The sequence below is a fragment of the Dipodomys spectabilis genome, unplaced genomic scaffold (assembly GCF_019054845.1).
Source record: "Dipodomys spectabilis isolate Male_0828 unplaced genomic scaffold, ASM1905484v1 ptg000019l, whole genome shotgun sequence".
Classification (NCBI taxonomy): Eukaryota; Metazoa; Chordata; class Mammalia; order Rodentia; family Heteromyidae; genus Dipodomys; species Dipodomys spectabilis.
This window is the reverse complement of record NW_024870696.1, coordinates 10,933,364-11,005,452: the sequence shown is the minus strand read 5'-3', so window position 1 is coordinate 11,005,452 and position 72,089 is coordinate 10,933,364. Positions and strand designations below refer to the sequence as shown.

The window sequence follows — 72,089 nt, the reverse complement described above, 5'->3', positions numbered from 1 at the left end:
CAATGTTTATTCAAGTGCTTTGATTATGAATTGGATTATAGTTTTCTTTCAATAGTAGTATTTTATACTTTTATATGAATTTCTTTATAACTAGATATAGATATATCTTGCAAATATTTTCGTCCATTCTATATATTGTCTGTTCATTGTGTTGATACTTTGCTGTGCAGAAATTTTTATTTTCTTGCAATCCCATTTGTTCACTTTTGTGTCTCTTTTTCAAATGAAATCTGGAAAAAAATTGAACAGAACAATGTCTCCCAGGTTTCCTCTTATGATTTATGTTTTTGTCATTTATATTGAAGTTAATTCATCTTGAGTTGGTATGAGATAGGAAGAGTCTCATATTTTTGTATATGGACAGTCAGCCTTTTGAGCACCATTTGATACAGAGGCAATTGGCTTTCTATTTTTGTCTTTTTTTCTGATTAATTATAGATTTAAGACTCATAGTTTTTTTGCCTAGGCCATCTTAAAATTTTGTGATCCTTAGCTCTCTTTCTCCTGAGTAGCTAGTGTTATAGGCTCTGCCGTTGCAATTACAATTTACTTATACTTACCATTCATATATCTGACTTGTATTTCTGTACTGGGGTAAAATTGTTCATCTCTAGTATGGTTATCTTTCATAATTATTCTAGATATGGTGTGCTATTTCTTATTCTTTCAATTTCACACATATAAACATTATTATTATTAATAGAATAAGTTATTCTTGACAGCTTGTATTTTATCTTAAAGAATTCTCTAAGCAGTTCCTTTAAAGCAGGCTTTGTGGTGCTATACTTCTGGGAAAGTTCATGATTTTTCTTTATCTCAAAGAGAGTTTTGCTAGACAATTTTCTCTTGACTTTGACAACTACATAGATGCATGTAGGTCATTTTCAATTTGGAAGCTGTTACTGAATTGTTCTTTTTTTGTTGCTACTTTTTTATTGTGAGAATACAGAGGAGTTACAATTACATGAGCAAGATAACGAGTACATTTCTTATCAAGCATTGTTGCCTTCTCTTTGTTTCCCCTTCCCATCCCTTCCCATACTCCCCCCTCCTCCCACCTGATCCTCCCCCCCCCAAAGTTGTAAAGTTTGTTTTTCAGCATAACTTGTACATCTCATTGTTGCAGTGGGTCCACCTGTATCTCTAGTTAAACAATTTGTTTTTTCCCTTCCCCTCCACAAATCATACCAACATCAAAAACAGTGAAAGCATGGATTATACCGTGTTCTTTTTAATAAAATATATTTTTATTGAAAAGTTGGTCAGCAAGGGTTATAGTTATATAACTAAGGAAATGAGTGCATTTGTTTTTAGTCATTGTACCCAATCCCTCATTATCTCCTACTATCCCTTCCCTATGTCGTACTGTTCTTATCCCACCTAATGTCAAGTGAACATCAATGTTGCATTGGTTCATCCCATTTTCCTGTTGTTTCTGTGTTCCCTTTCCCTTCCACACATAGAACAGTGTTACATATAAAACACATGGTACTGAAAACAAAGAGAAACAAGAAAAAGTAAAAGAAAACAGAAGAAAAAAGCGAATTACAGGACACAGTAACAGCCTCTTATTTCCATATATTGGGGTTCATGTTGATATGATTCATTTTTTATGGTCATATATACAAAACAACTGGGAGCCCCTTTTAAGAATAGCGTAGACATATTCTGGTTCTTACAAATGAGGGATATCATGTATCCTATTTTTCTTTATGTCTGACTTACTTCACTTATTATAATTTTTTCCAAGCACTTGCAATTCCTTACAAAAGGGGCAATGCCATTATTTTCCTTGAAAGCACAAAACTCCTCTCTCTCTCTCTCTCTCTCTCTCTCTCTCTCTCTCTATATATATATATATATATATATATATATACATATATATATATATATATATGAAGGAAAGATGACATGAATTAAATAGGTATGCATCAAAGGTAGCACACATTATACCAGAAGCACAGGTATATATATATATATATATATATATATATATATATCACATCTTCTTTATCCATTCACCTACTGAGGGGCATCGGGATTGGATCCACATCTTAGCTATGGTGTTTTTTTATAGACAGTCACTCCTGGAGATCTAGAATTTTCAATGATTTTTAAAAATTGTGAACATTTTAGTTTGTTTTGTTAAAATGAAACATCTGTCTTTTAATTGAACACAAAGCAATGAATATTCATGAGTTTCCACAAGATAATGAAGAAAATCATGCTTATGTATGTGCATGCATATATACATGTATATGTATATATATACATACATACATACACACACCAATATATACATACATATGTATATATGTGTATTTATGTTTATATACATATAGAGTGTCAGGCCCTGGGGCTTGAAGTCAAGATCTGGGTGCTAAGAACTTTTGTTCTCTAGGGTAGCACTTTATCTTGTGAGTCACAGAGCCATTTTCAGTTTTTTTTTTTCTAGTAGTTAATTGGAGATAAGAGTCTTATGGAACTTTCTTGCCCAGGTTGGATTGAAACCACAGTCCCCAGATCTCAGCCTCCAGAAGACCTATAATAATAGATGTGAGCCACTGATATCCTACAAAATCTGCTTCAAAACTCATGGGTGTTACTCTCCTTGCTTTGGAGAAATGAGATTGGATCTATGGTTCATATTTTGACGATGAATATCTTTTCTATTGAAGGCAGTGGGTGCTACCTTTGGGTTCTTGTCGTGGGGCCTGAACTCTGGGCCTGGGCGCTGTCCCTCAGCATTTTAGCTCAAGGCTAGCACTCTACCATTTGAGCCACAGTGCCACTTTCTTTTTACTTTTTGCTTATGTGGTGCTGAGGAATCGAAGCCAGGGCCTCATGCATGCAAGGCAAGTGCTCTACCACTGAGCCACCTTCCCAGCCCCTACCTTTGTAAAAAAAGTGTTAATACATAACTATTTAATTCATGTCACTTTTGTTTCCTAAATATCATCATTATCTAAGAAAATGGTAAAATTACATGAAAATGTCAAGAGCCAGTCCTTGTGGGAGAGAGCTTAGTGCAATATTATTATAAGCTGTGAGTCAAACATTTTAGAATACCACCTATGATATTCTAAACCACCTAGATGGTTTAATTGCACCTGGCTAAGGGGTATTTTTGTAAATAACTATTTTTTATTCATCATTTTAAAATGAATCTAATGGCCATCATGTTTCAGAGATGACAGGTCAAACCAGAGACAGGGCCAAAATAAGGGGCATCAACATCAAAATAACATGTTTATCTAAAATTCAAAACAGGCCATGTTTCAGTGTCTTCTGTGGTTATCTGCCCAGAGATCTTACCTATGAAGCCAAGTATAGTGGAAGATGCAAGCAGTTTGTAGTGAGGCATATTTTCTCCTGGTATCCGGTATGAATACCCTGATGCTGAGGCATCTATGTACCTCAGGAGCAAACTCTACATCAAGGGGATGCATTTGGACAAGGCAGGAGCTCTTACATCCTACTTGTTGAAGATATTATGAGGTATTATACCCCCATAGAAAAATAAAGCAAACAGGTCATAAACATATGTCTGAATATTTTACAAAGCTATGTGATAGCGAAAGGCAGCTGAACATCATTTACAGTCCTTCATGCAGATGAGGGATTGTGCTTACATCAATCACAACAATCCCATGTTCAAAGAACTCTGTTTTTATTGATCATATGTGGCCCTCTTCTGGGCCACCAGGAGAAGTGCTCCCCCTCGCACCTGAGTGCAATGACTTCAGGTCAAACCAAGGTTTGTGATAGTGAAAGAACTGGGTGCAGAACTGTTTGAAACTATATTTAACTGGTACAGTGGCTGTTGGAGCTGAAGCTGTGCTTTAACTTGTGGCATGGTGTGTGAGGTATAGCTTCCTCACAGCAGTTATGGAATATTCAAAGCAGACAGGTTTGTATGAAAGCAGTCTAGAGGAATGCTTGGTGGACAGTCCTCTACTTGAGACAGCTGGGTAGGGCACTGGAGAACTATCAAACATGTCTAAATTAGGGACTAATCAATTACCACCAAATATTTTCACTTATTTAATAGAAACATTGTAGAAAATCTGAATAGAAAGAGCAATCCTTACCAGGAAGAACGGTTTTGGAAGAATATCAGTATTAAACTTGAAACCCTACCAAGCCATAGTAATAAATAGAGCTTGGCACTGGTGAAAGAATAGGTCTGAGGATCAATGGAATAGAGTAGAAGACACAGAAATGAACTTACAGGCTTATAGCCACTTAATATTTGATAATGGAGCCAAACCACAGGATGGAAGAAAGACAGCCGCTTCAAGAAATGGTGCTGGTAGAATTGGCTAACCATATGCAGAAAACAAGCTAGATCCTTATATATTTCCCTACACCAGAATGAATTCCAAATGGATCAAGGACCTAAATGTAAGACCAGATACAGTGAAAATATTACAAGAAGGAATAGGGGAAACACTAGTGCTCCTTGGAATGGGTTGTAACTTCCTAAGTAAAGATCCAGAATCACAACAAATCAAAGCAGCTCTAGATAAATGGGACTGCATCAAACTGAAGAGTTTCTATATGACAAAGGACATAACTAGCAAGATGAATAAAAAGCCCATAGGTTGGGAGGAAATCTTTAGTAGCTATGTATCAGGCAAGGGTCTCATGTATAAAATGTACTTAGAGCTCAAAAATGAAACCCCAAAACCAAATCCTTAAAGAAAGAATAATAAATAGGCTAACAACTTCAAGAGAGACTTCTCCAAAAACGAAGAATGGCCAACAGATACATGCAGAGATGGTCAACATCTCTGTTCATAAAAGAAATGCAAGTAAAGAGAATATTGAGTTTGTTCTCCTTAACTCTTACTTTTATGGCAATGTAGAGCTAATTCAGTTTTCTTATAAGAACAGAAGGAAACCAAACACAGGGAAAAAGAAAAGCAGGCTACAATTCATCTGTCTCTTAAAAATTATCCTTATGCTGAGTGCCAGTGGCCTGTGGCTCTTGCCTGTAATCCTGTTTACTCAGGAGGCCGAGGCCTGAGGATCATGGTTTGAAGTCAATCCCAAGCAGAAAAGTCTGTGAGATTCTTATTTCTAATAAAGTACTCAGCAAAACCCAAAAGTGGCTCTGTGGCTCAAGTGGTAGAGGACTATTCTGGAATCCAAAGAGGTTTAGGGACAGTGTCTATGTCCTGAGTTCAAATCCCATGACTGAAAAAAAGAAAGAAAGAAAAAGAAAAAAGAAAAAGGAAAAAAAGAAATAGTATTCTTTCTATCCAATGCTTTCACAGATCTATTTATTTCCAAGAGTAGCCAGGGACCATTCTTGTCTGAAATATAGTCACCTAGGAAAATATTCCATGGACTGTTCCAGGCCCCCACATGTCTTAAAATGGAATTTAACCCGCCAAGGATCACTTTTTAAATAGTATATTTTATGAATTTAGTGAATATTCCAATCATTATATCAAACTGTCTAATTATCATTGGCATGTTTACAAGCTCTTTGGAAGAGTTTGTGTGAGTAATCTTAAAATAGCCACAATTTAATTTCTTCTTTAAGAATTTACATTATTATATATAAGATACATTATATACATATATATTATTATTCTATTTAGGACCTCATACTCTTAGTTAATGAAACTGTTATCCTAGTTTATGAAACAGTTGTTGATCTAAAAAGAGAGTTTTCTCTTTTCCTCCCAGAGAATTAAATTATATTTTCTGATTTGTAGCCCTTTATATTTTTTGGCATGGTAGGAAGTCACTTTTATACATTGATACACATTTAAAAAGTACAGTCCTAATGAGTCCAGCCCTAGGCCACTGAACTGCCATCTTTGTTGTACAATTTGTAGTATATGTTGCACAATATGTTGTACAATATATTGTACAATATGTTGTATGAAATAACATGCGCATAGATTTTCAAGAATGTAATTTGTTCAGTTGGTTGATTTGTCTACATATCAGCAATTCCATACTGTCAAAGTTACTTCAGATCAGCAAACATGTGGTGGCTCATGCCTATAATCCTAGCTGTGAGGAGGCTAAGATTGGAGGACTGCAGCCTGAATATTTAAGCCAAACATGAGACTCTCTGAAAGTTTAAGAAAGCAAGTATGGCTAAAGAAATAGGTGCTTATGCAACTTCAGTTCTTTGTGTATCCCTTTTATTTTTTTATTTTACTTTTTTATTATAAAAATACTGTACGGGGGGGGGTGAAAATTACATGGGCAAGATAATGAGTACATTTCTTATCAAGCATTGTAGCCTCCTCCTTTGTTTCCCCTTCCCATCCCTTCCCAGCCTCCCCCCACCCCTCTACCTCCTCCTCCCACCTCCCCTCCACCAAAGTTGTAAAGATCATTTTCAACATAACGACTTGTACATCTCATTGTTGCAATGGGTCCCCCTGTATCCCTATTTAAACTATTTGTTTTTTCCTTCCCTTCCACAAATTATACCGACAGTGAAAGCAGGGGATATAACGTGGGGGAGGGTCATACAAAGCAACAAAGAAATAATCTAATAAATGTGTTACATTTGAATACATATCTTAGGGTTCATTTCCCTAACATCAATTTATCTGACATTTTTTGCTTGACTCAGACATATACTAGTTATTGCAAATACGGGAAACCATGGGACCTATGTTTCTTTGGGCCTGGCTTACTTCACTTAATATAATTTTTTCCAAGTCTTTCCATTTCCTAACAAATGGGGCAATGTCACTCTTTCTGATGGAGGCATAGAATTCCATTGTGTATATATACCACATTTTCTTGATCCATTCATCTACTGAGGGGCATCTGGGTTGGTTCCATATCTTAGCTATGGTAAGTAATGCTGCATTAAACATAGTCGTGCTGGTAGCTTTAGTGTGGTCTTGTTTGTGAACATTTGGGTAAATGCCCAAAAGTGGGATTGCTGGGTCATAAGGGAGCTCTATGTGGAGTCTTTTGAGAAACCTCCATACTGTTTTCCAAAGTGGTTGAACAAGTTTATACTCTCACCAATAATGCAGTAAGGTTCCTTTCTGTCCACATCCCCGCCAGCATCTGTTGTTATTAGAGTTCTTGATTATAGCCATTCTAACTAGGGTGAGGTGGTATCTCAATGTTGTTTTGATTTGCATTTCTTTTATGGCTAGGGAGGTTGAGCATTTCTTCATGTGTCTATTGGCCATCCTTCTTTACTCTTCAGAGAAGTTTCTCTTTAAGTCTTTAGCCCACTTATTTATTGGACAGTTGTTTGAACATTTGTTGTTGGGGGAGTTTTCTGAGTTCCAGGTATATTTTAGATATGAGACCCTTGTCCATTGTATGGCTAGTGAAAATCTTCTCCCAATCCGTAGGCTTTCTATTGATCTTGCTAGCTATGTCCTTTGCCATGAGAAGCTCTGCAATTTCATGCAATCCCATTTGTCCAACTTTTCTTTGATTGTTGTGTTTCTGGGTCTCTATTAAGAAATTTGGGCCTGTGCCAAGGAGACCTAGGGTTTCTCCTATTCTATCCTGTAATGTTTTCAGAGTGTCTGCTTTGTCTCCAAGGTCTTTGATCCATTTGGAGTTGATTCTGGTGCAGGGTGATACATAGGATCTAGCTTTAGTTTGCTACAAGTGATTAACCAATTTTGCCAGCACCGTTTACTGAAGAGGTTGTCTTTCTTCCATTCTATTTTTTTTTAGCTCTCTTATGGAAGATTAGATGGCTTTAGGTCTGTAGGTTCATTTCTGTGTTTTCAATTCTATTCCATTGATCCTGAGGTCTGTTCTTGTGCCAGTACCAAGCTGCTTTGATTACTATGGCTTTATAGTAGAGTTTGAAATTTGGTATTGATATTCCTCCAATACTGTTCTTTCTGGTGAGGATTATTTTTGCTATTCGGGATCTTTTATTGTTCCATATGAATTTTTGGGTGTATTCCTTTTATAATAACAATAAAATTAAATTAAAAACCTAGATGTTCAATACCCAGCAAAACATAGACATACACTGTATATGTACATGTATATCCACGCACACATGTATATACTTACACACAACAAATATACATGTATACATATATATATACAAATATACATATGCCATAATAAAAGTATATCACTGTATATAAAGCATTTGTGGGATCTATCCAAATATAAAATAATTTTACATGTGACTATATAAAACATTAGATATATAATCCTATAATAACTATATTGATTAATTTTACTTTTGAATCTATCCCATATGTATAAAACATATATATTGAAAATATTAAATATATAATTTTGTATGAGATATAACAAAAGGCATTTTAAATTAATAATTGCATATTACAAACTCCTATGTATAATTAATAGTATATAATATTAAGTGTGTTATTAAAAGCACATAATATTCTTCAAACAAATATATGAACACTAGAGATGAACCCTGAGAAAGCCCTAGGGGAGAGTACAAGGTACTCTGTGTTGTAACTGTGAAAACGGCACACACATAGTCATGTCTTCATGTGGTCTGATTGGGCATGGGATAGCTAGTCTATATTTAGGTGTTTTAGGTTGGATCTACCTGCCAGATGGTTTGAGGAAGTAAGAAGTTGGGGATTGGGGAAGAAGAGTGGCAAATATGGGTGTTTGAATTAGATTACAAAAACAGAATTGGTTTTGTGAAGTTGCTGGCATGAACAACTGTTAGCACCTTTTCCTTGAAGTTTGTTTCTTAATGGAGGACTCTGTAGTGGTCTGTTCTGTTTCACAAATGGTCTGTATGAAAAGCAGACAGGAGAGAAGCAAATGACTAAGGGAGAGGAAGTAAAAAGCATCAGAATTATCCTAGAATTACCCAGGAATTGAATACAAAATGTGACGTTTGTGCTCTGATGAGAAGACTGCCCTCCAGAGACATTCTTGCATTGGATAATCACTCATTTATTCTCCCATTGAGACTTTTTTATTAAAATCAGAGCATGCTTTATAAAAGGACAGGGATTATGAAAGGATTTAAACCTTCTTGCACAGACACAAAAGAAATGGGAAACTTAGTTGCAGATTTTTTTTTCTTCTTCTTTTTTTCTTTTTTCTTTTTCTTTTTTTCTTAAGGGAGATTCAGGAGATGGGATCCCAGCCAACTCAACCTCAGCTCTGAGCCTACAGGGGGACTTGTTAAGATGTTACAATTTAACAATTAGAAAGTTCCTATTAAAAAAATTACAGACACTTTCTCTGCAATTTAGATCTCAAAGGGACCAGAAGTTAAGTAAACATCCCTAGGGTTTCTATTTTAGCTCCTCCTGGCTTTCTGGTCAGTAATAAACCCTTAGTAAACTTAAAGGGAACTTAAAAACAGCCAAATCTGAAGGCAACTTGACAAAAGTTTTGTTTCTCTTGGGATCAGAAACAATTCTCAGTCCCAAGGCAGGTCCCATTAATTTTTAAAGGTGTCTTGTTTATGTCCATGAATTCATTAAAGTAGCTCCCTAATCTCTTCTTGGTGTATTTGGCTCATTTAACTCCTGGGCTATGTTCCATGAATATATCTCTACTTGATTATTGACCCTTAGAGTAAAATTGACCTTTTCAAGGATGAACTCTTTCCTTGGAATGATTGCTGATTTCAATGTGTGTTAGACACAACTCCAGATTTAAAACTTTCCTTTCCGTTAATATTTTAACTAAGTCAGAACTTTATAGTAAAGTTGTTACAAACTGGAAATATAATTATTTTATTTTGTTTCAAAACACATACCAGTCAATTTCTTTAACAAGGAGATATTTAATTAAAGTTTATACATCCATATTATTTATCCCTAAGATGCATAAATTTGGCCAGATCTATCCCCACATTCAAAAAAATATCAGTTTGGGAAAATATTTAGGAGACTCTGTGAAAACTTGAAATCTTTTGGATAGATTGAATTGATCTGAGATATGTCAGCCATAGTATTTCAATTTTAGCTACCATGTAAGGAAAAGTACTTCTTAAACTGGAGACCTTTGGAGTGAAGACATACCTCACTAGTTGTCCTTCATGTGATATTCAGTGATTATTTCCCTGCCCAAATTATTGTTATTCTGTTCTCAGCAACATATAATCTCAATAGTTAAATATGTAGTTTAAAGTTATTTTGAAAGTTGACATTTGTAAATATTATAAAATAATATACTGTATTATATTAATATAATAGATATATAAAATATACTCAATATTTAATAATATAATATTATAACATTAATATTATAAAAAGAAACTTCTTTAAAGATCAAATAAGACCAGTTGAGAACAGTATAGTATTGGAATAGGAACATGCGGTCCATTCAAGGAGGTTGAAACAAAGGGATTTTTTTAATATATATTTTTATTGTAAAGATACTGTAGAGAGGGGTTACAGTTACATGAGTAAGGCAATGAGCACATTTCCTATGGAACATTGTTATCCCTCCTTTGTTTTTCTCATACTATCTCTTCCCTCCAATCTCCCCAACTCCCCCTTCTCCCTACCTTCAAAGGTGTAAATTTCCTTTTCAACATAGTGTCTTGTACAGCTCCTTGTTACAATGGGTCAACCTGTATCTTTATTTCAGCTTTTTGTTATTTCCCTTCCACTCTTCAAATTAGAAAAAATGGTATATACAAGATTTAGGGCACCAGAATCAAATACAAGTGCTACATTTCTGATTTCAGCCTCACTCTTTTCATTGTTGTCATACAGAAAAGCCATTGATTTTTGTGGGCTAATTTATACCCTCCTGCTTTGCCAAAATTTTAGTTTAGCTCAAGTAACTTAGGAGAGGAATATATGGGTTTATTTTAAATACAGGAGCATGTCATCTACAAAGATGAAGAGTTTTTTTTTAATAAGTTTTTTTTATTGTGAAAATACTGCACAGTTACATGAGCAAGGAAATAAGTACATTTCTTATCAAGCATTGTTGCCTCCTCCTTTGTTTCTCCCCTACCATCCTTTCCCTCCCATCTCCTCAACTAGACTTCCCCACCCCTCCTGCCTAAATTGTAAAGTCTGGTTTCGACATAATGTCTTGTACATCTTATTGTTGCAATGAGTCCACCTGTATCCCTATTTAAACAATTTGTTTTTTCCCTTCCCCTCCCCAAATTATACCAACATCAAATACAGTGAAATAGGGTTTATATGGTGGGGGAGGGATATACAAAGCAACAACAACAACAAAATCACATGGTACCTTATAAATACTTTAAAAACAATAGTAAGAAAGAAATAAACCACTTGTGCCCCTATCTTGGGAAAGTTTTACTTCTTCTTTCCCTATTGGAATATCCTTTATGTTTGTCTCTTGCCTTATTGCTCTGGGTAGGAAGTCCAGTAGTATGTTAAAGAGGAGTGTAGAGAGTGAACATCCTTGTTTCATTCTTGATTTTAGAGGAAGTGTTCTTAACTTTTCACCAGTAATTATGATGCTAGCTGTAGGTTTGTCATATACAGCCCTTTGTTACATGGATACATAGTTTCTCCAGAGCTTTCATCATAAAGAGGTGTTGGATCTAATCAAATACTTTTTCTGTGTCTATTGAGATGATCATGTGGTTCTTATCCTTGCTCCTATTGATGTGCTGAATTACATTAATTGACTTACACATATTGAACCAGCTTTGCATCCTTGGAATGAGTCCTGTTTGTTCATAGTGTATGAGTATTTTGATTAGTTGTTGAAGTCAGCTGGCTAGAATTTTATTGAGAAGTTTTGCTTCAATATTCATCAAAGAAATGGGCCTATAGGTCTCTTTCTTTGATGGATCCCTATCTGGTTTGAGGATGAAGGTTATGTGTCCTAATAGAAGGAGTTCTGTATTGATCTTTTGCTTTCAATTTGAAGAGTTTGAGGAGTATTGAAATGGGTTCTTCAGGCTGGTAAGGTGGCTCAGTGGTAGAATAGGTAGAATACTTGCCTTGCATGCTCGAGGCCCTTGGTTTGATTCCTCAGCACCACATAAGCAGGAAAAAAAAGCCAGAAGTGGCACTGTAGCTCAAGTGGTAGAGTGCTAGCCTTGAGCTGAAGAGCTGAGGGACAGTGCCCAGGCCCAGAGTTCAAGCCCCACAACCGGAACCCCCCCCCCCCCAAAAAAAAGAAATGGGTTCTTCTTTGAAGGCCTTATAGAATCATCAGTGAATCCATCTGTTCCTGTGCGTTTCCTGGATGTGAGGTCTTTTACTGCCATTTATATTCAATATGCCAGATAGGTCCATTTAGTTGGTTTAAATTATCTTGGTTTAGTTTGGGTATATATCAATATTTGCTAGAAATTCTTCATTTCTTCCATATTCTCGAGTTTGTAAAGCAGATTTAAGGAAGTGGAAACACCTCACATACTCCTGGATTAGGAAGATTAACATCGTGAAAATGGTAATACTGCACAAATCTACAAATTCAATGCAATATCCATCAATATCCCAACAACTTTTCTTAATGAAATAGAAAATAGAATATTCAATCCAAAAAATGCATATGCAATAATAGAAGGCCCTAAATAGCAGGAACAATCCTTAGCAGGAATAAACAGTGCTGGAGGAATATCAATACCCAAACTCAAACTCTATCATGAAGCCATAGTTATTAAAAAGAGCTTTTTACTGCACATGAAGAAGACTGAGAACAATTGGAATAGAACTGAAAACCCAGAAATGATCCTGCAGACCTATGGCCACCTAATATTTGATAAGGGAGCCCAAATCATTAGATGGAAGAAAGACAGCCTCTTCAACAAATGATGCTGGCAAAATTTGCTATACATATGCAGAAAACTGAAGTCATGGTTTTATATATCACCTTGCACCTGAATCAATTCCAAATGGATTTAAGACCTTGAGGTAAGAGCAGATACCCTGACAATGCTACACAAAGAGTTAGGAGAAGTACATAGGGCTCTTTAGCATAGGTTGAAACTTCCTTAATAAAGACCCAGAAACACAATAAGCAAAGAAAGGCTGGATAAATGATACTGTATTAAACAGCAGAGCTTCTGCATGGCCAAGGACATAGCTAGCAAGCTAAATAGAAAGCCCAAAGATTAGAAGGTCTTCCCTAGCTCTACAACAGAGAAGGACCTCATATCAAAAATATACATACTGCTCAAAAAGTTAACCCCCATAACAAATACTAAAAGAAAGAACCCATGGCCTAAAGAATTAAAAAGAGAGTTATCTGGAGAGGAAATAAAAAAATCAATAGACAAATGAAGGAATGCTCAATATCTCTGTCCATAAAAGAAATGCAAATGAAAACTACATTGAGATTCTACCTCACCCCAGTTAGAATGGACATTATCAAGAAAAGAAATAATAACAGATGCTGGTGGCCAAAACTCAACACTACTACAATGTTGGTAGAAATGTAAACTGGTTCAGCCACTCTGGAAAGCACTATAGAGATTCCTCAAAAGACTACACATAGAGCTCCCCTATGACTTGGCAATCCCACTCCTGGACATTTGCTCAAATGATCACAAACAAGGCTACACTAGAGCTACAAGCACAACTATATTCATTGCAGCATTATTTACCATAGCTAAGATATGGAACCAAACCGATGCCCCTCAGTAGAGGAATGGATAAAGGAAATGTGATATACATGCACAATGGCATTCTACACTTCCATCAGAAAGAAAGTAATTGCCCCATTTATAAGGAAATGGGAAAGCTTGGGAAAAATCCTATTAAATGAAGTAAGCAAGATGCAAAGAAACATAGGCTCCATGGTTTCCCTCATTTGTATTAATTAGTATATGTCTAGGAGAATCATAGCAGAGGATTACAATAGCTCAATATCTATTGACAAATAAAATGATGCTAATCAAAATGAACTGCAAGATATTGAAAGAATTATCCTTTTAATATACTGTGTGAAATTACTTCATTTTTCATTCTTTTTTTTACCCCCATTGCTTAATCCCCTCTTGTTATTGCTTTTGATTTTGGTGCCCCATGTCTTTTATATACATTTATCTGATTGGGGAAAGGAAGGGGAGTCACAAAATGGTGAGACAAAGGACAAACAATATGAACAGTGAACAAATAAGACAGTGATACTCAAGAGACTATGTTGGAAGTGAACCTTACAAATTGGTGGGGTGGAGTCATGTGAGGAAAGTGGGAGAAAATGACAGAAGAGGTAACACTATTTGATAAGAAGTTTACTCTTTACCTTACTTATGTAACTGCAATTCCTCTATACATCACCTTTATAATAAAATAAAATATTATTTAAATAGACTATAGTTTAAGCTGGCTGTCAGTGGCTTACACCTGTAATCCTAGCTATTCAGGAGGCTTAGATTTGATGATAGTAGTTCTAAGCCAGCCCAGCCAGGAAAGTCCATGAGACTCTTATCTCTAATTAACCACCAGAAAACCAGAAGTGGCGCTGTGGGTCAAGTGGCGCTTGCCTTGATTTGAAGATCTCAGGGAGAGCACCTAGACCCAGAATTCAAGCCCCATGACTGACGGGGAAAAAAACAAAACTATAGATTCTTATTTTTTATTTTTATTGTAAAGATGCTGTACAGAGAGGTTACAGTTACATGAGTAAGGCAATGAGTACATTACTTGTCGGTCATTGTTACCCCCTCCCTCCTTCCCCCACCTCCCACACTCCCCCTTACCCCGCATTCCCCAAGCCCCAACCCTGCCCGAAGTTGTAGTTTGTTTCCAATATACTGTCCTGTGGGTATCCTTGTTGCAATAGGGCATTGTGTCCTTGTTTCACCGTTTTGTTATTCCCCTTTCTCTCCCCAGATTAGACAAATCCGTTTTTTTTTCCGGGACTTATAAGAGTGATTTCATTTTGGTATTAATTGTATGCATTAACTGTGTAAGATAGAGCTTTTAAGGGTATCTGCATTGTGGGTGATTAAATGGAGCTAATTAGAAAACGCGTTACTTTATAGTTATCTGATTTGTGGAAAGAATCTAACAGCCTTCTCAGCATCTTGCAAAGACACAGTATAACATTACTAACTGTTTACACATACCAGGCTATATCATAGATTTTACAAACTTTTCTCTTTCTGTCTGTTAACAGCTAACAGCGCTCCTTGTGAGGTCATAAAATTCAGTTCTGGTTTGGAATATTACCACACAGAGAATGAGGCAAGGATATAGGAAATGGTGAGGAAGAGGGAGAGAGAATATGTATGGCTGTGTTTATGTGAATATATGTATCCATACATATACATATTCATACATACACACAAATGCATATGGAAAGTGAATTTATTTAGATTTGGTTAAAACTAGGAAGAAAAGTTTCTAATTTCCATAGTCTTTGTCTTGTTCACAGCAGCATCACAATCTATAGAAAAGATACAATGAAGTCAGAAAATATACAGGTGGATATTTCAGCTGTCAACTGTCAGTACAAGGTACAGGGATATTATCTTTTAAGGAATCTCCACACTGATTTCCAGAGTAGTTGGACCAATTTACACTCCCATCAACAGTATAGTACTGTTCCCTTTTGGCCAGGTACCCTCCATCAAAACAATATTGAGATCCACCTCACCCCAGTTAAAATGGCCATTATGAAGAACTCTAATAACAACAGATGCTGGAGGGTATGTCTTTGAACTTTGGCATTTTGATTACAGTTTTTCTTGAAACAGTGACAATTGGGCTGGGTCTGCTTTGAAACTTTGACCATGTTACTTCTTTCTGTGTATTTACATGTGTTCCAGATTTTTAAAGCTTTCTGCTATTGTTTCTTTTACTATGCTTTACAGCACATGTGTGATGTTTCTCTTGATTTCCAACAACTCAAAGACTTGCTCTATTGATATTGTCCCCAATATCCCATAATCTTTGAAATATTAATTTCACATGACTTATCTGAATCACCAAGTTCAGCAAGTCCAGCCTGGATGATATAATGAGGTGAGATCTCAAATGAGTGAAAAAAGGAATGAAAAGGGGAAGGGAGTGGGAATGTGGTCCTCATACTCAATACATATCCTATGAAAATAGGAAATTACAAGGGAGAGGATGGGTTGAGGTAGATGGGCACGGATGATGAAAGGGGAGACACTGAGCAAGGTGCTTTGTACATATAAACTGAGTCGTTAAATAGTAACTTCTTTCTATAAGTAAAGATAATAAAAATATAATTTTAAAAATAAGGACCAGAATAGTAGTCTCTATTACTTGCAGCTGAACAGGAAGTGATGTAAGGATTTGTCTTACAATTGCATTTAGTCAACCAGTATCGTTTCTCTAATAGAGGTTGAAATAGCTTAATGAAGCTTGAAACCAGAGTGGTTCCTTATTATCATCATGTATCCAGTTTATTATTGCTGCATAACCTAGAAGGGAAAATTTGCAGTGTATCATAATTCTGCCTATCCTTTATTCACATATCAACAAATAAATAGTGGAAAATTTTGAAACCAGCTGTGAAATTTAAAATAACGAATGGGTTCACAGTAAGGCTGGATATTTGCACTGCTAGGGTGCATATGGCCCTGTGTGTGAAAATATATTATTTATAGCATCTTTATATTAAATATATATAGATTTCCTACACATATAGATGTGCACAGAATTAATAATGTCCTATGTTTCATGCAATATATGTTACTGTACAATAGATTAGGTAGAGAATCATATAATAATTTGAAAAAGATGCTGTGCATTCATTAATTCGCATATTACAATGTTATGTTTCTTATAATTACAACCAAGAATAATGTAGAAGCTACATCAAACAAACCTTGAGAAGAGAGGACTCATAATGTACATTTTTAAAACAATCATTTATTTTGACATTTCCAATCACTTGTATTTTTTTTTTTTTGTCAGTCATGGGGCTTGAACTCTGGGCCTGGGTGCTGTCCCTGTGCTCTTAAGCTCAAGGCGAGTGCTCTACCGCTTGGGCCACAGCGCCACTTTCAGTTTTCTAGTGGTTTATTGGAGATAAGAGTCTCACGGACTTTCCTGCGCAGGCTGGCTTTGAACCGTGAACCTCAGATGTTAGCCTCCTGAGTAGCTAGGATTACAGGCGTGAGCCACCAGCTCCAGGCATGTGTATTTTTTAATCTGATGTTCACAAGTAATTTATGAAAACACACTATTTTCTATTATCTTTAAGTAGTTATACAAAGAAGTTGCCATTCAACAAAGCACTGTATGAATGTAATGACTATTGATCAATGTTAATCCTCTCATCATTAGTTAAGCCTTTGGTTAAGCCCAGGGCCTTCTGCTCACTAGGCCATTGTTCTTTCACTGAGTGACATTGCTGGCTCCAGCCTCCATTAAAACTTGTTGCTGTTGGTTAAGGGAACGAAACTCAGGGCCTGGTTGCTGTACCTGAGCTTTTCTGCTCAAGGCTAGTGCTCTAACACTTCCAGACGCAGCTCCACTTCTAGTTGTTTGGTGGTTAATTGAAGATAAGAGTATCATGGAGTTGCCTGCCCAGACTAGCTTTGAACCATGATCCTTGGATCTCAGCCTTCTGAGGAAAGAGCTATCAGCACTTAGCAAAACTTTTAAAACTTTTGGAAAAGTATGGATCAAAAATTGACACAATGAATGAATTTCATAGATCTATTGAATTGCATAATTCAATATTTATTTATTATATACTTGAAAATTGATGCTAGATTAAATGTGAACACAGAAAAATGATAATTATGTGATGTGATATTATCTGTATTTTACAACCCATACGTGTATCAAAAACTCACATCATAGACCATAAATATATTTCCATTTTATTCATCAACTCTTCCTTAATAAAACTGGGAAAAATAAGTTGGATGGTTACAAAGATAATGGTCTTACTATTTGAAATCAACCTTAAAATTCCCCAATTTCAGAAAAAGAGTCACATTGATTCAACTGTTTAATATTTGTGTACTGTGGAAGATTAACCTATATTATTAATTTAACTTTCTTTATGACTTTAATAAGGAAGAAAGAATGGAGAAGCCATTGGCAATGAAATCAGAAAGAAATAATTATTTGCTGAGACTTTGTCTGATTTAAGAGCCAGACAATGGTGGTATGCTGTTGATATAAATGAATTTAAAATTACAGGTTATCAGCATCAGAAAAGTTCACAAAGATGGAATAATTCAGACACAAGACCCTTTTATGAACAGAGCACAAATAAAATTGAGGACCTGGAAAATGATCAGTATCTTCTCCTTCCAGATGATCTGAGTGGTTATTGCATCTTTGTTCATCATGCATTAATACAAAATTGGCTGAAATTTATCATCACCCAATTGAGAAGGAAGTCCCTATTTCCTTGATTATTATGTTACTGCACACATTCATAGGTCATTTAATGTGTTACTATTCTGTTTTATATACTCACACAGTAAATCCAATTGTACACCTGTGTGTGCATTCATGCTGGCCTTTCACTAAAGGATATAGAAGAGTTCATTCTGGTGAGTTAGGTGTATATTTACTAAGAATTTTGTATTCATTATTAGGTAAGGCATTTTAAAATAACAATATATAATTTCTCCATCCAGGGAGTAAAAATTCAAAAGCAATCAAAAGCAACTATGAAATAAGATCATTTTAAGAACTGTATTTCCAGGGCTGATCATACAATATATTTCAGTGGAATGCTAAGCAATACTTCTATGTGAAAGGACAACTATATTATTCATGTCCCAAATATATTTTACAATCATTAAATATATTTCTTGCTATGTAAACTGGAGACCTAAGTTGATTCTTACACTAGTGAATTCTATAATATTTAAATTTATATTTGTTACATGTGTCTGTGTGATGATTGTTTGTGTATATGTATATATGAGAATTTTATCTTAGGTATATGCTTTTAGAAACATGTTCAGGTATGTATTGAGATACATATTCTTGTGAGGATGTTATGTACTTTGGCCTATCAATATTGTTTATATGAAGCTTATGAAATCATTGAGACAGAATCATTAGAAATGGGGCTAAAATAACATAATAAGGAAACATAACAGTGATAACTGAAGCAGTCAAACCTGAAATGTCATTAAGAGATGAGACCAATAAGGGTCCCTCCTGAAACCACTAATGCTTCAGAAATGAGAACACCCTCCTAATTCCTGCCTGCATCTCCTTGTTGCGGAAACTGTACACAATGGGGTTTAAGGTGGGTGTTACAAGGGTATAGAGGGCAGCTACAACTTTATCCCTTTCAAATGTGTAGCTGGAAGCTGGGCGGATGTAGGTGTAGATCACAGGGGAATAATACAAGGATACCACGATGAGGTGGGAGGAGCATGTAGAGAAGGCCTTCTTCTTGCCTGCTGCTGTGCGGATGCGGAGAACCGCAGCAATGATAAAACCATAGGAGATACAGGTGAGGGTGAAGTCCCCTACCGCCAGAGTGATGTCAGCTACATACAACATCACCTCATTAGCCCTTACAGAGCTGCAAGACAGAGCCAGCAGAGGGGGTATCTCACAGAAGAAGTGATTAATGGTGTTTGGCCCACAGAAAGTCAACCTCAGGATGAGACCTGTATGTACCCAGGAATTTGTTACTGCAATAGCCATGACAATGCTGAGCAAGGCTACACACATATAATAATTCATAATGGTACTATAATGAAGAGGGAAACAGATGGCCACGTAGCGGTCATAGGCCATGGTGGTGAACAGAACCATCTCAGCCCCCAGAGACCAGGTGAAGAAGAAGAGCTGAGACATGCAACCTCCATAGGAAATGGTGTTGCTTGATGTTAGCATGTTGCTGAGCATCTTCGGTATGATGGTGGTGGTGCAGATGATATCCACAATGGCCAGTGCCAGAAGGAGAACATACATGGGAGTATGCAAGGTGGTGTTATAGATTATGGCAATGACAATGAGAAGATTGCCCAGGAAAGCCACGAGGTAGATAAAGAGAAAGACGATGAAGAGAATTCCCTGGAGTTCAGGTCTTTTTGTAAGTCCCAGGATGAGGAACTCAGTGACGGTGCTGTGGTTCATTTTGCATGGGTAATTACATGGAAGTCATTGTAGAACATGAGCAGCTGAGAACTAAAGGGATGAGCATGCTGGCATCAGGAGATATTGAAGGCTGTGTGGGGGCTTATACTTAATGGTTTCATTATTAATGTGATACAGATTTTCAATGTGAATTCTCTCAGGGTGGAGTTCTGATTTCCAGCCAATATTCTCTGATATTGAAATCAGGCAGATTTCCTTCTCTGAGGCGTATTCTTCCATGGGTAACTCAGACAAACTGAGGACAAAGATTGGAAAGAAAAATAGAAGAAAAATAAATGTCTTCAAATATTTCAATACAACCTATTTCGCTTGAAATGTGAACATAATTTTCCTCTCCCCCCACATATCTATCCAATGGATATATGCAAATAAATACACATTTCAATAACTTGGCTAACTATAAAACATTAGAGGCTCATAGGGTTAGAGTGGAACATTCCAGGGTAAATCCCTACTAAACATTCTGGCAAGTGTACACAAAAACTGAATGACATGAGTGAGGTTTGCAAGAAGATAAATGTTTTAGTAGAAATGAGTTTGGAGCAGGGAAATATAGAGTAGATAGCTGATGTCTGAAATTTAAATCAAATGTTTGAATATTTTTTTAAATCTGATATTAAAATGATATAAACTAATTATTAAGGTAGTTACTGTTGAATTCTGGTTTGAACATCCCATTTCTGAATCAAAAATCTGATATCAGACTTTGAGAATCAATAAAGCATTATCCCCTTTCAGCCTGTGTGCATGTACACACACTGATATTTAAGTGTAAGTTTAATTTTCATAATTAAAGTGAAGAAAGCACATTTTTTGGAAAAATTATGTTTACTGACATAAGATTGTATTTATTCATCTTATTGGACAATGTATTTTCTACTGATCATTTCTCTGGAACATGGGAGAGAACTCAGTCACAAGATCAAAATTAAAATCTCAAATTGAGAAAGTTTATGGATCAATAGAAAAAATATTGGGAATAGAACCAAAGGAAAAAGAAAATAATTGCAAACTGTACAATAAAAATACTCTTGTTTCTATTTCTTGGAGTAGTTTTGATAAGCATCATTTTATATGATCATATGAATGTAGGTATTGATCCCTTATGATAGTCTCCTAAGAATATCCTCCTTTGTTCTCATTATATGAATGTTTTAGAGTGCTGTTTAATTAATCATGCCTAGGTGTAATTATTTGTCATTTACTACCGATTGGGTTTACTTGTTGATTTATAGGCATATTTTATTATTACAAATGATGGAAACCTATGTTTCTTTGGGTTTGGATTACTTTGCTTAACATAAATTTTTTCAAGTCTTTCAGTTTCCTTATGAATATGTTAATATCATTCTTTCTGATGGAAGCATAGACTTGTAATTTATATAAATAAATATATATATGGTATATATGAAATATGATATATGTATATAAACCATATTTTCTTGATCTATTTGTCCACTGAGGGACATATGAGGTGATTCCCTATCCTAGCTGTGATAAACAATGCTGCAAAGAACATGGAGCTGGTGGCTTTATTTTGGCCTAGTTGGTAGTCTACTGGATAAATGACCAGGAGTGGAATTGCTATGTTTAGTAATTTAAGGAACCTCAATACTGCCTTCCAGAGTGGTTGAACAAATTTACATTCCACCAACTGTAATAGGGTTCCCATTTGGCTGCATCCCTGCCAGCATCTGTTATTATTAGTTTTCTTGATAATGGCCATTCTTACTGGCCAATCTCAATGTTATTTTGATTTGCACTTCTTTTATGGCCAGAGATGATGAACATTTCTTCATTTGTCTATTAGTCCTTCTTAGTTCTTATTAGAAGTCTCTTTTTAAGTCTTTAGCCCATTTATGAATGGGTTTGTCTTTTATGTAAGTTTATCTGATTTGGGAGGAGAAGGGGAAGCTCAGAAATGGTGGGCCAAAGGGTGAACCAATTCAACAATGACACTCATTAGACATCATGTTAGAAATGAACTATACAACTTGGAGAGGAGGAGGAAGGGAGGGGAATAACTGGGAGAAAAGGAGGGAGTGGATGACACTGCTAAAAATGTACTCATTTCCTCACTTATGCAACTGTGACCCCTGTATATGTCAGCTTTACAATAAAATTTAAATTAAAAGATAAAAAAATTGTCAAAATGATCAGGTTATCAAAAGCCACAGACTAATTCAGTACAATCCTCGTAAAAATGTCAATGACATTCTTTGAAATAGAAAGCAATCCTGAAATTCATATGAAAACACAAAAGGCTCCAAGTAGTCTAAGAAATCCTGAACAAAAAGCAATGATGTAGCTATCACAATAACTGATTTCAAATTATACAAAATATCGTTATTCCAAAAGCAATAGGGAAGTCACCTCTAGCTTGTTAGCCTTGCATTAAGAGCAAAGGTAGAAGAACTTGGGGGCTGTATTTCTCATTTGTCCTTCTAATGGTTGCAACTTTCTCATATCAAATTGTTGAGATTCAATGTCTGAAGACCTTGTTTTAGTCTCAGGGAAACTGAGGCAGTTGGGACACTGTAAGTCACCCCAAGTCATCAATACCATGCCTGTTCCTTAGAATTCCAGTCATTTTTTAACATTCAAAGGACTTTATTCTCTATTTTTTTAAAATGGCTCAATTTTCTAATTTAACTTGAAGTTTATCACTCACTTTATTCCAGAGTTGATCAGAGATTCTCAGATATTTGAAGCAACTCAGGGCTACTTCAAATCCTGATACAATGACAATGTTTGAAAGCTCATTTTAAAACTATTGAAATTAAATTATATGCCAATTTAGGAAAGCTATATCTCAAACATACAAGTTGGTATCACTATAATCACTTAAGCTGATTTTCTGTTAAATTTGTAAGTGCAATATAAACACCAGTATTATTAGATAGCTCTCTCTGCTCTGAATTAAATTATAATTATAGCTTTTGGATACATTTTCTCTAATGCTGTTGTTAAAAAGTATCTAATACATTACTTGATTCCCAAAAAATCTCTATTTGGTTTCAATTTTATCATCAACATAAAAATCAGACAGATACTCACTTTAGCTCTTTGTAGGATATATTGCTGTGTTTGAATGATGACTTGTACTAACTCACTGGAACAATAGGAAACACATACAGTAGTCCCTATCTATTTTCTGCCTTACTATATCTCATGCTTACTTAAGTACTGTCTCATTTATTCTTATGATCAATCAACAGTCTGGTTCCTCACTCAAATACTATGGGCCCCAGGGACAGCATCTTGGGCCAGTCTGCAAAAAGAAAAGAATGGATCTCAAAGGAACAATTAAAACAAGCCTGCACTGATTACTAATTATGGTACGGCATGATTTGGCCTCAAAGTTTCATCATTTCTCTATGAAGACCAAACTGTACTCTAAGAAAATGTCTTCATGGAGTTGGAGCTTGAATAATGAGAGACACTGAGAATACACTTATTAAAACAATTATATTTCTTCCCTTCTCAATAGAAATTAAGAAAGGAGGGATTGAAGGTGTAGCTTAGTAGAAGGGCATTTGCCTATCATGTGCAGGGCTCTGGGTTTGATTCTTGGCCCTGAATAAAAATCAATAGGGAGGACTGGAAGTAAATTTCAAAATGAGGATTTAAACAAAGTTTGCAAACATTCACTGTGGCAACATGATTTGGTTTTCAGTTGAATATAACCTAAAACTGATCGTCTTCAATTAACCAGCAAGAAGTAAGACAGGAAATTGTGGATGAAGTGAGAAGTTATGAGCCTTGAGCCCAAAAGCCAAGCAAGAGCTGAAGGCCCCGAGCTCAAGTATCACTATACACCACACACATGTACCCTAGTGCATAAAAAAGAATATATTATTCATAGTTGTTATTTTTGAATTTTCTTTTTTTAATTTAATTTTATTGTGAAGCTGATGTATAGAGGGGTTATGGTGACATACATAAAGTAGTGAGTACATTTCTTGTTAAATGTTGTTTACCACCACCCCCCCTTTATTTTTCTTCCACTTTCCCTCCTACATTCTGTTGATTTTCAATTTCATTCTTTTGTGTTTGGAGAGGATACATTGCATAATTTTAACTAATCATATTGCAGTTGCTTTGACTTTCACAACCCCCACTCCTCTCTTCTGCTTTCAATATTCTTTGTCTTTTGTCTTTGAAAGTTTGTTTATAATGCATGGATCTTTTGAATTCATCTTACATAGAATTTGTAGAGGTTCTTGGGTTTTTTTGTTTTTGTTTTTTGTTTTTTTTGGTTGGTCATGGGGCTTGAACTTGGCCTGGCATTGTCCCTAATCTTTTCAGCTCAAGGCCAGCACTCTACCACTTGAGCCTCAGTGCCACTTCTGATTTTCTGTGGTTAATTGGAGATAAGAGTCCTACAGACTTTCCTGTCTGCCTGGGCTGGCTTTGAACCACAATCCTCAGATCTCAGCCTCCTGAGTATCTAGGATTACAGGTGTGAGCCACTGGTGCCTGGCCTTGTTGAGCTTCTTAAAAGTGCAAACTCATGTATCTGTTATCCAAATGAAACATTTTTAATCATTTTGTATATGTGTGTATACATATATATATATATACATATATATATATATATATACATACATACATACATACTCTTTTTACTTATTTATTCTTTAGGTAGTACTGGAGTTTAAATTTGAAATTTCTTAGCTTCTTTTCTTGGGTTGAACTGTGATTCTAGCCCAAATTTTTGTGGTGACATTTGGAGACAATCTTATGGGCTTTTCTACCTGGACTGGCTTAGAACTGAAATTACTCAGAACTCAGTCTCCTGAGTAGCTGATATGAGCCAAGTGTACCTCGATTTTATATATTCTTTTGTCCCTTTGTTGTTGTTGTTGGTGGTGGTGGTAGTCTTGAGGCTTGAACTCTGGGCCTGGGAGCTATCCCTCAGCCCTTCAGCTCAGGCTAGCACTCTACCACTTGAGCCACAGTGCCACTCCCAGTTTTCTGGTGGTTTATTGGAGATAAGAGTCTCCTGGACTTTCCTGTCCTGGCTGACTCTGAACTGTGATCATCAGATCTCAGCCTCCTGCGTAGCTAGGATTACAGGCATGAGCCACTGATGTCCAGCATATCCCTTTTATATATTCTTTTGATCCTCTGTCCTCTATGCCTCCATCAGAAAGAATGACATAGCCCCATTTGTTAGGAAATGGAAAGACTTGGAAAAAATTATATTACAGTGAAAGCAGGGGCTATACCATGGGGGAGGGACATACAAAGCAATAGAGAAATCATCTTATAAATATGTTAGAAACAATAGCAAGAAAGAAAAACCATTTGAATCCTTATATCTGACCTTTTCTGCTTGTCTCAGACAGATACTAGTTATTGAATATAAGGGAAACCATGGAACCTATGTTTCTTTGGACCTGGCTTTCTTCACTTAATATAATTTTTTCAAGTCTTTCCATTTCCTAACAAATGGGGCAATGTCATTCTTTCTGATGGAGGCATAGAATTCCATTGTGTATATATGCCACATTTTCTTGATCCATTCATCTACTGAGGGGCATCTGGGTTGGTTTGATGTTGGTATAATTTGTGGAGGGGAAGGGAAAAAACAAATCGTTTAAATAGGGATACAGGTGAACCCATTGCAACAATGAGATGTACAAGTTGTTATGTTGAAAAAGGAAATTTACAACTTTGGCTGGAGGGGGGTAGAGGAGGGGGTTGGAGCGGAGGAGGTTGGGGGTTGGTGGGTGGGAGATGGGAAGGGATGGGAAGGGGAAACAAAGGAGGAGGCAACAATGCTTGATAAGAAATGTACTCATTACCTTGCTCATGTAATTGTAACCTCTCTGTATGGTATTTTCACAATAAAAAAAGAAACAGGTAATAAAAAATATATTAAGTGAAGTAAGCCAGGCCCAAAGAAACATTGGTCCCATGGTTTCCCTTATTTGCAATTGCTAGTATATGTCTGAGACAAGCAGAAACGGTCAGGTAAGTTGTTGTTAGGCGAAATGAACCCCAAGATAAGGATTCAAATGTTTTTTCTTTCTTGCTATTGTTTCTAACATATTTATAAGATGATTTCTTTGTTGCTTTGTTTGTTCCTCCCCCATTGTATTTGATGTTGGTAGAATTTGTGGACTGGAAGGGAAAAAACAAATGTTTAAATAGGGATACAGGTGGACCCCTTGCAACAATGAAATGTACAAGACATTATGTTGAAAATGAACTTTACAACTTTGGCTGGGGGTGGGACATGTTGGGGGGAGATGGGAAGTGATAGGAAGGGGAAACAAAGGAAGAGGCAACAATGCTTGATAAGAAATGTACTCATTACCTTACCCATGTAATTGTAACCCCTCTGTATGGTATTTTCACAATAAAATAAACCTACTGGAACATCTATAATATATATTATATACTTGAATACTTAATTGTGTACTATAATTCTCTTAATTTTTCTTCACCTTTCTCCATTTTATAATCTTTTAGTTTCATAGGCAATTTTAAATTACTTACCATTAAGTTTATTATAATAATTTAATCTATTTACTTACTTTTCCTATTGCATCTTCCCTAAAGAATTATTTCAGCTATTGTACTTTTCTAGTATTTTATGTGATTATGTTTTATAGTGTCTATTTTTGTTGACATTTTCCCATATTGGTGCAGAACTCTCCTGATTACATTTAGTTTTGTTCTTTTTCTGGTAGATAAAAGTAAAATATCTGTTTTTCATTAATTTCAATTTTTCTGGCTAGTCACTATAATTGATGAAAACCTTTTAATTTAAAATGAGGTACATGGTTTCTATTTGAAACATATTCTTTTATGGTTTTACTTTTATTATTATTTATTTATGGTTTTTAATAATTTTATGTGCTATAATTTGTATTCTTACAATACAGTTGGTATTTACCAATCACCCAATGAATCCCATAGTTGATGTTCCATGAACTATGATTTTTAAATTTTCATCATGGACTATTATGTGTTTTTTAAATAATAATAATAAACTCCTAATCGAGTTTCATGGTCCTGATCCCACTTTAACAATATATAATTTTCCTTAGAATCATCTTCCATGTCAATGACATAAATTCAGATCCTAAACCTATATATGACACTAGAATGGGTGTATATATTGCACAGCTGACAATTTTAGATAGAATTTCTCTTCCCCAGATGAGGTCAGAAATAGCATTCCTCTTTCCCAAAGTCAGCTCTAATAACTAGCACCATCACTTTGTAGTCTCCCTTCTTTCTGGAAGACCTTCATTTGACAGACAGCTCCCTTCTCAACATCATAAAGAAGGAATGTTGCAGGGTAAATAAATCTGATGAATAGACCATAAGAGATTTCTCCTCAGATTACTCTTTTATCCAATCACTTTTAAGCTTGACTGTTCAATCCTCATTGAATTGAAACATAAAAAATACAGTTTTCCCTGAATTTTAGAATCTTCATTGCTTTGAGTTTACTTGTTGTATAAAACTATAGATAAATACATCATGCTTTTCTTTTATATATATTATATTTTTATTATAAAGATACTGTACAAGGGATTACAGTTACATAAATAAGGTAATGAGTACATTTCCTATAGAGCATTGTTACCGCCTCCTTTGTTTTTTCCCTACTATTCCTTCCCTGCCCACCTCCCCAACTTCTCCCTCCTCCAGGCCTGAAGTCGTAATGTTTGTTTTCGATACAGTGTCTTGTACGTCTCATTGTTACAATGGGTCAGCCTGTATCCTCGTTTCAGCATTTTGTTATTTCCCTTCCCCTCCCCATATTAGAAAAATGTATATATAAGATACAGGGCACCAGAATTAAATCTTTTGTAAAGGAGTAGTGCTTATAGTGCTTCTAATACCTATTGCTCCTATAGTACCTTAGGCAGTAGACTTTTAACATAGACCTTTTGAAACTTGGTGTGTATCACCCTCATAACAAAACATATTTTCCTATTTCTTTAAAATATATATCTGGCTTGTTTTTTCCTTGCACAGTACATACTTGAAACTAGGGCAAGTTTCAGATATTTCAAAGATATTTCAAATATTTGAAAATATAAACAACCTAGGCCTAAGAGATAACTGCCACTCAGCATTCCACTCCCTACAATGGCAAGCTGATGGAGTAGAACCAACAGAAGCCGCCTGGACTTGATGTACTGTTTCTAATCCATAGTCATTGGAAAAGGGTAATTTTTAGGAAATAGAACTTCTGTGCATTGGTGGGTTAAAAGGAAGGTACTACACTTTATTTCCTACTGATGTAATTCCTTTGAACAGAAACCAAATACCTATGATTATTGCTTCTTATTGTCATTTATTGAAACTAGTGGGTGCTCAGATCTCAGTGACTTTGTCTTGGCACTCATCAGAACACACAATTTTCACTTTCTAATGCTGATACATTTTAATCGTACAACACCAACATTTTAGATGGTCTTGTTCATGTTCCTCCTGCACCAAATGTGACACACTAAAATTATCCCGTTTCTAACACCATCCTCATCTATTTTACTGTATTCTGTACAAAGAAAACATACTATATTGAAATCATTGCCTATTAATTTCATGAACACTTTTACTTATTTAAAATCTCTCTATTTCTCATGTCCCTTATTTCACAAATACAACTCTATAATATTTTTACTTAGATTATAAAATAAAATAATTTAATAATAAAGGTTGAGTTTTCATGATGTTCCCTCATTAATGCAATAAATAAAATCAATAAAATTATATCATTCATTTTATAAGTCAAAGTTGGGAGACACTAATTAAATGTGATTTTTGTTTAAAAAGTAATATATGCTTATACTAAAACATTTTATTCTCATGTAAGAATGTATCAATGTAATTTTTTCCAAGTCTTTCAATTTCCTTATGAATGGTACAATTACAATTCTTTCTGATGGAACTGTAGGATTCCACTGTGTACATATACCACATTTTCTTGATATATAATTTGTGAGGGAGGAGGTGAGGAGGGAAAACTGGGAGTAAGCAAGGAAAGTGGCAACAGTGTTCAAAAAGACATGTGCTCATTTCTTGACTTATGTACCTCTAACCCCTCTGTACATCACCTATACAATAACAATAATAAAAAACAAAAGAGAATGTAGAAACAGTAACATATGATTAATATTTTATAGTTCCTTTTGAATTATAAGGTTGTTTTCCCTTTGCTCTCTTCTGTCCTTGAATCAAAGATTCTGATTTTCCTTGATCCTACATGTTATCTCTGCAGAGATACTGACTACAATTTACAAACCATTTGTTATGTTGGAGATTCATTTCCTCTTCCATTTCTTCAGAAGAGTTTCTCTGACTTCCTTGTTGCGTAGAGTATAGATGAAGGGATTTAGCACTGGAGTCACCACTGTGTTGAGGACATGGACAGCTTTGGTCAGATCTAAAGCATCTTTGATGGATGTCCGAACATGAAGGAAAATGGTGGACCCATACCAGATGAGCACCACAGTGAGATGGGAGGAACAAGTGGAAAAGGCTTTGCTTCGGCCACTGCCAGAGGGGATTCTGAGGATGGTGTTGATAATATATATGTAGGAGACCAATGTGATAAGACAGGAACTCAAGATGACCACAAAAGCAATCCCAAAAGACACCAGCTCCACTGCCTGTGTGCTCGTGCAGGCCAGGGCTATCCAAGGTGCAATGTCACAGAAGAAGTGATTGATAGCACGAGGGCCACAGAAGGATAGGCTGCTGATGAGTGCTGTTGGCACTGCAATGGCCAAGAAACCACAGACCCAGGAGCCTAGAGCCAGCTGCACTGAGAGAAGGCTGCTCATGATGGCCCCATAGTGTAGAGGAAAGCAGATGGCCAGATAGCGGTCATAAGCCATGGCTGCCAGGAGAAAGTATTCTGTGCAGCCTAATGAGAAAACCAAGTACATCTGCAAAAGACAACTTGCAAAGGATATAGTCCGGCTTCTCCCCACCAGAATGGCTAGGGCTTTGGGGACTGCAGCTGTGGTATACCAAATCTCCAGGAAAGAAAGGTTGCTCAAAAAGAAGTACATGGGGGTATGTAACTGCTGGGAGGTACTCACCAACAACAGGATAGCCACGTTACCCACAATTGTGAGTAGGTACATCACAAGAAAGAGCATGAAAAGAGATAGCTGAAGGGCCTGGGTCCCCGGGAAACCCAGTAAGAGAAAATCCTGTAGTAAAGTCTCATTTTTGGTAGTCATTACTTGGTTTATATGGTAGGAGAAAGAAGCACAAAATGAGGGATTTGGTCCAATCATGCAGTCCTAGAAACATAAAAAGAAATTTTTTTTTAGCTGGGGGCCAGTGGCTCATGCCTGTAATTCTAGATACTCAAGAAGCTGAGATCTAAGGACTGCTCTTCTACACCAGCCTAGATAGACAAGTCTGAGTGATGCCATTTCCAATTAACCAGCAAAAACCTGGATAGGAGTTGTGGCTCAAATGGGTAGAGCCTTCGCTTAGAATGAAAATAAGCTAGCAACAGCACAAATCCCTGGGTTCAGGCCCCAGTACCAATGAAAATACACACATACCTATGTACATACATACATACATAATACATTCATATAAATAAGATGAAGTGTGATATTTATTGCCTGCCCACTATGTTCTTGAAGCTGACAGTTAATATCTGCTATTTTAAACACATACATTATAATATGTTATGGTAGTTTAGGAAACTAATATGCAATAAATAGTAATGATGTGCAAAGATTTTTACTGATGCTTTCATTTCATATCCAAGATTCAAATCTAGCCTCTCTGCTGCTTCCATGGTCCCAATCCAAGCTCACAAAATGCTGGCAATTTCATTTGACTCAGTAGACCTTCTGTGTGGCTTTGAAGGAAGGAATACATGTAATTTAGTCTTTTACAGAAACTGGCCTCTTAAAAAGTCCTTGTCATTAATCATGCTTGGTAGATAATGATTCAAAATTGATATTTTAATCATGAGCTCTGTCTGCTGAAAGAATAATTCATAGTAAAATATAAACATTAAGAACATAGTTTCAAATGATTTTAACTTCTCAAGCCTGCACAATTTCATATTTAAATTTATGAGTATGAGACTTTTTCTTCCCAACAAAAGTCCATATTAGACAATTCACTTAACATCCAGCTTTCTGAGTTGGGGATATCCTGGATAATATATGAAATGAGAAGAAGACAAAGACAGGAAACCATTTATATATTATTTCTTAAGATGATTCTTATAAATTATGTCTGAATACTGTTTTTAGCCCAGTCCCCATGAATTAGAAGATCAGTATGAAAGATACGACTGTTATATCTGCAAGTAAACTTGATTAGTAATTAATAGGAATGTTCTGTCTTGGGCATCAGGTTTCTACACTCCTCAACACCAAACTTCCTGCATAAACTCAAATTTGTAGCCCAGGCTAACTACGGCACAGGAATCAGGATGTCAGCTTTGCTGAAATTTTCCCCTCTTCCTGCAGCTGTTTTTCTTTTTATGTGTATGTTTTTAAAATTTCCTATGATAGCAAAAGAATCTAGATTATCATCTCATCAATGAAAAATTATCTTAACTACTCGATGTGGCTCAGAACAACAGGAACTAGAAAAGATAGCCAGTCATAAGTAATGGCTTTCCAAATTTTCTTGAAGAAATTTCAATATATATTCAATGTGCTTCAACCTCTCAGGAGGAGCAGGTGTCTATAAGAGAAACAACTAATTCAAGAGTCAATGTGAAAATTGCTTTCTCTTTATTGTTCAGTAGTCCTGTTTTGAAACACAAACTTTAAGGATCACCATGTTTTTATAATGAAAGAAACAGTAAATTGGGGTTGAAGCTAAGGCAATTGATAAAACTGCAAATGCTGGAAGATTACTCTCTTAGCTTCTCCTTTCTCTCCCTTGATGACCCTCTAATGACAAGTGTTCTGACCTATATCCAGAGACAAGACAGAACAAAAAGAAAAACAAAAAGGAATAGCAACCAATAAGAGCTTGCTCAATTTATTGCCTAACCATTTTCACCATTATGTCTTTTTAGTCTGCCAGCTATCCTTTGTTATGTTATCTCTTGTTAATCTGTTATTTGTATAGTATTGTCAGCCAATTTTCTTCAGAATGAGTGAAGAAAAGAAGTTTCTTTCCTCTGTTACAGCACTTAAGACAGTGTGAATGCTAGTTTACCAGTCAGTGACTGACATGGAACATGAACATTATCAATCCTAGATGCATAATTTCCTTACTATGATCCAAGCTTCACAGATGAGGAAACTACCTTTAGAAGTGGGTGGTCCAAAGTGGGGAGTGAGAACCTTGAATTTGATCTCAAAGTCACAGCATTTAAAACATGGTAGATACAACTTGTGGTTTTCTGAAAATCCCTCAGACATCTGGTTGGTGGATTCACAAAGATGATAGTTTAATTCATATTAAACTGAGAATTTCTGGTCAAAAGACTTTGTATGAAATGACAAGGATTTAATTTTTCTGAGTATGGGATTTGAACAATTATATTCATCTATTTTATTTCCCAGATTTAAAGTGCAAATGTTGATAAGTTAAAACTGGAGAGTAAATATAATATCTGCCATCATATAATTAATAACATCCTTATATTTACTTTCAAGTAAGTCACCAAGTTTTCCAAATATCTCAAACTCATGTGAACTTGAAACAGTAATCATGTTCCATATTTAAAAACCTGATTTTTATTGTTCTATCAGTAAGTAGGTGTTTTTAGTGTGAAGTTTAGGACAATCTAAATGAGATTCAGTGCTTGTAACTGATTCTGGGGACATTGCAGGAGGATCTCAGGCTTGATGTAAGGCTAGAGAGATCCTGTTTCAGAATCTCCCATATAAAGTTAAATAAGAGACTTTTTAAAAATTAACTACTATTTGATTTTTAAAATTAAGCTGGGCTCTGGTATATCACACCTGTAATCCTAGCTACTCAGGAGGTTGAGATCTGAGGATCACAGTTCAAAGCCAGCCTGAGCAGGAAACTCCATAAACTCTTATCTCCAATAAACCACTCAGAAAACTGGAAGTGGTGCTGTGGCTCAAGTGGTAGAGTGCTCACCTTAAGCTGAAGAGCTGAGGGACAGCGCCCAGGCCCCGAGTTCAAGCCCTGTGACCGACAAAAAATTATCAGAGTAAAATAATTGTGTTTCTCATTCATAGACAGTTTGATTGTTGAATACAGAACTTTTGTTTCACAGAAATAGCCACTATGTTATGCAAAGTAACTACATTTAGAATGTGTCTGATTTTAAGAAGACTTCACATGCTTGTTAAATTTTAGGTCAATTATGATGGATCTCTCACATAACACAAATATGTAATTAAAAAACTGGTATAGATTGGATTAAAACTTACCCAGGTGCAAATTCCTCCCCATAAAATTTAATAAACTCCATACATTGTGCCTTCTGAATGTACCTTTGCCCACTTTTCATGACATGATTTTATGTAAAAATACAGTATTCTGATTGAAATAAATTTTCTCTCTCCCTCTCCCTTCCTCCTTCCCTTTCAGTCTTCTCTCATTTCCTTATGTTATACTTTATTTCTTTTTTCATTCATCATAGTTTAACTCCGTCTCCTAAGCTCTTAGAAACTTCTCGTTACGTTTCTGTCTCTTCTTTGTCTTTTCCATCAGATCCTTTCCTGTCCTAGTTACCTTCACCTTCATTCTGGAGTCTTAACATTTTCTCCACTTCAGCAAAGTGAGATTGACCTGAAAACAATTTGTTATTAAGGAGCTGCTTGTGTTGGGATGAATCCTCTGGAGCTTGGTTCTCTCTCTTGGGTCATTAGGTTTAGTTCAAAGATATATGAACTTATACTGTCTTTCTAAATGGATGGCTGCAGAATCTTTCCAAATATTTTATTTTTAGAAAACCATTGTAAAATTACTAGATTTGTGGAAATGAAATGTTTTTAGTTTTTTACATATAATAATAATTTCTATTAATTTATAGAATGAGACTTTTTTTCTTGAATGAGCCACAAAGTTTAAAGAGTCATGAGAAATAAGATCCAACAAAGATTAAACAACTTGATTTTTGGGAACCTAACTCTTGAGTAGACTAAGTGCTTAGCATAAACAAGACCTGGGTTCAATTCACAATAGTCCCCAAATAAAGGAAGCAAGTTTGAATTAACACATAAATTCATAATGCATCATTTTTGTACTTTGGCCAAATATATCAAAGAAATCTGTAATCTTACCTACTCAGGAGCCTGAAATCTGGGTATGGCAGTTTGAAGCCAGCCTAGGCAGGAAAGTTGTGAAAATCTTATATCCAATTAACTACCAAAAGAAAAAAAAAGCCAGAAGTGGAGCTGTGGCTCAAGTGGTAGAGCACTAGACATAAGTAAAAAAGCTCATGGAGAGTACCCAAACCCTGATTTCCTTTTTCTAATCTTCCATAGCTGCTCACTTTATGGCAACTTCTGTAGCCAGCACCTAGGGAGACAAGGAGTCAGGAGGAGAGATTGGACTGTACCAGATAAGCATAGAATTTCACCAACTTCATCTTCTTTACTTGATGCTTGAGGGGGTATGGAAGGGCACAGGAAAAAAGAGGAACACAAGGTTCTCTGGCAACTCCTGCATGATCAGGATACACCTGCCATGCTTCCTATGCTGGCCTGGTTCATATCACTGACAGCCAATTCCATGCCTGCATTAGGAGGCCCATGGACATTTATCTCCACTCTGACCAAAAAATAGATCATTCACTGTGGAAACAATGGTTGACATGATGTGTATTCATCTTAATCTCTTGTTACCAAATACCCAAATCAGAATTGAGTGTTCTACGTGTATTGGATTCCAACTATCACTGAACACTGTGCTTAGAACTAGAAAGTTTAATCTAGAAAGTATTGCAATAATCATAGGAATATGTTCAAATGTCCATTCCTAGACTGAACAGGATTATGAAATATTGAGAGGAAAAGATTGCAATATGGGTGGGGAAACAAGGTTTTCACAAGTTTACATCATTCAGCCATATATTGTACTGCAAACAAAGCAACCAAATCATCTGTTACAGAGATACCAAAGTTATTCTAATCAGTTACAATACAGATAATCAAAATTTATGACATTTATGATTCTATCACTTTTTCGTTTATTAGCAATCAGTCTTCTAAAGGAAAAAAATCCTCAGGGCTTTGATTGTCTTTTCTTGTGATATAAAACACCTTTTAGGAAAAAAGAACAGTGAAAAGTAACTAGAGAATTATGCAATAAATACAATATTATCAAAATGCTTAAAACAATAAAATGTTACCAATATAAATATAAGTAAAGCTAGCTTATGATTTCTGTCTCTTCTGACATTCTTCTCAGTAAACTCTGATAATAGGTTCATGTTTACATTGAGGACATTTGTTAAACATATTGCGTTTACTGAGGGACAGAACACAAAGTGGTGTGACCTTTAAAGTCTATCAGGAAAAAACATAAAGATAAATTAATGTGTTAGATGTGAGAAAAGTTTCATTTGAATTATACTTCAGGATAATGTTGATGTCATACAAAGAAGTTGTTAGATGTTTGATGTTTAAAGACATCATTGACTATATTGCTTTCCATTTACATAGTTAAACTGAATAAAACACCAATAACATAAATGAGTAGAGCACAACATCAATGAAAATTCACAGAAATGTTGGATTATTTTCTTAACAATTAACAATTAAATGCAAAGTTTAGAAAGTTATTCTAATATGACACAGAATTTCAGGGTACATTATACAGACTATATAGATATATCTTTCTACTGGAGGCACTAGTGAATAAACAAAGCAAATCTCTCATGATTAATGTGACTTTTACTATAGTTTTGACAGACTCTTTTTTTTGAGGGGGGGTCCGGTTGTGGGCCTGAAAACTGGCGCTGTCCCTCAGCTCTTCAGCTCAAGGCTAGTGCTCTACCACTTGAGCCACAGCCCCACTTTCGGCTATTTTTTTTCTGCTTATGTGGTGCTGAGGAATTGAACCCAGGGTCTCATGCATGCAAGGCAAGCGCTCTACCACTGAGCCACCTTCCCCGCCCAGTTTTGACAGATTCTATAGCTTGTCTTTAAACTCAGATTAAAAGCATTAACCTTCACTGACAGAAGTAAAACTCATTCTGAATCACAGTCAGGAAACAAAAAGGATTTTCTTTTCTTTCTTAATGACTTTCCAAAGTTACAAAAATCGTTCCCTGTTAACTAAGAGGTGCTCTGTCATAGGCACAGACACTTGGAGTTGCTGATGGAAGTGAAATTCTTAGCCTTGAGTCTCTGGAGCAACCTCAGCAGAGCCCATTTCATGTCACTGTTCCTCAGGCTGTAGATGACAGGATTAAATACTGGAGGCAATACAGTGTAGATCACAGAAAGCAGTCTGTCAAGAACTGATGGTGTACTTGAAGGTGGTTTGAGATACACAATACAAGCAGTTAGCATAAAAACAGTGAAAACAAGGAGATGGGGGAGGCATGTGGAGAAAGCTTTGGACTGACCTTGAGTAGTAGGAATCTTAAACACAGTGGAGAAAATATAAACATAGGAGATCACAATGCAGATGCAGCAAGACACGCCTGCATAAATACCAATTGCTATGCTTACATATACTACAATGGGTGTTTGAGAGCATGAAATCCTTAGTAATGAGGGAATATCGCAGAAAAACTCTGGGATCACGCTGGAGCCACAGAAAGGCATGGAGAACGTGCCAGCTGTGTACACAGCTCCAAAGAGTCCTCCAAGGGCCCAGGATGCACCTGCCATCAGAGCACAGGCCCTGCCATTCATGATGACCTCATAATGCAGGGGGTGACAGATGGCCACATAGCGGTCATAGGACATGGCAGTGAGGACAAATGTTTCTCCTGCCGCGAAGGAAGTCATCAAGAGTATCTGGAAGGCACATCCCAGAATGGAAATGGAATTGTTGTGTGTGAAGCTGTCAATAATAAAGTTTGGGACTGGAACAGATACAAAAGAGACATCCAACAGAGACAAGCTCCTGAGGAAGAAGTACATGGGTGTCTGGAGCTTCAGGTCCAGGGTGATGAGAGCGGTGATGAGGAGGTTACTCACGAGGGCTGTCAGGTACAGCAGCAGGAAGAGCACACCATGGAATGTCTGCAGCTCGGGCACGTCAGAAAACCCCAACAGGAAGAATCCTGTCACCAAGGAGACATTGGCCATACTGGACTCTCTTCACTGCCTGCCAAGAGGGCAGATACGGAAGCAGGTTACAATTTGCACAGAAACATCTATGTGTAACCGTTTACTTGGGAGGACTCATAACTATGTTAGTTAGCTCTGAAGTTGCATACAAACTTCATTTCCTTTTTCCTTCCTCTAACCCAATCGTTTTCTCTGTATGTCAGTTTCTTTCCTTCCTTCCTTTCTTTCCTTCTTTCTTTCTCTCTCTCCCTTCATTCCTTCCTTACCTCTCTCCCTCCATCCCTCTCTCTCTCTCTTTCTTCCTTTCTTTTTCTTCCTTCCTTCCTTATTTTTCCTTCCTTCCTTCCTGTCTGTCTTCTTTCTTTCCTTCCTTCTTGCTTTCTGTCCTTCTTTCCTTCTTCATTCCTTCTTCTATCTGTGTCCTACCTATCTAATGTTCTATGTATCTATCTGTGTGTATGATGTATAAATGTATGTATGTATGTATCCCTGTCTGTCTGTCTGCATCTATCTATCTGTCTGTCTGTCTGTCTATCTATCATTATCATCTATCTCTTACCTTGTTCTCTATCTTTTATGCTATAAATCTTGGGAATTGTACATACTGAGAAAGTAATCTACCTCTGGCCTACACCAGCAATATCTACTCAATTGTTTTTCATGCAAAGTAATTGTCAAATTAAGATGTAAAGTACTCTTGCTTTTCTTTCTTAAATTTTGAGACTGAGATTTCAGAAGGACTTGTTAGTTATTGGTGCTCTCTTACGGACTCTTAAGGATTCTCTTTGGAATGCTCAATTTATTCAGTGATCTAGAACAATAATTAGAATGTTTTCAATATAAAGTAATGGTTAAAAACAAGAATAGACAAGACAAATACCCTATGTGATCATTGGATAGCATGCATTTGTATGGAAACAATATACTTCCCCCTATAAATATGTACAGTTGCTACATTTCAAAATTTTAAGAAAATAAATAGCAACTAAAATCCTAAAATGATATTAAGTAGTCTTCAGAAATTCACTTTATCCTCAACCTTACTATTCTATGAATGGGTATAAATTCACTAAATATCAATGTTGTCCCAATTTACTGAGCATTTACATCAAACAATTTGTCTTATGTTTCAAGACAAATCCTTTTGCTGTAACATAAACTTAGATTCTGCTTTTCATGAAAGCATTGACTTCACAAAAGACTGCAGATGCCCCATGATATAAAAACTTGGGTTTTGAGCTTTTGCTTTGTGTCTGTCTCATTGCCTTAACTTTGTATTTTTGATAACAAATTTATGTACTTAGTACTTATTAAAATCCATATGGTACTATACACATTCTGTGAGATTTTTCTACTAATCAACCATAGAAATGACTCTTGAAAGTATAGTCTTCTATTGCCTTAAATTGTGGGTCAATTTTTCCTCCATTCTGTATTTAGGCATGATTATCCTTTAAAGAGAATTCATGTACTCAATATCTGACTTTTGTAACTGTACCCTCTCTGTAACACCTTTATAATAACAACTTAAAAAATGGTCATTCATCCACATCCAGTAATTCTTTTCTTCAAGGTTAAAGACATTTAGATAATGGTAGCCAAAGTATCTTCCATACCAAGTAACACCTTTTATAATGTCATGCTAAATTTCTCTGGAACAGTGTGTCTTATAGGCGGATCATTCCATGATGAGTTGCCCCTGTATGTAAGATCATAGATTTGATAAAAAAAAAAATTCTGTGAACAAATGAAATTACCCCATGAGCAGTGGTAGTTTCCTATTACCCAAGCAGATTGTCTTCCAGTAGAGCCAATTTTATTCACACCAATAAAACTGTGAATAGACTTTAGATATTGACTGACCAAAGATGCTTGCATGTGTATAACTATTCTCTCTTCCCATATAGTTTTGGAGCATCTGTCAGTACCAGTGATGGTAGAGTTGGAGTAGTACTCAATCTTTCTTTTTTAATTAATACAGAGAAAGTAATTAAATTTTTATCTGCATCTCACAATTACTTTTTCTCTGCTTGGTTTCTGAGATAAGTGGCCAGATAAGTTGCCCGGAACTCCTTGAAGCCCGAGTCTTGTTAGTATAAGGTTCCCACAACAAACCAACCCAAAGTCCTTTGTCTTCAGCATATGTCAATTTGTGTGCTGCTCTATTCAGGAACCAAAGCTTCACTTATTTTTGAAATCATAAACTCCTACTTGTTCTTGTTTTCATATTCCAAGAGAGGTAATTATTGAGATTTATGTAAGGTGATATGTTAGCATTATCTTTAGTTCATAGTCTAATATATTAAAAATCTCATTTACTATGAGAATAAAAAAGAATTTAGAAAAATTTCCTGTCTAAAGCATCCACGTGTATGAAGCAATAATTTGAGGACTTCTTGAAGTGTGATTTCTTTATAAAGGAATACTGAGAGACCACTATAACAAATTTTTCCTCCATGTTACCTGAGCATTTTCCCTATTCATTTGTTATAAGTATGTCATTTGGTAATAATATCTGAGGTGTTCTATGAATGATCAAAATATTTTAAAATGTTTGTTATTAATGTAGTGTTATTCATTTGTACTAAAAATCTAAGAAAGTTTCCCAAGTGTATCAGACATTGGAATAAATGATAGTAACAAGGAAATGAAATTTTCCGGGTGAAACTTCTTGTTAGGAAGAGCCAGATGAAATATTTACAAATCAGATAGCAAAGAAGAAGCTTGGATGGTGGCAGGGATTAAGTCAATTACAGTATCATGGCTCAAAGCCTCCTTCCCACCCATGAGACTCTGATCTTAACTTCCCCCCCAAAAAAAAACATTCAAAAAAACCTAGAAGCAAAACTGTGACTCAAGTGTGAAGCACCAACCTTGACCAAAAAAGCTGAAGGAGAGCCCCCATGTCCTGAGTTCAAGCCCCAGGACTAACACACACGAAGTGTCAGATTGGAGTCTTTTTGGAGGCTGATTGGTGAGGATATGAAAGATTTTTGTGTGTTTGTCAGTCCTGGGACTTGAAATAGCATTTTTGTTCAAGGCTGACAGTCTACTGCTTGAGCCATCCCTCCATTTTCAGATTTTTGCTGTTAACTGGAGAGAAGACTGATGGATTTTTTTTTTTCTCAGACTGGCTTCAAACCTACATCCTTGATCTCATTCTTCTGAGCAGCTAAGATTACTAGTGCCCAGGCATGGGAAAGATTATATGTGATAGAGGCTGCCACTGAAATGAAGAAAAAGAATGTGTAAGACAAAGATCTGTAGAGGGGACATTTTAGAAACCACAGTTAAAAAGTGAAAGATGAAGACATTTGGGTCACCTTGTAATATGCATTATGTGCACAGCATGTGGCCATTGTATAGAAAAGGGCTGGAAATTCTATTCACCTATCCCAATCACTGGTCATTCAAGGGAAATACAAAGTAGGGTATACACAAGGAAAGAAGGTAAAGAAATAAGTGTCACTTTCTATTGTCTATAGTATCTACCTTAAATCTCCTCAATATCTATGAAGCTTTTAAAGAGATGATATCAATCAATATATGTTATATTTCATACTTCATAAAATGCTTTGTTAAGTGGAAACACCCTTGTACAACTACTTATAGATAATAAAAATAAAAACATGTAATTTGAAGAAGAGAATCTTTTCATAGATCATCAACAGAAATGTGAAGCTCATACCATTAAATAATTCACACTCTTCAAAAACTTGGACAATGGCTTACTTCTAAGACATATTGAAGGAGGTAATTTCAGCAGGTCCACTTGAGGAGAAAATATTTTTCATCCAATGGAAAGTAATGCAGAACATGCAGTTCACCATGTGAAAACCTCTGGCACAAAGACGTTCCACCTCTAGACTTTCTTCATGACTCAAGTATCTTTGCTAAGTATTAAGAATATCTTAAAGTGGCAGGATGAACATTAATGCAACCAGGAATGTCTTTTTTAAGTCTTTCAGGTATTTTAATTGTGAGGTGAAATTTGTACTGCAAAGGTTTATATTAGGTCTTTTTTAAAGGCAATTGGTTAACATCTTAGGATTTTCCCAGAGGAAAAAAAAATGTCTTGGATACACTGTTAAGTGATTGCCTCTTAAAATAATTAATGTGACAATTACTGGTGCTTTCTGTAGACTCGTGGCCCAGGCCCCAGACAATATTATAGGATACATCAGGAGGACATGACTCATACTTTTATCAGAATTATGCTGAATTACTTATATATTCTTATTTCTACTTATCAAACAATTAGAGTTGCAAGCAAAAGATGTGATAATTATTTGGTCACTTTGTTTAAAAGGCAGACTCATACCAATTATTCCTGATTTCTGGTTTCCCTAATGACTTTGAGACACTTGGTGCTGTGTACATCAAAGTATGTCTGGAGTCCATCACCTAAAAAAGTCCTACTAGTCATTTGTTAAAAATCACTCTTGGATGTGCAATTGCAATAAAAATTCATTTAGAGTGTAAAAAAAATTAAATTGAGGGTTGCCATTACATTGTATTCATAATTAAGTTGTGATATTAAACTCCATTTTTAATTTAAACTACTTCAAATTTAATTTAATTTGATTAAAATGTAACTAAAATTTAATTTACACTTAAATTTTAAATGGAAAAAGTTTAATTTAAAATTTACATTTAAAAATTAAATTTAGGATTTTGATCACAATGCATTGTATAGAAAATAGACACTAAAAATCCACAGGATGTAGAGAGTCAGGGACTGGTTTCAAACATGCAATGAAACATATTACTTAAAAATGTAGCATGACTAAGAAATGGGGTATACAGGTAGAGAAGGCTTTTGAACACCCTTATAATGATGGCATTTTCAACATGGGATTGAAGATCCAAATAGATGATAACACCATGCATGTGAAAATCCGCATGTGATTCCAATGGCCAAAGCAGTACCAGTGGTGAAAGACATCTTAGAGAAAGAAATATTTAGTAGAGAAAGGACATTATAGAAAAATTGTGGGAGTTTTCTGGAGCCACAGAAAGATAAATATAATGTTTCAGGGGAGTTTAAACCTCAAAGAAACTCCCAGAAGACTCTGCACACAGAGTCTTCTGTTATGATGACATCATAATGTAGAGGGTGACCGAGGGCCACATAGAGGTCATAGGACATGGCTGTTAGGAGAAAAAAAAATCAGAAGCAACAAAGTGAACAACCAAGAAGATTTGACACACACACATCCTCACAAATAGATGGCATTTCTGCTGGACACAGAATTCAGCATGAGGTTTGGAGCTGTGACTGAAATGAAACATATTTCAAGGAAGGACAATTTCTTCAGGAAGAAGTACGTGGGTGTGAAGACACCAGTCCACAGTGACACTAATGAAGAAGAGGAGATTCCTATGAGCCAATCAACAGAAACAGAAAGCCTAGGAAGACTGGAACCACTTGTCAGAGAATTGTGTGAGGAAGAAATCCTTCTCCACTGTGCGGCTGGCCATGTTGTCCACTGTATTGAAGGAGGAGAAACATTAGGCTCACGCTAAGTCATTCTCCCTATAGTCATGCATTTTCATTCTTGAAATTGTCCAGCTACGTGATGTTTATAGAATCTGATTATTTTTAATCTGCAAAATATTAATCAGACTAAACATCTACTTTTTACCTTGTAAAAAAGAGAAAAATACATTTTTTACCTTAAAGTCTTATTTCTACTGTATCTTAGAACAGTTATTGAATGAGTGCATTCAAGCAATTATTTTGTTTATTTGGTCCTGGGTTTGAACTCTGGGTCTGGGCGCTGTCCCTCAGCTCTTCAGCTCAAGGCTAGCGCTCAAGGCTAGCCACAGCACCACTTCACAAGCAAATATTTTTTAAATTAATTTATTGTTTTAGAAGTGATATAAAGCAGGGTTACCCCTATATACATCAGGTGAAATGTACATTTCTTTCCTTTGGCTTAGTATCATCTGTTCCCTTATTCTCTCTCATTTCCTCCCTCCCAGTGCTGACCAGGAGTTGTGTGTGGTTCACTTTTACCAATGTCAGGTGCAGCTGATGGGCTCTGTTGCTGCACATTTTCCCTCACTTTCCACTAACCTTCGCTCATCTATGCACGCGTATACGCCATATGTGAGGTGTCTACAATCAGATATAGTTTGTCATATCTCATTGCATTTCAAATCTGGCATTCACATATCAGGGAGAACATATGCCATTTGTCTCTCTAGTCTTGGTTTATCTCGCTCAACATGATTTGGTCTAGTTCCATCCATTTCCCTGAAAATGCCATTATTTTATCATTTTGAATGAATGTGTAAAATTCCATTGTATATAGGCACCACGTTTTTTGGATCCATTCATCTACGGTGCAGTTTCTGGGCTGGTTCAATATCTTGGCAATTGTGACTAGTGTGACAATGAACATAAATGTGCAGGTGTCCTTATTGTATCCTGGTTCATGATGCTCAGAGTAGATGCCTAGGAGTGATATGGCTGCATTGTGGGGAAGGTCTATGTTTAGTTTTTGAGGCCTTCAGACTGCTTTCCAGAGTGGTTGTATATTCCCACCAGCAGTTCAAGCAAATATTTAAAAAAATGTATAGAAGGCCTCACATTGTTTTCAAACTCAGCAATGAAATGTCAATTTTATTTGTTCTTTTGATGACTAATATGAATGAGTTATTTCTTCCTCTGCTAGGATGTTTATTAATAATAAGCATGTATCTTCATGAGATTATTTTAATTACTGGCTAAATTTCTAAGTAAGACCTTAGTGTTGCCCAGTAAATTTCTTTGGTAGCTCAGAGAGAAAATAGACATTGAATCATTTAATTAGTTTTGGTTTTACATATTGTAACATTTTAACAAAGAGTAAAGATATTTTCTGTTCTAAATATAGTGAAGTACATCAAAAATGAAAGGCCAGGTGCTGGTGGCTCATGCCTGTTATCATCGTTATTAAGGAGCCTGAGGATCATGGTTTAAAGCCAGTCTGTACAGGAAAATCCATGAGACTCTTAGCTCCAATTAACCACCAGAAAACCAGAAGTGGTGCTGTGGCTAGCACTACTCTTGAGATGATGAGCTCAGGGAGAGTGCCTAGGCAAGAGTTCAAGCCCCACCACACCACCACCACCACCAACAATAAAAAGAAATTTAAAGTTTTTCATCACATAAAGGAAACATCACCAAATAGAAATTTATCTTTCAATGTGGATGAGTAACATTACATAGAAAGTTATATAGAAAATAATAATGTAGCCAATAAAAAGTATTTGTTGAATTGGAAAATAAGAAACTTGTTAATAAAATAGATATTTAAATAATTGTTAATTATTTCCATGGATCTCTCTCCAACTTGCCAACCGTTCTGTAAATGAGAATTGACACTTCTAAATAGCAAATCTTTTGGTCCTCATTTCAAGTTGATCTATGCTGCAATTTGAAATAGAGGGTCTACCAAAGCAAATTTTAACATACCTCCTCATGGAGACTAATCAACTTGTGTTTTGTAAGAGATGAATTTCCAAAGGCTTGAAAATAATGAGAGAGGAAATTGATTGGATCCTGGTCCTTGGCAACCGTGCCAACTGTAGTGGGTAGAGTAGTCCCCAGGCAAGACTGTTCTGTTAAACAAGAAATACTTAGTCTTACTGAATGTGAAGTGAGTAGTTATACATTTGTTGTTTTGGTGTTTAAAAAATTATTCCTCCTCCTAAAAATTATTATTCTAGTTGTAAGATTAGTACAAAAATAGATAATGGAAATGGATTCCCCAAATGGTGCTAATTTGAATAATTAAAAAAGAAATAAGTTTAATAGACATTTGTGAAAACGTAACTGGGAAGCTTTAGATATGGGTAAGAAAGGGATAGATGGGAGGGGGAGGAAGAATGATGGAAGAGATGTCACTGATCAAGATGCATGTACACACAAATTGACACATTGAATTAAAACTCCTTTGTACATGTATTTAAATGTGATAAGCCAAAATAAAGTTTGAATCCAAAAGATAAATAAATAAAATAAAATAATCAGGTAGCTTTAGTATGGTCTTGTTTGTGATCATTTGGGTAAATGCCCAAAAGTGAGATTGCTGGGTCATAGGGGAGCTCTATGTAGAGTCTTTAGAGGAACCTTCATACTACTTTCCAAAGTGTTTGAAAAAGTTTACACTCTCACCAACAATGCAGTAGGGTTCCCTTCTGGCCGTATCCCCTCCAGCATCTGTTATTAGAATTCTTGTAGCCATTCTAACTGGGGTGAAGTGGTATCTCAATGTTGTTTTGATTTGCATTTCTTTTATGGCTAGAGAAGTTGAGCATTTCTTCATGTGTCTATTGGCCATTCTTATTTCCTCTTCAGAGAAGTTTCTCTTTAAGTCTTTAACCACTCATCTATTGGGCAGTTGTTTCTTTGAGGATTTGTTGTTGGGGGATTTAATTTTTTGAGTTCTAGGTATATTTTAGATATGAGTCCCTTGTCCGTTGTTTGTTACAGCATTATTTACCATAGCTAAGATATGGAACCAACCCAGATGCCCCGAGGTAAATGAATGGATCAAGAAAGTGTGGTACATATACACAATGGATTTCTGTGCCTCCATCAGAAAGAATGGCATTGCACCAGGAAAAGGAAAGACTTGGAAAATATTATATTAAGTGAAGTAAGCCAGGCCCAAAGAAACATAGGTCCGATAGTTTCCCTTATTTGCAATAACTAGTATACATCTGGGACAAGCAGAAAAGGTCAGATAGGATGATGTTAAGCAAAATGAACCCTAAGATTGTGCTTTTTTCTTTCTTTATATTGTTTCTAATGTATTTATAAGATACCACATGATTTTTTGTTGCTTTATATATCCCTCCCCCACGGGATAACCCCTGTTTTCACTGTATTTGATGTTGGTATAATTTGGGCAGCAGAAAGGAAAAAACAAATTGTTTAAATAGGGATATAGAGGGACCCATTGCAACAATGAGATGTACAAGATGCTATGTCAAAAAACGAACTTTACAACTTTGGGGGGGCGGTGGTAGGGGGGTGTAGTCATGGAGATGGGAGGGCAGGGATGGTAGGGGAAAAAAAGGAGGAGGCAACAATGCTTCATAAGAAATATAGTCATTACCTTGCTCATGAAATTGTAACCCCTCTGTACAGTATTTTCACACTGAAAAACTTATTTAAAAAATCAGTCAGTGGCTTGAAGAATATAGTTTATATGCATAATGATAAAGCCCAAATTCAGAGGGCTATGTCTCAAAAATCTTTCTCTATTGCAATTGACCTAGATTATTAGTTTCAATTGAAAAGCTATGCAGTCATACTTTTGTTGCCACCTACTATAGAAGAGAGTGAAGCCATTTAGCATCCTGCCTTAGAGTTGATAATACAATTCAGAGGGTTGTTAAAGAATTCATTCTAATTAATCTCAAGCCATCTTTTCTTTGGTCTCACTGGAGTAAAAGGCAGCGGGACCATCTCTTGGATGTGAGATAGAGATGAAGGATCAGGTCTCCAAGGATTTAGAATCTGGGAAATAAAATAACATTATTAAAATGTGAACTGTTAAACTCCTGTGTAGTCTAAAAAGTCTGTTTGAAATTGCTTTAAAAAATACTTTCCTGGTATAACCCCTGTTTTCACTGTATTGATGTTGGTATAATTTGGGGAGAGGAAGGGAAAAAACAAATTGTTTAACTAGGGATACAGGTGGATCCATTGCAACAATGAGATGTACAAGATGTTATGTCAAAAAACCAACTTTACAACTTTGGCGCTGGGAGTGAGAGGGGTGGGGGTGGGGGGGGATGGGAAAGGGAAACAAAGGAGGAGGCAACAATGCTTGATAAAAAAATGTAATCATTACCTTTCTATGTAATTGTAACCCCTCTGTACTGTATTCTCACAATAAAACAAAACAAAACAAAAAACCAAAAACAAAAAAACAAACTTTCCCCTTCTTGGATAGAGAATTTTCTAAGGCAAAAACATGAAGCTGAGCTTACCCTAGAATTTAATACATTATTCCTCACAAAAGCATCCCTATAAGGAATAGATGTGTTCTACGGAAGTTACAGTTACTGATGTTCATTTTGGACAAGCTTATTCCTCACTCTTATGAGTGAGGATCTATGTTTGAGTGTAGAATGAGGGTATGTGTATATGTATATATGTTTGAAGGTATATGAGTGTGCATATGGGTGTCTGTGCTTAAGAATGAGTATATGTGTATAAATATTTGGTAGAAATCTGAGATGTCCTCTTTTTTTCATAAAGTTCTAATCGTTAGCCTTCTAAAACAAAATCATAGGTCAGTTCAATAAGCCCGCCTAATTTTGTTTGTCCCATCTGCTTTTAATTACAAATAAATTTAGTGTCCAAATTTCTTATTTATTTCTTCTTATACCATCTACCTAATTACTACTATTAATTCTTTATCCTTATAAAAAAAAGTAGGAAATCTAACAGTATAATGTTTTTTTTACATTTACTGTGGCACTATTCATTGTAACCTACACTATTCATTGACTCCCTCCACATGGAGTCAGCCAATATGACTGCATTAACAAATTCTAGTGTATCTTGATAATATATCATGTTACCATAAAGAAGAATGGTAGGTTAATATTTGTTAGAAAAATGGATTGAATGAGAAGACATTAGAGTCAGTAAAATAAGCCTCTCTCTATGTATATAAATATCACATACTTATTCTCACATGCACAAACTAAAGAAAGGTTGACAGAAAAGAAAAGGAATTAGTGAAGAATGGGTAGAGAGAAAGGTGACAAAGTAGGAGGAGAATGTATATGGTCAATTCAGAACATATGTATGTATGGAATTTAAGCAGAGAAACTGTGTGTGTAGCTGTGTGTGTGTGTGTGTGTGTGAGAGAGAGAGAGAGAGAGAGAGAGAATTCTCAGGCTTGAACTTAGGATCTGAACCCTGTCTTTGTGCTTGATTGCTCAAGTGTATCATTAACATTTTGGAGAAATAATACAGTGCTTAGAATTAAGAGAAAAAGATTTATTGTTAAGTGGTCTAGTGAGAAAACATGTTTTAATTCTTGTCAATAAATGAAACTTTCATATTGTGTGTCACATAGTCTAGGTTATTGGATTTGGATAAGTATACAATTTATATACAACAACATTTTTTAGGATACAGTAGTAGTAAAACATGGTTTCTTATGCATATTCCATAGGTAAGTATGGTATTCTTTTTAGTTTGTCTTGCCTATTGGTCTCACTCTTACCCACTACCACATTTGGACTCAAGTCTCATTATCGTTATTTTTAAGTTCATACCCCTGGATTCCACATATGAGCAAAAATGTGATAATTGTTTATTGAGCTTCATTCAATACGGTGATCTCCAGTTCCACCCATATTTTGCAAAGTACATAATTTCCTTTCTAAAATGGCTGATGAATATTTCAAGTGTGTGAGTGTGTGCACACATGTGCATGGGCATGTATGTGCAAGCATGTGCGTGTGTTTTTGAGAGAGTTGTATGTATATCAACATTCCTTCTGAAAATAATCTCAGATGAAGATTCAGGAAATTTACACACACACACACACACACACACACACACACACACACACACACACACGACCTCAGGAGTTAACAATATAAATGTTATATATATTCCAAACCAAACTTGCAAGATTAAAACAGTGATAAAACAGTTGCATTGCTAGTGATAGACATGTTGGATGATTATTAAGCATTATATCTTACAGATGACCTCTTGAGGAAAAAGGTTGGTGTAAAATGTTGATCTTCCAAGAAAAATGGAAAATGATCAGATTTTAAAGTCAAAGAAAATATCTGTGTTGAGTTTGTGGCAATGAATTGCAATTAAAAAAACCCCGCCAGGAACATCATTGCAGCTGTAAACACATTGCACTTGATTAACAGAGAGGCCAAAGCTTCAGGATAAGGGGGCTGGGAAGATGGCTCAGTGGTAGAGGGCTTGCCTTGCATGATTGAGGCCCTGGGTTCGATTCCTCAGCACCACATAAGCAGAAAAAAAAGCCAGTGGTAGAGTGCTAGCCTTGAGCTGAAGAGCTGAGGGACAGCCCTCAGGTCCAGAGTTCAGGCCCGACGAACAAACACCAGCTCCCCGCCCCCAAAAAAGCTTCTGGATAAGATGAAGGCATTTCAGTGGAGTTTGTAAGTGCAGATGGCTTTATATAATCCTCCTTGCAGCTGAGATATCATTCAGATGACTTGTGTGTGGGGTGAGATAGCTGTGAAGTCACTAAAACCTATGTTGAGGAACAGTTTGTGGAAGAGTGCATGGTGGCCGCTGTACAGTGTTAAGTGGCAGACGAAATAAAAATGTTTCGTAGCATAAAATTGATTCAAGTTTCTTTCTCAGGTTGTCTTAGCATAAGATACTTAAAAAAAACATTGAAGTGTTATAGAGATATCCAATTTTCCTTCTGGCTTGTAATGAAGCAGTGGACATAAATAACAAATGCTGCCCATTTGGCCAGTTTCATTTGTGAGGTAACTGCAGAATTGGACATGAGAAAGTTATTATGATCACTGGAATCCATACATTGCACTACAAAGAGGCAGGTGGTAACTTATTTGAAAGATGTTTTATTAATGGAAACAATTGGGCTAACATTTTAAAAGTTAACTGACCTTAATCAAGAAGTGGTTAAGACCATTGTTGGCTCACAAAAAGCAATAAGTACATTTGTCAACAACTGAACTGGCTCAATGATTGGGGTAATGTTGACCAAGGTGCGTTGTGTGCATATATACACTTTTTGTAACATGACAACTCCTTTGTACAACTACTTAACATAATTTGTTAAAGTACAGAGTTTAACATCTTCCATTTTAAGCAGTTACTGAATGTAACTCTGAGCAAGGGGTTTTTGTTTACCAATGTGAAAGTGTGGTAGCTGAATCATGGGAGTATTAGCTTTTACAAATTGTGCAATGAAGTTAAGCAGTTCATGGAATGAAGAAAAAACCTGTCAGGGAAGCTCAGTGCTAGCGAGTGACTGTGTCATAATATTTATTGCAGACAATTCAGCGTTGAATGTCCAATTGCAGTGTCATAACTAGCTTCTCAGCTCCTTGATTTTTAAATAAGTTTTTTATTGTGAAAATACCTTACAGAGGGATTACAGCTACATGAGCAAGGTAAAGAGTACATTTCTTATCAAGCATTGTTGCCTCCTCCTTTGTTTGTCCCCTACCATCCCTTCCCTCCCACCTCCTCAACTACACTTCTACTCCTCCCCCATCTGCCTAAATTGTAAAGTTTGTTTTTTGTCATAACATCTTGTACATCTCATTGTTGCAATGGGTCAATCTGTATCCTTATTTAAACAATTTGTTTTTTCCCTTCCCCTCCTCAAATTATACCAGCATCAAATATGGTGAAAACAGGGGTTATACTGTGGGGGAGGGATATAAAAAGCAAAAAAAAAAAAAATCACATGGTACCTTATAAATACATTAGACACAATAGCAAGAAAGAAAAACACCACTTGTGTCCCAATCTTGGGGTTCATTTCGCTTAACATCATCTTATCTGACCTTTTCTGCTTGTCCCAGATATATACTAGTTATTGCAATAAGGAAAACCAAGGGACCTATGTTTCTCTGGACCTGGCTTACTTCACTTAATATAATTTTTTCCAAGTTTTTCCATTTCCTAACAAATGGGGTGATGCCATTCTTTCTGATGGAGGCATAAAATTCCTATATATATATATATATATATATATATACATACATACATATATACATATGTATGTGTGTATGTATATGTATGTCACATTTTCTCGATCCATTCATCTATTGAGGTGCAGGACGGAATAGGAGAAACCCTAGGTCTCCTTGGGTCAGGCCGAAATTTTTTTAATAGAGATCCAGAAACACAACATATCAAAGAAAGGCTGGACAAATAGGATTGCATGAAGCTGCAGAGCTTCTTCATGGCAAAGGACATAGCTAGAAAGAACAATAATAAGTCCACAGATTGGGAGAAAATCCTCACTAGCCATAAAACGGACAAGGATCTCATATCTATAATATACTTGGAACTTAAAAAAGTAAATCCCCCAATAACAAATCCTCAAAGAAACAACTGCCCAATAAATGAGTGAGCTAAAGACTTAAAGAGAAACTTCTCTGAAGAGTAAATAAGAATGGCCAATAGACACATGAAGAAATGGTCAACCTCCGTAGCCATAAAAGAAAAGAAATTCAAATCATTTAGCCTAACATCAACTTATCTGACCGTTTCTGCTTGTCTCAGACATATAATAGTTATTAAGGACTCAAATGGTTTTTCTTTCTTGCTATTGTTTCTAACATATTTTTAAGATGATTTCTTTGTTGCTTTGTATGTCCCTCCCCCACAGTATAACCCCTGTTTTCACTGTATTTGATGTTGGTATAATTTGTGGAGAGGAAGGGAAAAAACAAATTGTTTAAATAGGGATACAGGTGGACCCATTGCAACAATGAGATGTACAAGACATGTCGAAAAACAAACTTTACAATTTTGGCATGGGAGAGCAGGGAGTGCGGGGAGATGGGATGTGATGGGAAGGGGAAACAAAGGAGGAGGAGGCAATAATGCTTGATAAGAAATGTACTCATTATCTTGCCCATGTAATTGTAACCCCTTTGTACGATATTTTCACAATAAAAAACTTATTAATAAAAAGAAAGATTCAAATCAAAACAACATTGAGATTCCACCTCACCCCAGTTATAATGGCTATAATCAAGAACTTTAACTAAACAGCAGATGATGGAGGGGATGTGGACAGAAGGGAACCCTACTGCATTGTTGGTGGGAGTGTAAATTTGTTCAACTACTTTGGAAAGTAGTATGGAAGTTCCTCAAAAGATTACGCATAGAGCTCCCCTATGACCCAGCAATCCCACTTTTGGACATTTACCCAAATGATCACAAACAAGGCCCTACTAAAGCTACCAGCACAACTATGTTTATTACAGCATTATTTACCATAGCTAAGCTCCTTGATTTCTAATATGAAATCATTGGAAGATAAATTAAGGATGTGAAAATGTAACTTAAAAGGAATATTTCTCCACAGGGAAAGACAACGTCTTCTATGACACTTCAATATGCTGATGAATGTAGGAAATTAATTGAATTATTTAAGGGAATATTAAAGAATAGGAAAAGTAAACAAATGGAAGTGCATATTTTTGTTGCATCATTCAAACTACTTGAATTGTAGGTAGCCTACAATGGGAAATCATTCAGTTAAAAAGCAATGATGAGCTGAAAACTATGTATAACAGCCTCTTATTGCTTGAGTTCTACAAACCACATAAGCATGATAAATTTTCCACTTTGAGGAAGAATATCAGAATATGCAATTGGGTTCAGGACAACTTACAACTGTGAGCAATTCTTTCTAAAACTTACAATCAAAAAGAAACATCTGTTCTCAAGAATGCTCAAGAGAAACCTGTGCAACATAAATACAATGCAAATAAATAAATGCAAAGGATTGGTTTAATTCTAGAAATATGAAATTACTTAATTTCATAATTTAACCTATAATCTCTAAAACATTTCATTTTAACAGCTAGAAACTATAAAAATAGTTACAGTAATTACATATTTATATGAAATCTTTCAGTTTCACTATGAATCTACTGGAGATAATTTATGTTTAGTATTTATGTCTGGTTGGTCTATATTTTATAGCACAAATTGAGAACTCTAATTTTGAGTGACAATTTTAATTTTAATTTTCATCAGTTGTGGGGTTTGAACTCTGGGTCTGGGAGCTGTCTCTCAGCTCTTCAGCTAAAGACTAGCACTCTACCTCTTGCCACAGCACCACTTCCTGTTTTCTAAGTGGTTTATTGGAGATAAGAGTCTCAGAGACTTTGCTGTCCAGGCTGGCTTTGAACCTGGATCCTTCGATCTCAGCCTAGTGAGTAGCTTGGATTACAGACATGAGCCACTGGTGCCCAGCTAAATTTAAATTTTTAAATGGTATGTAACAATTTTAGTTATGCAGTAAAAAAGCATGACACACATACACATACAATGACAAACTTCAGTGTACATAAGACAGGATATTTGGCACTTTTAAATTTCCTTACAGGTGAATGAGAAACATGAATGGAGAGAAAAGATGGGGTAATTTTATTATAGTGGGAGTAATTTTAGTAAGAATAACTTTTAATGGACATACATTTTTTTCCCACAAAAATCCATGTAAAACTCTACATTGAAAATAGAGTACCTTTAGTATTTTTATAGTAAGTCCTCAATTTGATACATCTATTACCAAATAGACTTTATCTTTTCAGCATTAGCTGTTAAGTGAGAACAAGATTGCAATAGAGTCATTTATCCAAATCCAATTAATAAATACCCAATCTATTACAAAAGCAAGTAAGAGTGGATTCTTTCTTATACTACATGGAGTGGTGAGCCATACTCGTGTGTGTTTGCCTGTGTGTAAGTTTGTCACAGATGCAGCAGCCTAGGTCTTATGTATGACTGTGGTCCCAGGAGCCAAATAATTTTTCTGGGAGCATAGGTTTCATTAGTTTCATTTGAACTTGTTCATTCTTAATTTAAATTTTAGAGCCTGTCCATGTACTATTCTATCTATTGGAATTTCAATGTCCATTTTCCTGAGGAAATAAATCAGATAATTGATTATAGTTAATCATTACTGAAACCACATCTCACTCATTTTTGAATTAAAGATGAGCACACATAATTTACTCAATAGCTCACATTTTCCCATAAATGTATAAAATTTCAATAGAATTAAGAAGGCACTTGTTAGATAAATACAGAATTAGTAACTTTTCCCATTATTTGGTAGAAAATTTTAAATAGACATTGTCCTATGTGCTTGTCAGGGGGAATGATAACTCTTGAAATATAGAAATTACATATTCAGTATTAGATAATGAGGTGGTGGAAAGTGATTTGACATTGAAACTCTCTTAGCCTGACTATAATAGCACTTGTGTGTTAAGTTCACTCACATAAGCATTGGGATGAATGCTGTGATACCCTTATTTGGCATCCACACCCGTAAAGAGTAGGCAGAACTGTTTGTAGCAAGACTTCTAGCAGAAGGTAAGTTCTGCATAATGAGATCTTTAGCATATTGAGCCATTCAAAGTCCATTGTGAATGTCACTCAGTTTGCAGAGTGAAACACAGTTGAACAAAATTTAGTAGACTCACCTATAAGGTTTCAGTACTACAGCTTTTGACATTTTCTGTTGCAAATTCAGATATTGAAACATGCTCCTTTGTTCAAATCTGCTCTACGTATTGGTTTTGAATAATATTTTGGCTTATTTCCTACTTGTCATTGCATTTTGATTTAAATAGAGCTAGATGGATCCCAGACTCTGGCTTCTGGCATTTGACAATTTATTATAAACATTGTTGTTGAGTCAGTGTCTCCATGAAGGGAAGAAAGCCTGGAATAGAAGAGTATACAAGCTATACAAAAAGAGTAGCCTCTAGGGATAGAAGACTAAAGAGAGACATTCTTTGCAGAAACACTAGGAAGAATTCAGGCCAGCCAGGTACCCAGGCAAATTTGTAATGCAAATCTAAATTACAGAACTGGAAAATAATTCATATTTTATTTTTTTAATATTCTAATTTTTAATTGTTTTTTGTCGGTCCTGGGGCTTGAACTGTAGGCCTGGGCTCTTTCCTGTGTATGTTTGTGCAAAAGGCTAGTGTTCTACCACTTGATCCACAACACCACTTCCAGCCTTTTCTGAGTAGTTTATTGGAGGTAAGAGTATCAAAGACTTTCCTAACTGGGCTAGCATTAAACTGAGATCCTTACATCTCAGCCTCCTGAGTAGCTATGATTGTAGACATGAGTCAACTGTGTCTGGCATTTTTAAATATTTTATTTTTAAAACATGGAGTATGACAGTTACAGTGACAGTTACATAAATAAGCCACTCTGGAAAGCAGTATGGGGGTGCCTCAAAATACTACCTATAGGGTTCCCATATGACCTTGCAATCCCACTTTTTGGAATTTACCCAAATGATCACAAACAAGGCCATACTAAACCACCAGTATGATAATGTTCATCACAGCATTATTTACCATTGCCAAGATATAGAACCAACCTAAATGCCCCCCAGTAGATAAATGGATAAAAAAATATATGTGTGTGTGTGTGTGTGTGTGTGTGTGTGTGTGTGTGTGTGGAAATTCTATGCTTCCAACAGAAAGAATGCTACCACCCCATTGTTTTATTGAAAAGGTGATCAACAGTGGGTTTACAGTTACATAAGTAAGGCACTAATTACATTTGTTTTTAATCATTGTTCCCCCATCCTTCTTCATCTTCCACTTATCCCCCCATCAAGTTGTGAGGTTCATATCCATCATAGTGTCAAGTGAATGTTTCTCTGGTTCATCCTTTGTCCTGTTGTTTCTGTGATTCCCTTTATTGCCTTCTTGCGAGAAAAATATTGAGCATTTCTCAACGATTAAGGGTTGAGCTGATTGTATTATGACCATTTGGATAATTTACATACCCCAAACTCCTTTATTCAACCACACTTGATTCTTTTGGCAGCGTTAAGCAATGTATTCTCAGGCTTCAAGTAGGTGGAAATTGCTAGTTTTGTAATCTCACTTATATTCTATGACCAGACCCCTGAAGTTTGAATTACATGGATCACTGTCAGAACTCAATATTAAGTTTGTTCAGACTGTAAACTGTAACATAATTTAGATAGTCAACACATGATCTTGAACTTGTAATTTACATTCTAATATGTGTAAACGAAACACTTAACAGCAAACAAAATACTAGGCTATTTGTAACACGGTAAAATAACACATGTGCACTAATAAGAACATTAAATACACAGGTATAGATATAAATTGTCAACAAAATACAGACAATTCCATGCCATTTATCATTCCAGATATTAATTCTATTGTTTTCCCATAACACAATGATGTAGTCTCCACAGGAGCCTCCAAAGAGCAGCCTTGATTTCCTTATTTCTCAGACTATATATTATAGGGTTCAAAGATGGAGGCATCACAGAATAGAAAACAGATGCCAAAAAGTCCACAAGGTGTGGGACATCGGGGACTGGCTTCAAATGGGCAAAAACAGCTGTAACTATAAACGTGGTGACAACTATGAGATGGGGCACACAGGTGGAGAAGGCTTTCGACCGCCCTTGTAGGGATGGCATTCTCAGCACTGTATTAAAGATGTAAATGTATGAATACCCAATGCACACAAGGCACAGAAATCCATATGTGATTGCAATGGTCACACTAACATCAGTGATGCTATGTTTCCTAGAGCAAGAAACCTTCAGTAGAGAGGGGACATCACAGAAAATCTGTGGGAGTTTTCTGGAACCACAACATGATAGAGAGAAAGTTCCAGCTGAGTATAAAATCCCAAAGATACTGCCGAATAACCAAGAAACAGCTACCATCTGTACACAGATTCTATTGTTCATGATGACCTCATAGTGTAGTGGATGACAGATGGCCACATAGCGGTCATAGGACATGGCTGTCAGGATGAAAATCTCAGACCCAACAAAATGAACCACCAAGACCTGACTCACACATCCTGAGAAAGATATGGTACTCCTGTGGGTCAAACAGTTCCAAATAAAGTTGGGGACAGTGACAGATATGAGGCCCACATCAAAGAAGGACAAGTTCTTCAGGAAGAAGTACATTGGGGTATGAAGACACCGGTCCATGGTGACAAGGGTAAAGATGAGAAGATTCCCCATGAGAGTGGTCATGTAGATCAGCAGAAACAGAAATCCATGGAAGAGCTGGGTCTGCTTGCTATCAGAAAATTGGGTGAGAATGAAGTCTGTCTCTAATGTAAGATTGGCCATATCTTTTACCTTATCTAATTCCTGTAGACAAAAGTAGAAAAATACATGAATATTGTGTGCTGAGATTTCTTCTGCTCCATTTCACTTCTTAGCAGTACATTTTTATCTTGTTAAAATGAAGATTCTGATCAAATGTATTTAGAGTTTTACTCTGTTAAATGCATGTCACAGTTCATGTCCTTAAAATGTCTTTTAAAAGTACATGAGAATGATAGCTGTTAAGCTAGTAGATTAGACAGAATATGTTAAGAAAGTTTTACATGGCGTCTAAAGGATTTATTTGCTTATTTATTTTGGGGCACAATCTGAATTGAACCTTACCTTCTTCTTTCTTTCTTTCCCTCATTCCCTCCTACTTTCTCTTTTCTATTTTTCTTTATCTCTCTGTTGAAATTATTTTGTTATGAAAAGTTCACTCACACATGTAAGGAAAAAACAATTTAAGGAACCTACATGCCCTATTATCTTGTTCTACCTCTACATTTATTCTTTAATGAAGAAGAGAGGAAAGCATAACAAGGAAGGTTATAGAAGAATGATTAGGAATTTGAATGTAACACATAATAAAAGCTAAAACAATAATAACCTGTATTATTTAAAATTTTATTCTGAATTATTAGTTAAATTTTGAAAGAAGTCATTGTGTGGTTCAATGAATGTCTAAGAAATAGCTAAGAGATTGTTGCCATTGAATCTGTTTGTCTGTGGCTTTGATTATAAAAGGAAGTTATATTTTCATGGAGAACAACATTTTACATTTTTTTTTGGGGGGGTCCAGTCGTGGGGCTTGAACTCTGGGCCTGGGTGCTGTCCCTCAGCTCTTCAGCTCAAGGCTAGCGTTCTACCACTTGAGCCACAGCGCCACTTCCGGCTTTTTTTTTCTTTTTGCTTATGTGGTGCTGAGGAATCGAACCCAGGGCCTCAGGCATGCAAGGCAAGCACCCTACCACTGAGCCACCTTCCCAGCCCTTTACATTTATTTTTATTGTTATATGCATTGTAAAGACTTATCAAAAATCAATCTTAGTGTATACAGGATATAAAAATTGAAAATCAAATTTCTTTTGTTAAATGGCAATTTCTTTGTACAACTACTTAAAGGTAATAGAAGAAAAATTAAAAATCATTTATAATTATAGAATTGTAACAATGAAAAATAATAGTAGGTATAGGTGATAAGAAGGAAAATGTTTAGCATTCCTGATCAACAGGCTTTTTCTGTTAGATCTCATGTACACTACATTGCCTTTCATGACTCTCACACATACTCCCTCACTAACTCACTCCTTTATTTGCTGTTTTTCTAGTGAGATTATTAGCATCGATATGGAAGCTCATTTTATAACAACTAGGTGGTAGTACATACACTGCAGAATTCCAGCACTGTAAACGAGTTTCATTGAGATACTTCTCAGTGTGGTGCAGCAATTCAGTGTCTAAAGAAGAATGAAATGTAAGAAATAGTTCTGTACAATCTGATTTTTTCAATCTTTGTTTGATTTGTTGTATTTTTAAAGAAAATTTCAGCCTGTGCCAAGGAGCAATAGAGTTTCTCCTATTCCATCCTGTAATGTTTTCAGGGTATCTGCCTTTCCTCAAGGTCTTTGATCCATTTGGAATTGATGCTGGTGCAGGGTGATATATAAGGATCTATCTTTGGTTTTCTTTAATTTTTTTAATTATAAAGATACTGTACTGAGGGGCTACAGTTACATGAGTAAGGTATGAGTACATTTCCTATTGAGCATTGTTACCTCCTCCTTTGTTTTTCCCCTTTGATTCCTTCCCTCCTCACCTCCCCAACTCCTCCCTCACCCCTACCCCATAGTTGTAAATTTCATTTTTCATTTTCAACATAGTGTCTTGTACATTTCATTGTTACAATGGGTCAAACTGTATCCTTGTTTCAGCGTTTTGTTATTTCCCTTCCCCCTCCCAAATGAGATAAATGTATATACAAGATTCAGGGCAACAGAATCAAATATAGTGACAACTAACTTTAGTTTTTTACACGTGTTTAACCAATTTTGCCAGAACCATTTGTTGAAGTGACTGTCTTTCTTCCATCCTATATTTTTGGCTTCCTTATTGAAGATTGGTGGCCATAGGTCTGGGGTTCTTTCTGGGTCTTAAGTTCTATTCAATTGGTCCTCAGGCCTGTTTTGTGCCAGTTCCAAACTGTTTTTTTATTACTGTAGCTTTGTAATAGAGTTTGAAATTTGGTATTGATATTAAACTTCTGCTTGGTATCTAAAATTTACTGAGAAGTAAAAAAAAAATAAATCTCCCAAAAACAAATCCACAAAAAACAACCACCCCATTAGTAAGTGTGCCCTTATCAAGAAATCTAATAACGACAGATGCTAGCAGTGATGAAGCCAAAAGAGAATTCTACTACACTGTTAGTAAGAATGTAAAATTTGTTTAGTAACTCTGGAAAGATTTATAGAAGTTCCTCAAAAGAGTAAATATAGAGCTTCTCAATGACTCAGCAATTCTACTCCTAGGCATTTACTTAAATGACCACAAACAAGGCCATACTAAAGTTACCAGCACAACCATGTTTATTGCAACACTATTTACCATAGCTAAGACATGGAACCAACTCAGATATCCCTCAGTAGATAAAAAAATATGTGGTATATGTATACAATGGAGTTCTATGCTTCCATCAGGAAGAATGCATTCATAAGGAAATGGAAAGTTTTGGAAAAAATCATATTAAGCCAGACCCAAAGAAACATAGAACCCATGGTTTCCCTCATTTGTAATAAACAGTATATGTCCAAGATAGTCCTAACAAATGAGCAAAATAGCTCAATATCTATATTCATATGACCATATAAGATGATGCTAACCTCACAATTTGCCTCAAGCAGAAAAAGAGAAAGCACAGGGAAAGTGTGAAGTGTTAGGTCAGGATGCTGTGTAATCAAATTACAGGAAGTGTACTGTTTTTTGAGGGGCTCTCTAGGAAAACTTATACTAAATAAGAAACAATTTATTGCTGCAGAATGTGCAGTAAATTAATATGAAGATTATTGCTTCCTTCATCATGCATTGGTTGCTTTGTCTTTGGCATTAGGCTTTCTGGAAATTAAGCCTCATTTGATTTTTTATATTTATTTATTTATTTTTATTGTGAAAATACTGTACAGAGGGGTTACAATTACATGGGCAAGATAATGAGTACATTTCTTATCAAGCATTGTAGCCTCTTCCTTTGTTTCCCCTTCCCATCCTCCCCGACCCTCGTCCCCCACCCAATCCTCCCCCCCCCAAAAAATTGTAAAGTTGGTTTTCACATAAGGACTTGTACTTCCAATTGTTAAAATACCAAATAATCCTCTTCTGAAAGGTTCTACTCTTTGAATTCTTTCACCAGTAGCTTTACGCTAAACAAGTTGTCAACGATAAGAAATAAATCAACATGAAAACAGTTAAAACAAAGCTGAAAAAGACTCCTTTTATCAAGGAAAGAATATAGAGCTTTCTAACATTAGACATTTAGAGATTTTCCATTATTCTTTAACTTCTAGTTCTAGTTGTTTAATAAACTTGGATTCCGTAGTTGTTCTGATGGTTCTCTCTCTTAATTAGGCTTATGGCTAGAGGCATATAATATTTATCAAATTTAATACTTTATATGAAAAACTTCCCAGAGTACTTTGAGATTTGCGCTTCAGTCTTTGTAGTAAATCATGTTTGGAAAGCTTAAAAAATTATTCATCCTCCTTCGACTTAAAATGTGGAAAATGATGGCTCTTATGTTGTTTTCAGTCGCCAAATAACTGTGTTTTATGCAAATGAATAATTATTAGATGTTAATTTTTAAATCCAACTTTATTTGGTGAAGATATTGGAAGAGATTATCATTGATAAATGACTAAAGTTTACGCTCTATTACATTAAGTGATAGTATAAAGACAATTGCATCTTGTGATTCTTGGTAATAAACTTTTATTTAATTATATCTATAGGGGACAGCATCATCTATAAAGTAAAGTGGAACCTCAAACTCTACAATGTGGCTAAAAGCTAGTATAGCAGACTCTGTGAAGAGAAGAGGGGAATTTGAAATCGTTCTCTAGTTGGAAATGAGAATTGCTCTGATTTTATTATTTCATATGAGATATTATATCAAATAATCACACTGTACCTCATAAATATGAGCTGTAGTAGTTAAATCACTTTTTCAATGATTATAATAAATGAAATATATTGAAATATAAGAAAACTTACATTCAGCATAGATAAGCTCCTAGCTTGAAAGCTCTTACACATAGATAGACATTTCTTTCCACATGGTCTTATGCAGGCCATGGAAATTCACTACCTCCTGGCTCTCCCACAGTATTATGAAGCTCCAATATTCAGCTCACCTGCTAGTATTCAAAGTGCTAATATTAGACCTCTTCTATTCATGGTGTGAGGGAAAATGTGAGTGATTTCATCAAGTGACTTCACTTGAAGTCCTCTTTTTAATGGAAGGAAATAATGTCCAATTTACTCTGCATTACCCTCAGGGAAAACAAAGTACTGAAGAGAAACCTAGTTCTCATGGGGACCAGCATGCAGTTCTTTATGGAGCCTCATTCACTAGGATGAACAGTGTGTGTAGCATGGGTGATCAGTGTGTGCAACATGGACTCTATCCTTATTCCTGTCCCCTTGTGTTCCTGCTATGACCTTTCCCGTAAGGTCAATGAAAGTCCCACCTACCTCTTCACCAGTGCAACACAAGGTGATGCCCAGTGTACTTTGGTTTTTGTTACAATTCATATTCTAAATTTTGTGACAACTGAATTTGAGCTCATACATAGTTTCAGACTGTCAGTAAATTTAAATTATAATATTTATCCTAGCATATTTATCCCTATATTCCCTCTGAGAATGGAAAGTCTGCACTGTGATTTAAGCTAGTTCTGAAAAATGAACATGTGTCTACAGTGACACAATGTTACCATTGTTCCTCATACTACTGCAGTGGAATATATGCATGAGTAAGGAGTAAAGGTACTGTTCCAATTAAAAGAGTAATAGTTGACATTTTATTTATTATAGCACATATCTGAAACAGCTTGAATTTTGTAAGCAGAAAAAATGAGATCTAATTCCTAATAAATTTGGAGAATAGAGTTAATAAGAAGAGTTCAAAATATAAAAAAATAAAAGCCAGACACCCGGGGCTTATACATTTAAACCTAGCAGAGATCTGAGGATTTTGATTGGAAGTCAAAGCAGAAAATTTTGTGAGACTCTTATCTTTAAATAGTCCACAAAACACTGGAATGGATGTGGCTCAAATGGTAGAGTGCTAGTCTTGAGTATAAAATACTACTGGAGAGCATCCAAACCTTGTGTTCAAGTTTCAGGATACACAACACACACACACACACACACACACACACACACACACACACACACACACACACACTCATACTCACACTCACACTCACATATACATGTAGGTGACTCTGAAGCTGAGGTGTGAAATCTGGAAAAGGTTTGAAAGGTTGGAACACTGCCTCAACAGCATTTGGAATGCTGAGGCCTTGCCATGGAAGGATTAAAACAGACAACTGCTGTCTGAGACTGGATGGCCTCCCCACTCCCTTTTCCTTAGGCCAGCAGCTGTGCTGGGGACCTTGTAGGTTGGACAAAAGATCTTCACAGCTTAACCTTGGGCTAGGGAGTGGACATGGTGTCTGGACTGTCCATGGGCTGTAGTCCTGTCTCAAAAGAATAATGAAACCAGTGTCTCTCATAAATTCTATTTTAGCTCTGATTTTAATATTAATATAGATGATATATTTTTGCATATATCCATGGTAACCTTCCTTGTGTGAACTCAAAGAGATATACTAATTTGTGAGACTCAGGGACCAAGTATCAAAGAGCCTTGGGACCCCTGGTCCTGGCTGAGACTCATCCATTATATCTCTTTCTCTATCTCTTGCCTTTTCTAGTTTTCTTCAGCCTGGTATCCTGTCATGCGGTTAGCAGTGCATGCACACATAAAGAAATATATCCGCCAGTTATGGTTAGCAGAGCACACACACACAAACAAATAAATAAAAATTAAGAAATGAAAATAAATCTTCAAATAGCTTGAAGAATGTAGTTTGAACTTACAATTACTAAGCTCAGTAGAAAAGGATATTATAATATCATGAAATAAAGTAGGTCTTCCCCAAATTATATTCTAATCTTAACCTCCCTCAAAACAACAACTTAAGCCAGACATGGCTGTATAAATTATAAATGAGACTATAAGGGTCAGTCCCTAATCCAATATGATTAATGTCCTACTGGGAGGTGACACAGGTGGTTCACTCTCCATGCAATTTGAGGACAGAGAGGAAGATGACCATGATGAGCAGGAAGGAAGCCCTCACCAGAGGTGCACTGTATTTGTCAACACAATTGTTGAATTGCAACCCCTTTATACAACTACTAGAAGATAATTTTTAAAAGCTTATATTAAATGTATAATAAAACACAGAAAAATTAAATAATAATAAAAATAACAAAAAATACATTGGTAGAGATCTTAGTTGCTTGCCTGAGTAGCTCTCATGTTTCCCTCCACAATTTCTATATTGTTCAGTTGAACAAATATCAGGATAAATTAAGTTTTAAGTCAGTATGACTGCATTAAGCCTATAAAGGTATCCAAGTGTAACAATGACATGGAAATTGGATTGTAATCTTGAGGGAAAGCTTCAGGATTCTGAACTCATAATACCTTCAAAATGTAGGCTCCTCATGGTTTCCTTAAAACTTGCCTAATATTAGAGCCTCATGACATTTTATATGAGTTCATATTCTTCCAAAATTTGAAAACCTAGTCTTGGAAGTGCGTGGTTATGAAAAATTGTAACATATGTAAAATTCCTATTTCTAATATCTGAATCTTTGTATGGAATTGACAGAAAACAATCTGAATATATTTTCTTTCATTTCTTTTCTTGTCAGTTATATAAGTAAGGCGATAAGTACATTTCTTGTCAAACTTGTTACCCCTTCTTCAATCCTCTCCTATTTTCCCTTTCCCCCAACTCCACCATCCAAGTTGTATAGATCATTTCCAACTCTTGTCTTGTGTATATCGCTGTTGCATTGGTTCTCCCCTGTCCTTTTCCTCACCATTGTGTTCCCCTTCCCTTCCCTGATTCAAATAAATGTATCTACAATACAATATCAAACCCAATAGCAACAGGGGATATACCATAGGGGGAAGAACATATAAAGAAATAAAAAATCACATAGTACATGAAAAATAACAAAGCAGACAACATTACAGGAAGGAATAGGAGAAACTCTAGGGCTGTTTGGCACAGGACAAAGTTTTCTTATTAAAGACCCAGAAACACAACCGATCAAAGAAAAATTAGACAAATGGTATTGCATTAAACTGAGAGCTTCTGCATGACAAAAGACATAGCTCATAAGATCAATAGAACGCTCACATATTGGGAGAAGATCTTCACTAGCCATACAATGGACAAAGGTTTCATATCTAAAATACACTTAGAACTTAAAAAATAAATCCCCCCAAAATAAATTCTCATAAAACAACCTCCCCATTAATAAATGGGCTAAAGACTTAAGGAAAGACTTCTCTGAAGAGGAAATAAGAATGGCCATTTCATGAAGAAATTCTCAACTTCTCTAGCCATGAAAGAAATCAAAACTCCTATGAGATTCTATCTCACGCCAGTTAGAATGGCTATAATGAAGAAATTTAATAACAACAGATGCTGGAGGGGATGTGGTCAAAAAGAACCCTACTGCATTGTTGGTGGAAGTGTAAACGTGTTCAACCACTTTGGAAAGCAGTATGGAGGCTCTTCAAAAGACTCCACATAGAGCTCCCCTATGATCCAACAATCCCACTTTTGAGCATTTACCCAACAGATCACAACAAGACCATACTAAAGTTACCAGCACAACTATGTTTATCACAGCATTATTCACCATAGCTAAGATATGAAACAAACCCAGATGCCCCTCAGTAGATGAATGGATCAAGAAAATGTGATACACACACACACACACACACACACACACACACACACACAAACAATGGAATTCTGTAACTCCATCAGAAAGAATGACATTGCCCCATTTGTTAGGAAACGGAAAGACTTGGAAAAAATTTAAAGTGAAGTAAGCCAGATCCAAAGAAATATAGGTCCTGTGGTTTCCCTTATTTGCAATAACTTGTATGTCTAGGACAAGCACAAAAGCTCAAAATGCTATGTACATATGACCATATAAGATGATGCTAAGTATAATGAACCCCAAGATAAGGACACAAGTTGTTTTATCTTTCTTGCTGTTGTTTCTAATGTATTTATTATGTATTATTATTTTTGTTTGTTTGTTTTGTATGTTCGTCCCCTTTGGTATAACCCTTGTTTTCACTGCATTTGATTCCGATGCCCTTCATCTTGTTTATATATTTTTTCTAATTTGTGTAGGGGATGGGAAATAACAAAATGTTAAAATAAGGTTACAGGCTGACACATTGTAACAATAAGATATACAAGACAGTATGGTGAAAATCAACTTTACATCTTCTAAGTAGTTAGGGAGGTGGGGAGGAAAGGGATGGTAGGGGAAAAACAAAGGAGGAGGCAATAATGCTTAATAGGAAAATATTTTTAAAGTTAAAAGTTTAACACTGTCCAGTTTAAATGATCACCTCTTGTCAATGTTTTTGAATTTAGCACCTTGTGTCTTGAATATACATTTATCTGGTTTGGGATAAAGGAAGGAGAACAACAATATGGTGAAACAAAGGACAAAATGTGAACCAATGCAACAGCAACATTCACTGAACACTGTTGAAAATGAACTTCACAACTTGGCACTAGGAGGTTCAGGGCGAGGGAAAGTGGGAGAAAACAAGGGAGTGGATAATAATGTTCAAGAAAAGATGTACTCCTTACATTACTTATTTAAGTGTAAGCCTTCTGTATATCACTCTTACTATAAATAAAAGTAAATCAAAGAAGTTACTGAATAATTGTAACTCTGAGTAAAGTGATCTTGTTTATCAATGTGAACCTGTGCTATCTGAATCATGTGACTATCAGCTATTAAAGCTTGACAACTTTGATGTCAAGCTGTTCACAGAGATGAAGGAAAACCTGTCAGTGAGATCCAGTGGTTTTGTCATATCATTCATGGTGGGCAATATGAAGTTCAGGAAAGAACGTCCAACTGCAGGCCCATAATCAGTTTCTCAGCATCTTGATTTCAAATATGAAATCATTGGGAAATAAGTTAAGAAAGTGAAAAATGTACTTTAACATGAATAAAATGGAACATTTCTCACCAGGAAAAGAAAATGTCTTCTATGACTCTTCAATATGCTGATGAAAATGGGAAATTAATTGAGTTAAGGAAAGATTTAAAAATTTGAAAAGAAATAAATGGAAGTGAAAATTTTGCTCTATCAGTGTGGAACCAGTTACAAAGCAATGATAAGCTGAAAGCTATAACTAATACCCGCTCACTGCTTGAGTCCTACAAACATCACTTAAGCAGTGATGAATTTCCCACTCTGAGGAGGCATGGCATAATGTGCAAATTGATTCAGAACAAGTTGCAACTGTGAGGAATTCTTTCCAAAACTTACCATCACAAAGTTATCTGCACTCCACCTGATTAATGGAAACCTGTGCAATGTAAATACAATGCAAATGATCGGCCTAACTCTAGAAATCTGAAATTGCCTAATTTCATAATTTAACCCATCATCTCTAAAAATGTTCACCTCAACAGGGAGAAAATATAAAAATTAGCTGTAATAGTTACATATTTTTATATAAAGTGTTTCAATCTCCTTAGTATAATTTTTATCATGAAAATATTGGGAAATCATTTATGTTGGGAGTTTATATAAGCTGGGTGAGTCCATATTGCTAGCACAAATTAATTAAGAACTTTAATTTTGTGTGACAATTTGAAATTTTTAACTAGTATGAAAAATTTTACTTAGTTATGGGATAAAGTCTCTCTGTCTCTCTGTCTCTCTCTGTCTCTCTCTTTCTCTCTCTCACACACACACACCAACTGACATTGTCAAACTCTAGTCTACATAATACAGGATACCTAACACTTCTAAATTTCCTCAAAGGTGAGTGGGAAATGTATATGGAGACAAGATGTAATATTTGTATCATGGTTCCATACCTTAGCTATGGTAAATAATGCTACAATAAACATAGTTGTGTGGGTAGCTTTAGTATGGTATTGTTTATGATCATTTGGATAAATGCCCCAAAGTGGGATTGCTGAGTCATAGGGGAGCTCTATGTGGAGTCTTTTGAGGAACCGCCATACTACTTTCCAAAGTGGTTGAACAAGTTTACACTCCCACCAACAATGCAGTAAGGTTCCCTTCTGTCCGCATCCCCTCCAGCACCTGTTGTATTAGAGTTCTTGATTATAGCCATTCTAACTGGGGTGAGGTGGTATCTCAATGATAGCTAAGATATGGAAGCAACCCAGATGCCCCTCAGTACATGAATGGATCAAGAAAACGTGATAAAAACACACACATACACACACACACACACACACACACACACACACACACACACACACACACTCAAAATGGAATTCTATGCCTCCATCAGAAAGAATGACATTGCCCCATTTGTTAGGAAATGGAAAGACTTGGAAAAAAATTATATTAAGTGAAGTAAGCCAGGCCCAAAGAAACATAGGTCCCATGGTTTCCCTTGTTTCAATAACTAATATATCTCTGAGACAAGCAGAAAAGGTCAGATAGTTTGATGTTAGGTAAAATGAACCCCAAGATGAGGATTCAAATGTTTTTTCTTCCTTGCAATTGTTTCTAACATATTTATAAGATGATTTCTTTGTTGCTTTGTATGTCCCTCCTCCATAGTATAACTCCTGCTTTCACTGTATTTGATGTTGGTATAATTTGTGGAGGGGAAGGGAAAAAACAAATTGTTTAAATAGGGATACAGTTGGACCTGTTGCAACAATGAGATGTACAAGACGTTATGCTGAAAAACAAACTTTAGATGAAAAGGGATGGGAAGGGGAAACAAAGGAGGAGGCAACAATGTTTGATAAGAAATGTACTCCTTACCTTGCCTATGTAATTGTCACTCCCCTGTATGGTATTTTCACAATTAAAAAAAATTGTATCATGGTGAAAGTATTTGCAGTGAGAATGAGGTGCTTCTGGGCTTGGGCGCTGAACCTGCTCTCTTCAGCTCAAGGTGAGTGCTCTACCATTTGAGCCACAGCACCACTTCTGGTTTTTTGGGGAGATAGGAGTCTCAAGGACTTTCTTGCCTGGGCTGGCAAGATCATGACCCTCACATCTCAGCCTCCTGAGTAGATAGGATTACAGCTGTGAGAGATTGGGACCCAGCTGGAGGGATTTTTTTTTTCATGTAAATCCATGTAAAACTGAACTGGGAAATGAAATACTGTTAATATTTTGTTGTTGTTGTTGTTGATCACGGGGCTTGAATTTTGACCTCCATGCTGTTCCTCAGCTCTTTAGCTCAAGGCTAGCGTTCTACCACTTGGGCCACAGAGACATTTGGTTTTCTGGATGTTTATTGGAGATAAAAGTTTCATGGCCATTCCTGGCTGGGCTGGTTTGAATTTCCACCCTCAGATCTCAGCCTCCTGAGTAGCTAGGATTACAGACATGAGCCACCAGTGCCCGGCTCTGTCTGTGCATTCCTAATTTAAAAATATTGGTCATTTAATTTTTTTCCTGGACCTAGGAAGACCATCATTGCTATTGATTCACCTTCTTTTTAAATTCCAGTAGAAAATTTAGCAGTTATTGAAAAGCATTCTGCTTTAAAGTGAACATTTAGGTCCTGTCAATGTACTTATAGGATCATATATGATATTGTGAATTTTAGATGTGGGCTTTAGATTATGACAGTGGGTCCCTCATGAACGAGATAATGGTGTCATAAGAAACCCAGACTCTGTCTCATGCTTCTCCACGCAACGAGGTGCTTTAAACCTGAAAATCACAGAAAGCCAGCACCAATCTTAGGACATTCTATACCCAGCCTAGTGTCAGATGCCTATATTCGATTTAGGATGCCAAATTCTTTTCTTGCTAAGCTTCCCAGTCTATTATTTGTTAAAGCACTCTAAACCTACCATGAACATCACCACCCTTTCTGGCCCTGCCTCCTGCCATCCAGATGGTGTAAACTGTTTCCCATGTGACAGAATACTTGACTTCAAATAGTGCACAGCTGGTTGGCAAACACTAATGAACTCTACTCTGAAATGTAACATGTTTAAGGCAGTGTTTGTTCCCTGTAGCACACTCCTCTAAGAGCTACCCTTACGCTGCTATGTTTCAACACAAAGCTAAAATTTTCAGTTAACTTTCATCTATTTTTCTTTCCTGCAGTAAAAACACATTTTATTTTTAAGTTAAACATATAGAAAAAGCAGTAAGAAATGAGAAAAGGTCTAGAAAATTAAGAATACACTAGAAAATACGGACCAAAAATGTCAACAAAAGCAAATTAAAACGACCATGAAATTGATAAGCTCAAGAAATCTCGTTAAAATCTTATCTTGCTTTAATAGCTCATTCAAACACTGATTTTACTATAAAGAAGCTAGTAGAACAAAAATAATAATGTAAATGCAGTAAAATTGTAAATTCTTTGTTAATATATTATAAATAGACATGGATAACAGACTTTTGAGTATACTGTGGAAATGTTTGACTTAAAATCTCCTGATTATTGTTTTCATCATTCTTCATCTTTTATTAACTTTAGAGACTTTGGATGTGTGCATATCAAACTTCTGACTTCCTTTAGTGCATTATAGAGATCTTCAAGGCTTGTGATTACTTGTATAACTGTAGTCATATTCCATGTTTCAAAATAAAATATGACTTTAAAAAGCCAGGCTCAAACTTGTAATCCAAGTAACTTGGGAGGCTGAGATCTGAGGATTGAAGTTTGATGCCAGCCCAGGCAGAAAAGTCATGAGACTCAACACTACTATACTACTCAGAAAAAGCTAGAAGTGGAGCAATGGCTTAGGTAGTAGAGTGCTAGCCTTGAGTACACGAGAGCTCAGGGACAGAACCCAAGCCCAGAATTCAAGCTCCAAGATCAGAAGATAATAATAATAATATTAGTTTTCCAGGTCTGTAATTTAGAATTGCATTACAGATTTGCCTGGGTATTTCACCTGATATCTCTCGAGGTAATGTGCCCTCTTACATCTTCTATCCTTAGAGGCTACTCTCATACAGCAGTGTACATCATCTTCTGTTTCATCATTGTGAATATACTCCCTCCCTAGACACAGGTCTTCCTGCAGGGAAAATATCAAGCACTACTCAACCAGATTGTATTGTGACCATTTGAATGATATACACTTTCCAAACACTGTCATGTAACCACACTTGATTCTATTTTTCTAAATTTATTTTATTGTAAAGATATGCAGAGGCGTTACAGTCACATGTGTAATGAGTTGCTTTCTTTTTATCAAAAATGAATATTTTATTTGATGAAAAGGTGATGTACAGAGGAGTTACAGTTACATTGGGTAAAGAGTATATTTATTATCAAACATTTTACCCACTTCTTCATTTTCTCCCACTTCCCCTTCCCTTGGTTCCTCCAACCCCCAATGTAAAATTAATTTCCAACATAGTGTTGACTATCAATGGTTGCATTGGTTCACACTTTGTCCTTTGTCTCACCATTTTGTTGTTCCCCTTCTCTTCCCTAACTCAGATAAAAGTATATACAAAAACACAGTGTACCAGAATCAAAAACAGTGACATCAGGTTATAAACCAAAGGGATAAAAAATGAAAGAACAAAGAAATAACTTCACACAGTACATCAAAAACAACAATAACAACAACAAACCTAGTATCATCTTATATGGTTGCATGTACATAGCTATTGATCTATTGTGACCCTCTGCTTGGACTGTCCTAGACATATACTAGTTATTAAAAATGAGGGAAATAATGGATCCTATGTTTCTTTGGGTCTGGTTTACTTCACTTATGATGATTTTTTTCCAAGTCTTTCCATTTCCTTATGAATGAGGTGATACAATCCTTTCTGATGCAAGCATAGAATTCAATTGTCTATATATACCACGTTTTCTTGATGCATTCATCTACTGTTGGGCATCTGGTTTGGTTCCATATCTTATCTATGGTGAATAATTCTGCAATGAACATAGTTGTATGTAAAGAACCAAACGCACAACAAATCAAAGAAAGGGTGGATAAATTGGATTGCACTAAACTGCAGAGGTTCTGTATTTCAAAAGTACAGCTAGCAAGATAAAAAGATTGGGAGGCAGATGAACATATTGAGAGAATATCTTCTGTAGCTATACAGCAGACAAAGGCTTCATGTAAAAAATTCCTAGAGTTCAAAAGTTAAAGCCTCCCAAACAAAACCTCAAAGAAATAACCACTCCATTAATAAGTGGGCTAAATAATTAAAAAGTGACTTCTCTGGGGAGGAAATAAGAACGGCCAATAGATACTGGAAGAAAGGTTCAACATTTTTGGCAATAAAAGAAATGTGATTCAAAACCACATTGAAATTCCACATCACCACAGTTAGAATGGACATTATCAACAAAGCAAATAATAGTAAATACTAGTGGTGAAGTTGCCTAAAGGGAATGCTACTAAACTGTTGGTAGGAATGTAATCAACCACTCTGGTAAGTAGAGTGGAGGTTCCTCAAAAGACTAAACCTAGAGCTCCCCTATGGCCCAGAAATCCTATTTCTGGGCATTTACCCAAACAATCACAAACAAGGCCACACACTTGATTTTTTTGCACCATTAAGCAATGTATTCTCAGGCTCCAAGGAGGTAGAAACTGGTAGCTTTGTCACTGTGCACTTCAAGTCTGAATTACATGTGTCACTTCAAGAATTCAGTATCAAGCTTGTATGAGCTATGATATAATTTCATTATTGCATTATA

General features: G+C 35.9%; 4 protein-coding genes across 4 annotated transcripts; all 4 read right to left on the bottom strand.

The window, feature by feature from the left end:
• Window positions 1-19,031: 19,031 nt before the first annotated feature.
• LOC122103662 (olfactory receptor 13G1) lies at window positions 19,032-19,955 on the bottom strand. Its single transcript, XM_042674221.1, has one exon. It carries the CDS (start codon window positions 19,953-19,955, stop codon window positions 19,032-19,034), a length of 924 nt encoding a protein of 307 aa, XP_042530155.1.
• A 9,314-nt stretch (window positions 19,956-29,269) lies between these two features.
• On the bottom strand, window positions 29,270-30,196 carry LOC122103664 (olfactory receptor 6F1). The gene has a single exon (XM_042674223.1). It carries the CDS (start codon window positions 30,194-30,196, stop codon window positions 29,270-29,272), a length of 927 nt encoding a protein of 308 aa, XP_042530157.1.
• A 6,024-nt stretch (window positions 30,197-36,220) lies between these two features.
• Window positions 36,221-37,189, bottom strand: LOC122103920 (olfactory receptor 14A2-like). The gene has a single exon (XM_042674605.1). It carries the CDS (start codon window positions 37,187-37,189, stop codon window positions 36,221-36,223), a length of 969 nt encoding a protein of 322 aa, XP_042530539.1.
• An 18,938-nt stretch (window positions 37,190-56,127) lies between these two features.
• Window positions 56,128-57,069, bottom strand: LOC122103919 (olfactory receptor 14A2-like). The gene has a single exon (XM_042674604.1). It carries the CDS (start codon window positions 57,067-57,069, stop codon window positions 56,128-56,130), a length of 942 nt encoding a protein of 313 aa, XP_042530538.1.
• Between the last annotated feature and the right edge of the window lie 15,020 nt (window positions 57,070-72,089).

Excerpts from the sequence above, each read along its gene's own strand:
- LOC122103664 (XM_042674223.1), bottom strand. The coding sequence starts at position 30,196 with ATGACTACCAAAAATGAGACTTTACTACAGGATTTTCTCTTACTGGGT.
- LOC122103920 (XM_042674605.1), bottom strand. The coding sequence starts at position 37,189 with ATGGCCAATGTCTCCTTGGTGACAGGATTCTTCCTGTTGGGGTTTTCT.
- LOC122103919 (XM_042674604.1), bottom strand. The coding sequence starts at position 57,069 with ATGGCCAATCTTACATTAGAGACAGACTTCATTCTCACCCAATTTTCT.
- LOC122103662 (XM_042674221.1), bottom strand. The coding sequence starts at position 19,955 with ATGAACCACAGCACCGTCACTGAGTTCCTCATCCTGGGACTTACAAAA.